This window comes from Nicotiana tomentosiformis, chromosome 11 (assembly GCF_000390325.3).
Source record: "Nicotiana tomentosiformis chromosome 11, ASM39032v3, whole genome shotgun sequence".
In the NCBI taxonomy this organism is placed as follows: domain Eukaryota; kingdom Viridiplantae; phylum Streptophyta; class Magnoliopsida; order Solanales; family Solanaceae; genus Nicotiana; species Nicotiana tomentosiformis.
The window spans coordinates 43,274,309-43,346,397 of record NC_090822.1 but is presented as its reverse complement, the minus strand read 5'-3'; the positions used below and the strand labels follow the sequence as shown (position 1 = coordinate 43,346,397).

The 72,089-nt window shown below is 38.4% G+C and overlaps 4 protein-coding genes across 4 annotated transcripts; 3 read left to right on the top strand and 1 right to left on the bottom strand.

The window, feature by feature from the left end:
* Positions 1-13,603: 13,603 nt before the first annotated feature.
* LOC138901338 (uncharacterized) lies at positions 13,604-14,023 on the top strand. The gene has a single exon (XM_070189094.1). It carries the CDS (start codon positions 13,604-13,606, stop codon positions 14,021-14,023), a length of 420 nt encoding a protein of 139 aa, XP_070045195.1.
* Positions 14,024-28,255: 14,232 nt separating this feature from the next.
* Positions 28,256-30,022, top strand: LOC104104775 (uncharacterized). Its single transcript, XM_070189093.1, has 3 exons — positions 28,256-28,370; positions 28,755-28,828; positions 29,333-30,022. The coding sequence occupies exons 1-3, from the start codon at positions 28,256-28,258 to the stop codon at positions 30,020-30,022; spliced, it is 879 nt and encodes a 292-aa protein (XP_070045194.1).
* A 1,995-nt stretch (positions 30,023-32,017) lies between these two features.
* LOC138901337 (uncharacterized) lies at positions 32,018-33,224 on the top strand. Its single transcript, XM_070189092.1, has 3 exons — positions 32,018-32,367; positions 32,465-32,582; positions 32,697-33,224. The coding sequence occupies exons 1-3, from the start codon at positions 32,018-32,020 to the stop codon at positions 33,222-33,224; spliced, it is 996 nt and encodes a 331-aa protein (XP_070045193.1).
* Positions 33,225-41,926: 8,702 nt separating this feature from the next.
* Positions 41,927-44,174, bottom strand: LOC104104774 (protein SPEAR3-like). The gene is made up of 5 exons (XM_070188582.1): positions 43,723-44,174; positions 43,486-43,578; positions 42,808-42,875; positions 42,376-42,448; positions 41,927-42,273 (listed from the first exon to the last, which is right to left on the bottom strand). The coding sequence occupies exons 1-5, from the start codon at positions 43,924-43,926 to the stop codon at positions 42,157-42,159; spliced, it is 555 nt and encodes a 184-aa protein (XP_070044683.1). The 5' UTR covers positions 43,927-44,174; the 3' UTR covers positions 41,927-42,156.
* Between the last annotated feature and the right edge of the window lie 27,915 nt (positions 44,175-72,089).

The window sequence follows — 72,089 nt, the reverse complement described above, 5'->3', positions numbered from 1 at the left end:
TTGAGAACTCAGTAGGACCAACTCGATCACATATTGAGTTAGTGGAAGGCCTCGGTTGGTGTGATATGTATTCTACTTATGACTCAGAGCTGAGGATGGGATCCTCGCATTTTCATGTGGTTTGATATGTTTGAACCAGGCTACGTGTCATGGTGGAGTTATATTAGAATGAGATCCTTGTGATTAGCTCATATGTTTTGATTCTCCCTCGTGGAATAGATTTGTAGTATGGCACTGATAGGGAGTAGTGCCTGTCAGACTTGTTTAATGGTTCTCTCATGTGTTTGTCTTTTCATATTTAGTCATATTCGCATAGTTCTTATTGGGTTTAGCTTGGGAGGTATGTGCCCAGATGGAGTTGGGTGTGACTTGTTGATTTGGGTGAGTGGTTATGAGGTCTTCATATTTTTTGCATCGTGGCCAACAATGTGAAGGTTTGGGGCAAGGTTTTAGCTTCTATGAGATTAGTTGCTGGTGCTGGAATTGATTATGGGCAGCTATTGTGGTCAGAGATGTTGTTATGGACATATGGGCAATGTATTACATCGGATGGTCATACCTTGTGGGTGTATGCATGAGTTGTGGTAGCTGGTTGAGGTCGATACAGTGTGTTTATGTGGGAATCGGGTCTTTGGAAATGATCGAATGGTGAAAAATTTTATTCTAAGGCTTATCGGTATGGGTGGTAGGAAAAATCTCCTAAGTACCATTCATAGCACTCACGATGTACCAGTTATTTCTCTGTTTTCCATTATTTATCCTTATTACATTTTCATACTGTTTATTTATATTCTAGTAAGTGTCTTGACCTGTCCTCGTCACTACTCTATTAAGGCTAGGCTTGATACTTATTGGCTACTATTGTGGTATACTCATACTACGCTTCTGCACATTTTATGCAGATCCAGATACTTTTGCTCATGTCGGTCGTTAGATATAATTTGTAGCTACCTTATGGAGACTTCAAGGTATGCCTGCCCGGCGTTCGCAGGCCTCAGAGTCACCTTCCCTATTTTACTTCCTGTTGTATTTCATTCAAATAGTGATGTATTAGATATCTTAGTTTTATTCTATAGAGCTTATGACTCCGTTCCACAATTCTTGGGGATTGTATGGTTGAGATTCTATTTTTCAGAAGTTATATGAGTTTATCAGACTAGTTTTGATTATTTTGTTAATTACATATGTTTAATTGTTATCACATATTAATATTATCTAGTCGTAGAGACTAGGTTCCATTACGACATCCTACGGAGGGAAATTGAGGTCGTGACAAATGACTTTTCTCCCGAATGATTACCACAATGTCCCTCATGTAATTCTATCATAACATACTCGATTTGCCCAGGTCCTAAGCATTTAGATAAGGGACCACTATATTTTATTTGGTATATGTTCCATTATATTAAGCAATACCGGGCAGCTTGTGTTCGTAATCATTGTGATTGCTTCTTATCCTAGGGTAGTATACCATTATGCAAATAATTTACGAATTTATTTCCCAATCTCAAGTAAGGCTAGTAAAATTTACCTTATTTTTAACTCGATAGAGTGCTAAGTAAAAAAAAAGTACAATTATTACATTTTCAGAATTGATAATATCCACTACTAATCCAAGATTGGCTAACTCATCCATTTCTGCATTGTTTCTCTTTGAATTTTGATAGCTCTCTATTCTCAGAACTGATTCAATATCTCTTGTACCTTTTCCAAGTACTTTTGCATCTGTGTCGCTTGTGCTGTAAAATTCCCTTACAACTTACCACTAGATAAGAGTCACTTTTGAACTCGATATGCTCTATACCCAGTTCTGCGGCGAGCTCTAAACCTAATTATAGCCTCATACTCGGCCTTATTATTAGTAACAAGATAACATTTAATTGCTTATCTAACAATCTCCACTAAAATGAAGGTGCAATTAGCACTATACCCAATTCGGCCCCTTTTACATTAGAGGATCCATCTGTTATAGGGTCCATATTTCCAGATTAGACCTAAAAGCCATATGCACTTCCTTTTTAGCTCCGGGGAGTAAGCCCAAGCTAAAATCATCCATAAATTACATTATAAATTATAACTTTATAGTAGTACATGACTGATAAATAATATCGTATTCACTAAGCTCAACTTTCCATTTAACTAATCTTCCTGATAGTTCATGTTTATGCAAAGTATTAGCAATGGAAAAGTTGTAACAACAGAAATGGGATGACATTAAAAATAAAGTTGTAATTTTCTAGATGCCATTATTAATGCTAAAGCCAATTACTCTAAATTAGTGTACCTAGTTTCTCTCTCTAATAATGCTTTACTAACATAATAGACTGGAGTGCATACCTTTATCCCCTCGAATCAAAACTGCACTTATTGACACTTCTGACACAGCGATGTAAAAGCAATCTTTCCCCCTCTTTTGTCTCTATGAGTAGAGGCAGATTTGACAAATAACTTTTCAAATCCTTCAATGCTTGCTTCTTCTGCCCACTCAAAATTATTATTTTTTCAGCAACGAGAAAAACTTAAAATATCTCTCAGAGGATCTGGATATAGATCTTCTGAATGACACTATCATTTCCATTTGTCTTTGGACTTCTTTATTATTTGTGAGGACATCTAGAATTCCTTTGATCACTTTAATTTGAGCTGGATTGATTTAAATGCCCCTGTTAGAAATAAGAAAACCTAAAAATTTACCTGAAGCAAAGTCGAATGCACATTTCTCCGGCTCTAGCTTCATGTTGTATGTTTATAGTATTGAAAAGGTTCCCCTTAAATGATAGAGATGGTCTTGTGTTTGTGTTGACTTGACCAATATGTCGTCAATATATAAATCTCTAGTCTTTCGCAAATGATCTTTGAACATCTTGGTCAAAAATCACTGATATGTGACATTAGTATTTTTTATCCCAAAGGGCATGACCTTGTAATAGTAAGTCCCCCCATTTGTAATAAAAGAACTTTTCTTTCTGTCTTCTAGATCCATTTTAATTTGATTATACCTGGAATAAGCATCTAGGAAACTCTAAAGCTCATGTGCAGTAGTAGAATAGATTAATTGATCAATATGTCATGCTTTATTTAAATCAGTGTAATATATACATACTCTCCACTTACTATTATTTTTAGGTACGATAACAATGTTGTCTAACTAATCAGGGTATTTAACTTCTCGAGTAGCGACGATTTTTGAGAGCTTGCTTACCTCTTCTTCTATTAAATAATTTCTAGAATACCATTGTTTCCTTTTCTTTTACTTTATGGGAGTATGCAAAAAATTCACATTGAGTTTTTGTGTCATCACCTCCAGTGGAATATCATATGCGAACATGACCAAGAAAAGCAATCAGAGTTAGCTCGTAAATATTCAATTAACTCACTTTTTTGCTTTGGGCTAAGATCTGATTTGATATAGACTTTTAACTCAGGCCAGATGATGAACAAGATATCGACTTCAAGTTCCTCTGATGTTGTTTTGATTGTGTCAATTTTCCTCTATTTTCATGATTATATCTGATGTCCCGTTCGTACATACATTAGCCTCCGTGATTGATTCCATGGCTACTGAGGGATCACTTACCTGCACAGCTTGATGCTTTAATTACTATCTATCATCTTATATTTTAGCTAAACCATTAAAAATAGCTACCAAGTTTATTTTTCGAGCTGCACGTTGATCGCCCCTGATTTGCCTTATTCCCCACTTTGAAAGAAATTTGATAACTTGATACAATATCAACGGTATTGCACCCATTTTATGAATCCATGGCCTTTCTAGAATTATATTATAAGCCATGTCAGCTACCACCACTTAAAAGTTAGTGTCTTTTGCCACTCCTTCTGCGAAAGTTAGTAATATGATCACTTCTTTCATAATCACACTTGAATTGTCAAATCCGGATAAGGATCGAGCTTTTTGAGTGATTCAATCGGCCACTTGCATCTCTTCGACTACTCCTAGTAATGTGATGTTTACTGAGCCACCTGGATCAACCAAAACTCTTTTTACATTAGTATCATAAACATGTTAAGTAATTACCAATGCATCATTATATGGTATAAGTAGGCCGTCTGTATCTTCGTTGTCAAATATTATGCTCTCTCCTGTTAGGATTTGTCAAATACGTTTCCCTTATATGGAAGACAATTATAGTACTTCATCAACTTCTTCACCTCCAGTTATTACATTTACCGTCCTCTTCGGAGATGGGGGTTTAGGTGGTTCCTCATTTTTCCTGTTTTTCATGTAAGCATGTCTTCCATTTCTGCTGAACAATTCAGTAAGATAATTCTTCTTCAAGAGATAATCAACTTCTCCTTGTAAAAGTTTGCAATCTATCGTTATGTGCCCGTTATCATTCTGAAATTCGCACCAAAACTCTTGATTCCATTTTCTAGGATCCAAACTCATTTCCTTAGGCCATCGCACCTTATCTCCCATATCACTTAATATTGCTATCAACTCGGTAGTACTTATAATAAAGTTATAATCTGCTAATTTTGATTTGGAATTGTGATCATTGTATCTCATTGCTTCAAGTTCATTTCCAGCCCATGAAGAAGAATTTGCATCTCTCTGCCTGGCACTTTGATTAGACCATACAGCTCTAGTTTTCACGAATGATCCCGTCGTGAAGTCTCCATGTACGGCCCATACCAATTTTTTGAATTATTTTGCTCAGACTCGGATCTTCTAGGAATCGTTTCTTTTTTATCTCTGAACTTGTTCCCCACCTTCGGTTGAAGCATCGTATCTTCTTTTATTTAGAGCTTTGTGATGTATGGTTTGTTGATATCATTCCACATAGTTAGTGGGATTTTTCGAAGACTCTCTTTCATCCTTCTCATCGCCTGTGAACTTCTTTCATTCAAGTTTCTTACAAAAGTGTCACTACCCAAAATTCCACTGGAGTCATGATGGCACCTAACACTGCTTGGTAGGGAAGCCAACAACACATATACAAAATTAAACTTCAACAAGAATAAGAAGTAGTCTAGAATAGCAGAATAACATAAATAACTGAAGTCATAATGATAATAAAACTGAAACCACCCAAAATTTTGTGTCACCAAGTGCATGAGCTCTATGGAGTACCAAATGCAAAGTCAGAACAAAATATAATATTGTCTGAAAGTCCAGACAGTAATAACATAAGATAGAGGGGGGGAAGGGAATTCAAGGCTTGCAATTGGAACAACAGTGCTACCTCGAAATCACCAAGAAAATATGGATAAAATAGCTCACTAGCAATCATGCCTATCAGCAATAATTAGATCTACATGTGAAGTGCAAAGTGTAGTATGAGTACAATCGACCCTATGTACTCAGTAATTAGCGAGCCTAACCCCGGAGAAAGCAATGACAAGGTTGGCAAGGTTCGATGCTTACTTTCGATAGCCAACAATAATAATAACAGAAGAATAATGGCATATAAGGAAAAGCAGCTCTAATAATAACAAACTCAACTCTAACACAATAAGAGGAGAAATAGGCATATGCTTTTTAGATATATCAGTCAAGAAATCAGCTTCTGCATAGAATTCACGTAGACATGGATTTATCAAGGTAAACTGTGATTTCAAGATCTAAACATCAAGTAGAGACATCAAATACCAATTAGCATGAGGTAAATACAACTTTATGCCTGCATATCAAATATACATGTCAAAATCAACAACACCACATTTTAATCATCAAGTATGTACAATCTCAGCACGATCATAGTGCCTGGCATAAGTATCCCTCAATCATAGTCTTAGAACTATCACAGTGCATGGTATAATACCCCTGAATCATCACAAACACACATACTACTAATTGTATGGGTGAATGACATAAGTCCCTCACTAAGCACATCCAATGTGTCTGTACTCACAGGGCCCAAATTAACATGGGTTATTACCTAACTCCGAAGGGGTGGATCCTAGCTCAAGCATTGATCGGATCAAAGTCAACGATCAATATCACGCAGCCCAACATGGGTCCTGATGCAAGCGTCGCCTAAATATCAATATCAATACGGCTCTATTACCCAAGATCAGTCATCAATTTGCTTAATATGTCTTTATGGCCCAAATTCAGTCATCAATCTACTCAATATGGGTCTATGGCCCAAAATCAATCATCAGTCTCCTCAGGTGTCAATATGCCCACATCTCACAGTATTTTAATCAAAACACCGCAATAAATATACCAACATTCAATAACTCAGCTCAAACATGTGTCACACACAAGGACACTAACGACATGTAAGATAACATATAAAAGGGGGCACAGAGATAGAAATATAACACACTGATATAATATCATACTGAAAAATATGACTACGGCTAAGGTAAATAGCTCAACATAGCAAAAATATCCCTATCATGTCTCAATCAGATAAGTAAATATCCTAGACATGATTTCTAACATGAGTAATAACTTACGTATTCATACAATTTGAGGCAACACGGTATCAAAGAGGCATGATAACAACACAAATCATATAATAATTTAAGATTTACCTGGATCAAGAGTAACCACGGTACACGCATATACGCTCGTCACCTCGCATATGCTTCACCCCTAGCATATAACAAGGATCATATAATACAGGAAAAATATCCTTAATACAAGTCTAGGCAAGATACTTACCTCATCCGGGCTAGTCTTCAACCTCAAATCATGTCAACACCTCGCTCTAGCCCTTCAATCATGCAAACCAAATCCAAACATAATCCAAGGAAGTCAAACAATACAATAGGAAGCGATCCCAAACCATAATGCGTCAATCTTTGAAGAATTGTCAAAAACTCAACAAAAGTCAACTCGGGCCCGCGTACCCGAAATCCAAAATCAATACCAAAATTAGATGATCCTTAACCTACCGATTCCAAATATATAATTAATTTCTAAAACCGAGTCCAAATTGGTACTTAAATCTCTAAAATACACTCTCTTAATGTAGACAAACACCCCCCCCCCCCCCAAATTTCTCTTTGAATTTCATGTTTTAGGTGTAAATATCCATGGGGAATTAATATATAAAAACCAAATTCAAGTGTAAATCCCTCTCCTCCAATGTAGTAGCAAAATTTCTCTTCAAAATCTCCTCCTCTCGAAGTTATGGCTCAAAATATGAAAGAATAGACAAAAATCACGAAATTCTACACTTATAAATTCTGTCCAGGGATACTCTTCGCGATCGCGACAAGGGCCCTTGTGATCGCGATTCAAAAAAGTGACATGTCGCACTGGAATTCTTCGCGAACATGAAGCATCATATGCAAACGCGAAGACCAACCTAATTAAACTCTATGCGAACACGAACAAGCACCTGCAAACGTGGAGCTTCTGACCCTCATCACTATGCAAACGTGATATTATGACCGCAAACGCAATGAACAACTTTCTGCCTTCCAAATCCTTCTCTACAATCGCGAGCCTTGCGCCATGATCGCAATTCACTGCAACACACCAGCACATTAGATATTCCAAACTCAACCAAACAGATTCAAAACCACTCTGAATCACGCTCAAGTCCCCCGGGACCCCGTCCAATCATACAAATAAGTAAAATACCTGTAAGACCCGGCTGATTATTTTGTATATTTGAGCCTTGTTTCCCTATATGATGCTTCCCATGTGCTTGATTGTTGTTTTGTGACTAGCAAAGATGGTTGGTTTGGTTTCTGGAAGGTTCTGGATCGAAATGAAACACTTAGTTTTAAGATTGGAATCTTAAGTTATAAGAGTTGGCAGGCTTTGACTTTTGTGGTGACGACCTCGGAATAGTATTTTTATGGTTCCAATATGTTTGTATGGTGATTTTGGACTTACTTGTATGCCCAAAATTGGACTTGGAGGTTCCTAGGATGATTTGGCTCTTTTTACCGAAAGTTTACAATTTGAAGGTTTAGAAATTTCATAAGTTTGACCTTGGGTTGACTTTGTAACTTTGAGGTTCAGATTGTTTTTCCAAGATTTGGAATAGGTCCATTTTGTCATTTCAAACTTGCATGCAAAGTTTGGTCTCATTCCGAGTTGGTTTGGTAGGAATCAAACACTTGATTGTGAATATTGAAGTTCTTGAGTTTCATAGCATGCATGATGCGTTTTAGTATTTGATTCATGGTTTAATATGTTATTTAGATGTTCCGAGCATGCGAGCGAGTTCGTATGGGGTTTATGTACTTGTATGGACGATTGGTGTGGGACCCGAGGGTGCTCTGGTGAGTTTTATAATGATTTCGGAGTATTTTGGTTTGCTTCAGATTTTCTAGTGCTACAGACCACGCATTTGCGAAGGTCTGCTCGATTTTGCAATGGCCGCATTTATGGTGGCCTTATCACATTTGTGAAGGGGTAACTACCTTAGGGACCTCGCAATTGCGACATTGGAGGGGTAGCAGGTAATTTCGCAATTGCGGATTCTAGAGTCGCATTTGCAACATCTCTGGGGGGCAGCCATGTTTTGCATTTGAGATCCTTTTGTCGTATTTGCGGAGGTCGCATTTTTGAACCTATGGTCACAAATGTGACATCTGCAACTTGTTAATAGATGGGTATTCGGGACTTAGGCTTATTTTATCTCATTTTGAGCCTTAGACTTGGTGAGGAGCGATTTTTGAAGGAGAGTTTCACACATAGCTATAAGGTAAGTGATTTTCACTTAATTTTGATAATATATCTTGATTTCTTATGGATGTTTATCCCAAAATCATGGAATTTGAAAGATATTTTTGGGGATTTTTGACTATGTTTTGAAAATAAAAATTTAAGATTTGGGAGTCGATTTGGACTCGATTTTGGAAACTAATCATATATTTGGACTCATGGGATTATGGGCAGTTGAGATCTATCCCTCGACTCAGGTTTTGACCTTGCGGGCCAGGGGTTAACTTTTGTTGACTTTTTAGGTATTGGGTAAAGATTGGGACTTTATAGTTTGAAATTAATTACTTTAGAATTGTTTGATGTTATTGAGTCATTTTTTACTAGATTTGAGCCAGACGGAGGTTATTTTTAAAGGAAAGGCATTTTTGGAGTATTGATTTGGCTCGTTTTAGGTGAGTATCTTGCCTAACCCTGTGTCGGGGAAATTCCCCTTAGGATTTGGTCTTATTTGCTTATTCTTTTTATGTGAGAAACGACGTGTACGTAAGGTGACGAGTGTGTACACGGGTGCTATGTGTGGTTTATGATCGGATTAGACCTTAGGCTATTAAATTGCCTTAATTAGAGGATGCATTGTATATGAAACATGCTTAATCACTTGGGATCACTACACTTGTTTTAGCCATAGTAATACTTTATTTGTTAAATACCCATCCGCATTTATATTTTCATGTCCTTGTGAACTTTGTTGATAAATTATGAGCTCATATCCTTGATAAATATTTGGCATTATTTTTTATGATTATTGTGGCACATATTGACGTATTGAGCGGATTGTTTGGGTGTTGTCACGAGGTTATTCTCATGCGATTGTGTTTGTGATTTTATCAGGGTGGAGCGATACAGATGGCCATTATGATTTAGTCAGGGCTAAGCAATACGGTTGGCTATTGTGGTTTTGCTATGGCAGAGCAATACGGGTGGATATTGTGATTTTGTCAAGGCGAGGTGATATGGGTGGATATTGTTATTTTTGACGAAAATGTGGGCACAAGGTGCCATATGTGTGCGTTTCTATTTGATAACTTGTTGTTGAAGCTAAGCCTTTACTTGAATTGAATTGTTATCACTTGTTCTGATGAGATTATTGTTACTATTTTTCTACTATACTTTCTATTGCGAGTCTTTGATATATTGCATAAGTTATTTGACTAGTGAGTATCACATGACTTGAACCTCATTACTATTTTACCGAGGTTATTATTGATACTTATTGGGAACGGATTGTCATGTACTCATACCACACTTCTGCACATTTTTGTGCAGATCCAGGTGTTGGAGGCAACGAAACTAGGCATTGATAGATTACATTGACCACAAGGATTCAAGGTATGTTCTGGGCAGTTATGTTGAGTATTGCCACTTTGGCCTGTATTAACTCTATTTCTATTATTATATTAACTCACTATCCTATTATATCATGCTTTGTTTGTTTAAATGTTGTTAAGTGATCGGCTTACCTAGTTTTAGAGACTAGGTGTCATCACGGCTCCTGTGGTGGGATTTGGGTCATGACAAGTTGGTATCAGAGCTCTAGGCTCATAGGTTCTACGAGTCACGAGCAAGTTTGGTAGAGTCTTTCGGATCAGTATAGAGACATTTATACTTATCTTCGAGAGGCTACTGAACTGTTAGGAAATATCATATTCTTTCATTCTTTATGCCGGTTTGTTATTCTAAAGTTTGAACCTTTACTCTTCTATTCTCCCATAGATGGTGAGGACACGCAATACCAAATTAGCTGAGCAGACACCAGCGCCCTCTGCTAGAGCCACGAGATGTCAGAGCCGAGGTAGAGGCCGAGGACGGGCACATGCTATAGCTAGAGCACCTGGTAGAGTAGCAGTTGTGGAGCCTCTAGTAGCTCTAGTTGAGGATCAGGAGCCCAAGCATGTTGAGTGTTCATCTGAGCAGCCTATTGCTACATCGGGGCTCCAAGAGACCTTGGCACTCTTCATGAGTATGTTCGGGAGTTTGGCCCAGGAAGGGTTGATTCCGATTGCACCGGCTACTTCGCAGACTGGGGAGGAGCTCAAACTCTCACCGCCCGTACACCAGAGCAGTCGGCTCATGCTTATCAAATGCTGGGTGTCATGTCGGTGCAACCACCAGTTGTATTTAAGCCCGAGGTAGGGCCAGTTGTGTTAGAAGAGGGGCAGAGGAGTTTGGAGAGGTTTCAGAAGTTTTGTCCTCCCTAGTTCAGTGGAGGGGCTTCAGAGGATGCACAAGGTTTCTTGGATCCGTGTCATCGCATTATGTGTCCTATAGGTTTGGTGGAGTCGAGCGCGGTCGACCTTACTACTTTTTAGTTAACAGGGTTGACTTATAGATGGTGGCAAACCTATGAGGCAAGTAGGCCAGCTGGCATGACACCACATATATGGTCCCAGTTCTCTGACCTTTTCTTGAGAGAGTTTATTCCACAGACCCACAGGGATGAGTTGCACAATGAGTTTGAGCAGTTGCGTAAGGGGAGTATGATTTTGCTCGAGTATGCTATGAGGTTTACATATTTATCTCATCGTGCACCTTCCTTGGTTTCCACCGATAGATAGAGAGTCCATAGGTTTATTGAGGGACTCGTATATAACCTCATATTTGGAATGGCACGGGAGTTAGAGACTAAGTTTGCATTCCATCAGGTTGTGGAGATTCCTAGGAGGTTGGAGCGCATCTATGGGCAGGAGAGGCGGGATAGGAAGGATAAGAGTCCTCAAGGTTCCGGAGGAGTTAGTGGTTTCTACTCTTCGGCACCGACCCATCATGGCAAATGCTTTGTCAGTCAGCCAGTTCAGTCCGCACTTTACGTTACCCGTAGTGCTCTAGCTAGCCAGGGATACTACGGAACTCATACAAGACAACCAACTTTCAATAAACCTTCTACACGGTGTTCCTACAACATTTATTCCAGTGGATCGACGTAGACTCAGTACCAGCAGCCATTCCCGCATAGGGGTTGTTTTGAGTGTGATGATACTAGGAATATTATGAGAAATTGTCCCAGACTTAGGAGAGGTGGACCTCAGTAGGGTACTCAAGCTATAGTACCTGCTCTAGTTGCTACTCCACCTGCATAGCCAGCTAGAGATGGGGGACAGGCGGGTAATGGACGTCTTAGAGGGGGAGGCGAGGCCAGTTATTATGCTTTCCCTGGTAGGACTGAGACTGTTGCATCAAATGTAGTTATTACAAGTATTGTTCCAGTCTATCATAGAGATGCATCAGCTTTATTTGATCTGGGTTCTATTTATTTGTATGTGTCATCCTATCTTTCTTCACATTTGGATATGTCTCATGATTCTCTAGATACTCCTGTTAATGTGTCCACACCTATTAGGGATTTTATTGTGGTAGACCATGTCTATCATTCTTATTTGGTCACTATTGGAGGCTACGAGACTAGGGTCAACTTTCTGTTACTTTATATGGTAGTTTTTATATGATTTTGGTCATGGATTACGCTATTCTCGATTATTATGTAACACCATAACGTTGGTAATGTCGGGGTTGCCGAGGTTGGAATGGAGAGGTTCCTTGGGTCATATTCCTAGTAGTGTGGTTTCTTTTCTGAAGGCCCAACTGATGGTTGAGAAGGGGTGCTTGGCGTACTTAGCCTTTGTTAGAGATGTTAGTGCTGATACACCCATGGTTGATTCAGTCCACGTGGTGAGGGAGTTTTCAGATATATTTGCTAAAGACCTATCGGGCATGCCACCCGATAGGGATATTAATTTTGGCATTGATTTGGCACCAGGCACTTAACCTATTTCTATTCTACCGTACTGCATGGCTCCAGCGAAGTTGAAGGAACAATTACAAGAATTTCTAGATAAAGGTTTCATCAGGCCGAGTGTTTCACCTTGGGCTGCTCTAGTTCTATTTGTGAAAAAAGAAAGACGGTTCCATGAGAATGTGCATTGACTACAGGCATCTAAAAAAGGTTACTATCAAGAACAAGTATCCACTATCGTGTATTGATAATTGATTCGACCAACTTCAAGGTTCTAGGGTGTTCTCAAAGATTGACTTGAGATTGGGGTACCGTCAGTTGAAGATCAAGACTTCGTACATTCCTAAGACGTTCTTCAGGACCCGTTATGGGCATTATGAGTTCTTGGTGAGGTCTTTTCGGCTGACCAATACCCCAGCAACTTTCATGCACTTGATGAACAATGTGTTTCAGCCTTATCTAGATTCTTTCGTCATTGTGTTCATTGATGATATTAGTGTATTCATACAACCGGGAGGAGCATGAGCAGCATTTGAGGATCGTGCTCCAGACTTTGAGGGAGAAGAAGGTATATGCTAAGTTCTCCAAGTGCGAGTTTTGGTTAGACTCGGTGGCATTCTTGGGTCACGTGGTGTCTAGTGAGGGGATTAAGGTGGATGCGAAGAAGATTGAGGTAGTTCAGAGTTGCCTCAAACCTTCTACCGCTATAGAGATCAAGAGTTTCCTAGGTTTTGTTGGGTATTGTTGTTGCTTTGTGGAGGGGTTTTCTTCTATCGCAGCCCCATTGACTAAATTGACCCAGAAGGCGCCCCATGCAGGTGGTGTGACGAGTGTGAGGAGAGCTTTCAGAAGCTCAAGACTACCTTGACTACAGCTCCAGTTCTGGTTTTGCCTTCGGGATCGGGTTTATATACAGTCTACTGTGGTGCTTCACAGGTTGGCATTGGGTGTTTGTTGATGCAGAATGGTAGGGTAATTTCTTATGCTTTACGTTAACTGAAGCCCCCTAATAAGAACTACCAAGTTCATGATTTGTAGTTAGACGCTATTGTACACGCGCTCAAGATTTGGAGGTACTACTTATATGGTGTATCTTGTGAGGTGTATATGGATCACCGGAGTCTTCACTACCTATTCAGGCAGAAGTATTTGAACTTGAGACATCAGAGGTGGTTGGACCTATTGAAAGACTATGATATCATCCGGAAAAGGCCAATATGGTGGTTGATGCCTTGAGTAGGAAGGCAGAGAGCATGGAGAGTCTTGTTTTTATTCTAGTTGGGGAGAGTCCGTTAATGATGGATGTTCTCGCTTTGGCCAACATTTTCATAAGGTTGGATGTTTCGGAGCATAGCAGGGTTCTTGCTTGTGTTGTATCTCAGTCGTCTTTGTTTGAGTGCATCAAGGCACGTCAGTATGATGATCCCCACTTGCTTGTCCTTAGAGACACGGTGCAACACAATGATGCTAAGGAGGTGACTATTGGTGATGATGGTATGTTGCGGCTTCGGGGCCTAATTTGTATGCCTAATGTGGATGGGTTGTGGGAGCTGATTCTTGAGGAGGCTCATAGCTTGCAGTATTCCATTCATCCGGGTGCCGCTAAGATTTACCATGATCTGAAGCAGGATTATTAGTGACGAAGGATAAAAAAGACATTGTCGAGTATTTAGTACGGTGTTTGAACTATCATCAAATTAAGTATGAGTATCAGAGACCTGGTGGTTTGGTTCAGATCTAGATATACCGGATTGGAAGTGGGAGCGTATCACTTGAGGAGATTTGATGATGTGTGGGCCATTGTGGACAGATTGACCAAGTCTGCACACTTCATTCCAGTCATGACTTCCTACACTTCAGAGCAGCTGACTCAGATTTATAATACGGAGATTGTTCACCTGCATGGTGTGCCTGTGTCTATTATCTCAGATTGAGACACTCTGTTTACATCACATTTTTGGAGATCTGTGCAGTGTGAGTTGGGCATACAGGTTGAGTTGAGTACGACATTTCATCCCTTGATGGATGGGCAATCCGAGCATACTATTCAGATCTTGGAAGAAATGTTGCGAGCCTGTGCCATTGATTTTGGGGGCCAGTGGGATCAGTTTATATCATTAATAGAGTTCGCCTACATCTAGATGTTCGCCAGTCGAGCATCAATATGGATCCATATGAGTCCTTTTATGGGAGGGGATATCTTTCTTCGGTTGGTTGGTTTGAGCCTTGGGAGGATAGGTTGTCGGGTACTGAATAGGTTCATGATGCTTTAGAGAAGGTGAAATTAATTCAGGAGCGGCTTTGTACAGTGCAGTCCAGACAAAAGAGTTATGCTGATAGGAAGGCTCGTGATTGGCATTCATGGTGGATGAGAACGCTCTGCTCAAAGTTTCACCCATGAAGGGTGTGATGAGGTCTTAGAAGAAGGGCAAGTTGAGCCCTCGGTATATTGGCCATTTTGAGGTGTTGGAGAGAGCTTATGAGGTAGCCTATAGACTTGCTTTGCCACCCAGCTTATCGGGATTTCATCCGGTGTTTCATCTTTCCATGCTTCGAAAGTACTTTGAGGATCTGTTACATGTGTTGGATTTCAGTTTGGTGCAGTTGGACAAGGATTTCACTTATGATGAGGAGCCGGTAGCTATTTTGGATAGAAAGGTTCAGAAGCTGAGGTCGAAGAATATTACATCGATGAAGGTTCAGTGGAGAAGTCAACCGGTCGAGGAGGTGACTTGGGAGACCGAGCATGAGATGTGGAGCATATATCCTCATCTTTTTGATATCCCATGTATGATTTTAAACCCATTCGAGGATGAATGTTTTTTTAAGAGGGGGAGGAGGTAATGACCCAACCGGCCATTTTGTATATTCATGCCTCGTTTCCCCATTTGATGCTTCCTATAGTGCTTGATTGTTGATTTGTCACTTGAAAGGATAGTTGGTTTGGTTTCGGAAGGTTTTCGATTGAAATGGAACACTTAGTTCTAAGGTTGAAAGCTTAAGTTATAAGAGTTAACCAAGGTTTGACTTTCATGATAACTACCCGAAATTCTGTTTTGATGGTTCCAATAGGTTTATAGGGTGATTTTGGACTTGGGCGTATGCCCGGAATTAGATTTGGAGGTTCCTAGGATGATTTGGCTATTTTTGCCAAAAGTTAGCAATTTGAAGGTTTAAAAATTTTATAAGTTTGACCATGGATTGACTTTGTAGCTATCGGGTTCGTATTGTTATTTTGGGACTTGGAATAGGTCCGTTTATTCATTTATAACTTGTGTGCAAAGTTTGGTCTCATTCCGAATTGGTTTGGTAGGAATCGCATGCTTAGTTGTGAATATTGAAGTTCTTGAGTTTCATAGCTTGCATGATGTGTTTTGGTGTTTGATTTGTGGTTTTATATGATATTTTAATATTTTGAGCGTGTGAGTGAATTCGATGAGGTTTATGCACTTGTGTAGACGTTCGGTGTGGGGGCCGAGGGAGCTCAGGTGAGTTTCAGAAGGATTTCAGAGTGTTTTGGTTTGCTTCAGATTTTCTGGTGTTGCAAACCTCGCCTTTGCTAAGGTCTGCTCGCATTTGCGGTGGGCTTATCGCATTTGCAAAGGGGGGTGACTGCCTTGGGGACCTTGCAATTGCGACATTGGAGGAGCAACATGTGACTTCACAATTGCGAAGTCCGGAGTCGTATTTGCAACATCTCTGGGGAAGCCATGTTTAGCATTCGAGATCCTTTTGTCGTATTTGCGAAGGTCGCATTTTTGAACCTCTGGCCGCAAATGCGATATCTGCAGCTTGGTTTCTTATTGAGTTTAACGCCACAATCATGGAATTTGAAATAATATTTTGAGGATTTTTGACTTTATTTTGAAAAACTAAAATCAAAGATTCGGGAGTCGATTTGGACTCAGTTTTGGAAACTTATTATATATTTGGACTCGTGGGGTTATGAGTAGTAAAGATCTACCCCTCGACTCGGGTTTTGACCGTGCAGGACGAGGGTTGACTTTTTGAGAATTGGGTAAAGATTGGGACTTTATTGTTTGGAATTGATTCCTTTAACATTGTTTGATGTTATTGAGTCATTTTTTTGCTAGAGTTTGAGCCGGACAGAGGTGATCTTGAAGAAAAGGCATTTTTGGAGTATTGAATTGGCTTGTTTGAGGTAAGTATCTTGCCTAACCTTATGCGGGGTAATACCCCTTAGGATTTGACAGAAGCGATAAGTACATGAGGTGACGAGCATATATACAAGTGATATGTATGATTTATGACCGGATTAGACCTTAGGCTATTAATATGCCTTAATTTGAGGATGCATTGTATATTAAACATGCTTAATCACTTGGTGGCTATGTGAACATGATCACTACACTTCTTTTAGCCGTAGTAATGCTTTATTTGTTAAATACCCATCCGCATTTACTATTTTTATGTTCTTGTGCACCTTGTTGATAAATTATGAACTCATATCCTTGATAAAACTTTGGCATTATTATTTGTTATAGTGGCACATGTGGATATGTTGAGCGGATTGCTTGGGTGTTGGCACGAGGGTTTTGCCGTGTAATTGTGTTTGTGATTTTGTCAGGGCGGAGCGATACGGGTGGTTGTTGTGATTGTCAGGTGTAGCGATACAGGTAGCTATTGTGATTTTTTCAGGGCAGAGCGATACCTGTGGCTATTGTGATTTTGTTAAGGCAGAGAGATATGGGTGGCTATTGTGATTTTGCCAGGGAGGAGAGATACGGGTAGATATTGTGATCTTGTCAAGGTAGAGCAATACGGGTGGATATTGAAATTTTGTCAGGGTGGAGCGATACGGGTGGATATTGTTATTGTGATAAAAATGTGGGCACGAGGTGCCATATGTATGCATTTTTATTTGATGACTTCTTGTTGAAGCTGAGGCTTTACTTGTATTGAATTGTTATCACTTGTTCTGATGAGATTATTGTTACTGTTTTTCTGTTATACTTTTTGTTGCCAATCTTTGATATATTGCACAAGTTATTTGACTAGTGAGTATCACATGACTTGAACCTCTCCTTACTTCACTAAGGTTAGTCTTGATACTTACTGGGTACCGATCGTGGTGTACTCATACCACACTTTTCCATTGTTTTGTGTAGATCCAGGTGTTGGAGGCAGCGGACCTAGGCAGTGAGAGCTTACATTGACCGCGAGAATTCAAGGTAGAGTTGCATTGATAGTCGTAGTCCCTTGGAGTCCTATCCTTACATTGATACTGTCATTTTTATATCCTAACAGTACTATATTTTGAGATATTCTTATGTATTTCCTTAGAGCTCGTGACTCTGTACTACCTGGTTCTACGGAGTTATGTTATGTATTAACACTTTGTCCTGTATTGACTCTATTTTTGTTTTTATATTAACTCTTTGTCATATTATATCATGTTCTATTTGTTTAAATGTTGTTAAGTGATCGGGTTACCTACTTTAGAGACTAGGTGCCATCACGTCCCCTGTGGTGGGATTTGGGTCATGATAATACCTTATCCAAACTTATCCAAAGGCTCGAAACACCACAAGTAACATCAAAACCAAGAATCAAAGATGAAAATCATTCTCTTAACATTCAAACATTTCAACTTCACTAAACTCGTATGTATCACACTTAGACACTCCGAATCACAACAAAACATTGCACACAAGTTCCAATCAACTAAATGAACCATACCAAGGTCTCAAAACCATAATAGGAGCCCGGTAACATTGAAGTCAATTTACGGTCAAACCTATGAACTCTTTAATTCTCCAACTTGCCAACTTTGGACAAATAGAGCCAAAACCTTCTAGGAACATCCAAATTCAAATTCGAACATACACCCAAGTTCAAAATTATTGTACGAACCTATTGATACCATCAAATCCCTATATCAAGATCGTTTACTCAAAAGTCAAACCTTGGTAAGCTCTTTCAAACTTTAATCATCTAAATTGAGAATCACCCTTCCAAATCAATGCCGAACCACTCGAACATTGAAAATAATCATACACGCAAGCCATAATGCATCATATGAATCTTCTCGAAGTCTCAAATAGCCAAACGGAATGCTAAAGCTCAAAATGACCGGTCAGGTCATTACATTCTCCCCCACTTAAACATATGTTCGTCCTCGAACGTGCCAAGAGTCATTCCAAAAGCTGCCAAATCGCTATATAACTCATCATACACATGATCATGGGTGATCTCACATCACCTGATCCATATAATCCCATTAATACAATCCTAACTAAAGATTCTTCCTTCAACCTTAGCTTACAGTCATTAGAACCAAATTTCAACTTCTGAAACTCCCTTTATGATCCGATTCTTATATGTATACACTGTATTAATCTCAACAAGCGTTATCATACCATAAGTATACTCCCGAGATATAACCACACGATGTACCCCACAACTCATATACTCATATCAACATCTTTTGTCGTAATAATTGTACATTACCAAACCCGATACCGATAATATGCCTCATATCCAGTATAACCTTGGGCCAAATCTTCACAACATTGCTAATGATGAAAGAAATGTGTAAAAACTTATAAACACCCATCAAGACAACAAGTCAGGGAGTTCTTCGCTCGACAAGAACCATTGTCAAATTCTAAGCTGACTAATGACATTCCTTTTCCAAACATACCTTATCTGTCTGATTATATTAATTCTAGGTCCAACAACCTCGCCTTACCAGTACAAACTACTCGATCGATAAGTTGCATCAAATACCATCAAGGACCTCATACGATGTGATTCGTACGCCAAACGAGAAACAACTCGAACACGACCAATAATATGTAGAGAACCAAAAGAAAGCCATCTAGAAAATGTAACAAACACAACAACAAAAGTTTAATGTTATGAACCCATCTCCCAAAGGAAAAACAAAATAGCACAAGGAAACGTATCCAACATAACTCTGTTACGGCCTAGAATCTGATCCACATTTAATACCGTTACAACGTGCAACCCGATCCACACATATAAATCCCTATGAGAATAACCATTGAGCCATAATTCTCATACTCGCCCAACACATGTGTATCAGCAACAAGTACGTAAAGTGCATAAACAAAACTATGGGGAGGCGAATAGCAAAGTACGCTACAGGGACGGTAAGCAGGACTAGGGTAAAATAATCAATGCAACATCCCAAGATCCATCTCGCTCATATAATCCACAAGGCCTAGACTGGACCACAATATGAGTGTGAAAATCAAATAGTCTCACTACCCATCATAGCATAAAAAAGTAACACATGAAATAGATCAGAGAATGAATAACATCCATCCTGCCCGATGACACACCTATACAAAATGATGCGCTGAGTAAAAAAATCCAATCCAGTGTAGAATACACATTCTTATTAGGCCTACCAATAGGGCCTCAACTGATTCAGATCATCATGAAATAAGTAAATAACCTTTCAAAGATTCACACGGACCCTACCCATGATACACACAATCAGTTGTCTAACCCTTGACACACTACCACAGTCCACAATTATGGGGATAGTCTGCCTCTCAGATATATACTCTCCAAACTGCGAGAGTACTAGAATCTTCATACTTGATTTCTAACTCTCTCACTTAAATGACTAACACGTCATGCATAAACAATCACCCCATAGGAGATACTCCCATAACCTTCTACATCAAGTAAAAAACTTGAACATCAATGATTACCGACCTCGTGATTTCTGTGGTACTAGTCAAGCATCCACAAATTAATACATAATGCATCTTCTACAACACAAACTCTCCTCAAGTGATATAAGATAGTACTAGCATTCTCTTAAACATCTGAAATTTCTCATGCTGTCTAGAACTCATGGCATTCCTTTCAAAACCGAATTGCAACCTTGTCTATTCTATCCCAATTCCACACACCTCACCACTTCTATCATACTATTATGCAAAAATATGAGAATACCATTATGAACTTTGAATCACGAATAGGATACATGCTTCATTGATCAGAAACCTTATACTTAGCTCAATTCAAGAGAAAATCACAACTCGCAACAAACTTCCCATGCATGTAGAGGACACCAACTGCAAGTTGTGAAAATCGTCACAAACTCTTTGGAATCCATTTGCACATACCAAGCCATCAGAACTGGATCCCTCTAAATCAACCAAGTCATGCAAACTGCCACGCCCAAAAGTGTTATCACAAAAACGCCTCTAAAGCCCTATTATACCAAATGGACCAATCAATCTATTACCATGCTGATCCAAGTCACTGCTAAATAGACACTACTTCTTCAGATTACTCATTATTTGCCTTCACGGCAACACTACCCTTTCTCGGTACACTATGGACCTTAATCAAAACTCATCCCAAGTGATCCCAACATGAAATCACGTCATCCGAAGACCTTGTAAGCCACTTTATTCCCTTTTATACACCTAATAGTACCTCAAACTGAAATACCTACTTTGAAGACTAGGTGACCCAATCACTGATGGTAGACTCCCCTACTTGACTTTAAGCCACAATCACATAACCCAAAAACCCATAATAACTTCTCCTCTTTAACTGCCATGATCCTACACTGTAACTCAACTGAATTTCTCATAAGCTCATGTTGTACTTCCCATAACACATTCCAAATAATCAGCCCAAATGCACACTCAACCTCGTGACAATCGTTCCATCTCCCTCAAGCGACCCAGCTCATATTGTAGCATAACATCCCACTAGATTGAACGTAAAACTATTCATATGAACCTTATAAAAAATCATACAACATCCAACCTTCTCACATGAGATAGCTCACATGTTTAACCTCATATCAACATCTTTCTATGACATTTCATGGGTACAACTACTATGTAATCAATTAATCCTCCTGAGTCCACACTCGCCCATAGGCTGCAAAAATCTATTTTATTCCACTAATGAAGAACTAGAAGACCCATCAACATACCACAACTCAAGACAGTATTGCACACCAAGATGATAATCATGCATTCACAATCCCTTAGTATCTCAAGCAACCCCTTCTCGTCAAATTCAAACTCTCAAAATCTAACAAGTCATCACCAATATGAAATGCCCTCAATTGTCCATAATGACCCAAAAAGGATTAAACTTCCTCGAAATACGTGGAATCCATACCACAAAACCCATAATGATATGCTATCACTTCCGCACCGGTATAGTCATTTTTCGAAGTAAACCACTCAGTCTCTGATACTCATTCTTGACCTGCTGACAATCAAACACCGTGAGACATTCCCAATGATGCCCTTCTTCATCCTTCGCCACCAATAATGTTGCTCAAATCACGACATCTCCTCCTAGAACTCGAAGAATACTGCATACTATGAGCCTCCTCAAGGATCATCTCCCTCGAACCATTAACACTAGAAATGCAAATTTAACCCTGAAGTCACAACACACCATCCACACTAAGGACCACCTCCTAAGCACTAACTCGCAGCACCATGTCCATGAGGGCAAGCTAATGGAAACCATCATACTAATGATCCTTAATGTGTCAAACAAGGATTATTGCGCAATAACATAAGCAAGAACTCTACTAAGCTCAGGAATACCCAATCTCGCAAATCTATCGACCAAAACTTGAACATCTATAACCCAAATGCCTCTCCTCCACTGGAACAAATGACCAACTCCAAATCGTAAACCAGATAGCCCTTCTCATGGAGCTGCTACTGCTGCAAGCTTTAAGCAATCCCCCTACCATTTTGCACCAATAACGTGCCAGATCAATGCGTGAATAATCACAATACACTTTATATGGCCCTGAACCCGTGGGAAACACCAATACTTGGCTTGCAATAGATGGCAACCCCTCTGCAAAGCGACAATAGTAGTATATTCTCATAATACAGGGATAGAACATCCCCTACTGCATCTGTATCATCATCATAAATTGCCAGTGCCTAACATGTATCGGGTACTCAACATCACATACAAATGAATGGGATAAAATTAAAGGTATAGGCTTCAAGTTGAGATAAAGTCACACGATAAGGAATCAAGAAAGGGAAAGTTCCTAAAGCCCTATTACTTTTCGAAGATAAGTATAGATGTCTCCGTACCAATTCGCAAAAATCTATTAGGCCTACTCATGAATCGTTAGACCTATTAGAAACTAATGATATGATACCAACTTGTCATGACTCAAAATCCCTCTAAAGCTGTGATAGCGCCTAATACCATTTTCTAGGCAAGCCAACAATAGATATACGGAATTAAACTTCAACAAAAATAAGAGATATTCTTGAATAGCAGAATTGCATAAATAACTGGAGTCATAAAGACGTTACAACTGAAACCGCCCAAATTCTCGTATCACAGAGTGCATGAGCTCTATAGAGTACTAAAAAGTTTGAACAAAATACAATACTGTCTAAAAGTCTAGACAGTAATAACATAAGATAAAGGAGGGAACTTTATGGCCTGCGAATGGAACAGCAGTGCTACCTTGGAATATCCAAGCAAATCCGGATAAAATAGCTCAAATAAGTGCAGAGATGTAGTGTAGTATGAGTACAATCGACCCCATGTACTCAATAAGTGGCGAGCCTAATCGCGGAGAAAGCGGTGATGAGGTTGACAAGGTCTGATGCTCACCTTCAACAACCAATAACAATAATAACAGCAAAATAATAGCATATAAGGAAAAGTAGCTCAAATAACAACATACTCAACTCTAACACAATAAGAGAAGAAATAGGCATGGTTTTCAGATATATTAGTCGAGACATCAACTACTCCACACAATTCGCTTGGACAAGGACTTAAAATGCGATTTCAAGCTCTAAACATCAAGTAGAGACATCAAATATCAATAACATTAGGGAAATACAACTCTATACCTGCATGTAAATATACATGCCAAAATTAACAATATCAAAGCTTAATTATCAAGTATGCACATTTCAGCACACTCATAGTGCCTGGCACAAGTACCCCTCAATCATGCTCTCAACACTCTCACAGCGCCTAGTATAATACCCCTGAATCATCACAAACACACACACTCAGCACTATATAGGTTCCTGACATAAGTCTCTTACTAAGCACATCTCGTTTGCCTGCACTCACATGGCTCAAAGTAACATGGGTTATCACCTGATTTCGGAGTGGGAAATCCTAGCCCAAGCGCTGATCGAATCAAAGTCAATGATCAATATCACTCAGCCAAATATAGGGACTTTAACCAAGCGTCACCTTAATATCAATATCAATATGTCTCTATGGCCTAAGATCAGTCATCAATCTACTGAATATGGCTCTATGGCCCAAGATCAATCATAAATCCGCTCAATATGGCTCTATGTCCAAAAATCAATCTTTAGTCTCCTCATGTTTCATTTTACCCATATCTCACAATATTATAATCAAAACACCGAATGGAATATACCAATATACCACAACTCAGTTCAAACCCGTGTCACACATAAGGACAAAATAACATGTGAGATAACATATAAAGGGTGCACAGAGATAGAGATATAACATACGAACATAATAGCACACCTGAAAAATATGACCACGGCTAAGGCAAATAGCTCAACATAGCAAAAATATCTCTATCATATCTCAATCAGATAAGCAAATAGCCTATACATGATTTCTAGCATGAGTAATAGCTCACGTAATCATACAAGTGGAGGAACCACGGTATCAAAGAGGCATAATAGCAACACAAGTCATATAATAATCTAAGGTCTACACAGATCATGAATAATCACAGTGTATGCATATATTCTCGTCACCTCGCATACGCGTCACCCCCAACATATAACAAGCATCATAGCATACAGGTAAAATACCCTCAATCCAAGCATAGGCAATATACTTACCTTATTTGGGCTAGTCTTCAACCTCAAATCACGTCAAAACCTTGCTTTAGCCCTCTAATCATGCAAACCCAAGCCAAACATCATCCAACGAAGTTAAACAATGCTATAGAAAGTGATCCCAAACCATAAATCTTCGATCTTTGAAGAATTCATAAAAAGTCAATAAAAGTCAACCCGGGACCGCGTGCCCAAATTTCAAAACGAATACCCAAATCCGATGACTCTTAATCTGCCGAGTCCAAGTATTTAATTAGTTTACAAAATTGATTCTAAATCAGTACTCAAATTCCTAAAATACACTCTCTTAAAGTGTAGAAAAAAAACATAAATTTCCCATTAAATTCCATATTTTTAGGTGTAGAAATCCTTGAGCAATCAATATATAAAACCAAATCCAAGTGAAAATCACTTACCTCCAATGTAGTAGTGAAATTGCTCTTCAAAATCTCCTCCTCTCGAAGTCTAAGGCTCAAAATATGAAAGGATGGGTAAAATTTCAACTTATAAAGTTTGCCCAAGATTACCCTTTGCGGTCGTGACTGGTCCCCCGTGATTCACAAAAGCGACCTGCCACACTGCCCTTCTTCGCGAACGTGAAGCATTATATGCGAACGCAAGGACCATCCTAACTAACTCTATGTGAACGCGAACAAGCACCTGCAAACGTGAAGCTTCTGCCCCTCAACACTACGCGCGCGTGAGACTGACAGTGAACATGATGAACAACTTCCTTTCTTCCAAATCTTTCTCTGCAATCACGATTCACTGCAACACACCAGCACATCAGTTACTCCAAACTCAACCAAAATGATCTGAAATCACCCTGAATCACACCCTAGGCCCCCAGAACCCTGTCCAATCATACCAACAAGTCCAATACCTTATCCAAACTTATCTAAAGGCTCCAAATACAACAAATAATATCAAAACCAAGAATCACACATGAAAATCATTCTCTTAACTTTCAAATTTTTTAGCTTCGCCAAACTCATTTGAACCACACTCAGACCCTCCAGATCACAACCAAACATTGTACACAAGTTCCAATCAACTATTGAACCTAACCAAGATCTCAAAATCACGATAGAAGTCTGATAACATCGAAGTCAACTTTCGATCAAACCTATGAACTCTCTAATTTTCTAAAATTTCCAACTTTTAACAAATAGAACCAAAATCTTTTAGGAACATCCAAATTCAAATCCAATTATACGCTTAAGTCCAAAATCGCTATACAAACCTATTGAAATCATCAAATCACAATTTCTAGTTCGTTTACTCAAAAGTCAAACTTTGGTCAACTCTTTCAAACTTTAAGCTTTCAAATTGAAAATCACCCTTCCAAATCAATGTTGAGCCTCTCCAACTGTGAAATTAACCATACACACAACTCATAATATATCATATGAAGCTACTCAAAATTTTAAACCGCCGAATGGAATGATAAAGCTCAAAACGATCGGTCGGGTCGTTACAAAAAGCTATTTCTGCCAAATTTCCAAGCACAGGTGGTAACAGCATCGTCTCTCGTTAGAAGTGATACACGAATTATCTGAGCAATTTGGTGCTTCCCTGTTGTATCTTAAAGATATCTTCCATATATTTTTTTACTTTTTGTGCCCCTATATATGCTTTGATAAATGCATCTACAAGTTCAACAAATGAATCAATCGAATTTTTCGGGTAAAAGAGAGTACCATGTTAATGCCCCTTTGCTGAGGGTTTCTCCGAACTTCTTCACCAGCACTGATTCAATCTCCGGTTTTGTAAAATTTTTGCCCTTCACCCCTGTAGTGAACACAATTATATGATCTTTTGGATCAAAAGTTCCATCATATTTGGATATGTCCAGCATCTTGAATTTTTTTGGTATCGGTAATTGTGATGCACTAGGTTTCCATGGCTGTTGTGAATATTTATCCACACCTTTCATCACTAGTGAAACACCCGGGATCGGCTCTATTCTTTCGTTTCGTTCCTTGAGCTGTTTTTACAAGGTTAGACCTAAATTTTACAAATCCAAATTACCAAGCGTACCTGGACCTCCAGCTCCATAACTATTTGGAACTTCCCTACTCCCTCAATTTTCAAGCCCTGAGTTGGGAATTATGCAGTTATATTAACTTGCGAGTGTTTTGTTGAAGTTTCATCCTTTATATTGCATATTAAAGCTCTCAATGCTACTCCAATTTGCTGAGCAATAAATTCTTCAAATCATCCTGCAAGCCTGATTGCTCCTCACTACGATTAGCAGATCTTACTGGCGAATTTTTTCGAGATTGACGTGGAGAATTCGTAGGTGAATTTCTTGGTGTTCCTTCTCGACTATTTTTATAATGAGTGATTTGGTTAATTCCAGACATAATTTTGTAAAGAAATGAACAAAATATGAATAGGAAAAGTAAATGATTGTTAGAGACCCTGGCAGCGGAACCAAATTTGTTAACCCAAAAGATAGTTTTCAAGGTCAAAGCTATTAATTTTGTATTTCAGGGCACTAACAATCGATTTAACTCACTTTTCCACATAAGAACAATATAATAGATGCATAACAATTGAGTGAAATAATAAAGAGATAAAAGGAACGAGAATTCTTGTTGATGGAAAAAGCTTTTCTTCTGAATAAGAGAAATATCAAATTGCCAGAAATAGAACATTGAGATTGTTAGAATAATTCAATAATTTTCAGGTGGGGATACAATGTAAGGAATAGGGGTTTAAATAGTAATCATATTCATAACAAATTGCCTTGTTCTACTCCTGCATGTTACTGTCATTTATTTCATTTCTTGTGTGTTACATAATTGATTCGTAATTGATGGCGTAATAATGACAAATCTCGTATGATCAGGGATTAGTTGAGTTTTTCCTTATTTGTATCTATTACCGATCCTTTCTATCAAACTCGGGACTATTCTCTCATGTTCTTTTTCTGGACTAATAGGTACAATACTAATATGCTTGGCTCCGAATGTATTTTACATGTCATTCTTCACTTCTTTCGTATTGACCCATGTGGCGAGTCTATTTTTCACTAATACAATAACACTAAAAAAGATCACCAACATAAATACAAAACGTTAGAAAATGCGCATAGTATGTTCCCTCTTTTTACCTCATGGAAAATATTTAGCTTTCAAGTACGCAGGTAGCATCAATTCAACTATCAAGCTCTTTTTTTATGTTCCCTCGTTTTCTTCTTTTGTAAAGTTGAATGTTATTGATGATGAATAGCATTTAAGAGAATGGAAGCATTTCAAAATCATGAAAAGTACAGAGATATTATTCATTGTATAGGGTAAAATTGATTTATATTAAATGATCGATTAGTAGTGTGACACGTGGAACCGAAGACATGTAAAAAATAAATCAAGTAACACTCTGTACCGAGAACAACAACTACAAATGGCATCGGATAGACCCTAAAGGGAGCATGATCAACTTGAGCAGATCGAATGCTTGCCATCGGTTAGCATTCAATGAGGAATATTCCATGGCATTAAATAGGCAGCCGTTGCAGATAATATTTACATTCATGGCTTGTCATTACATATTCATCAATGCCCCCTTTAATGTCATTTAAGAGGGGCTTGATCCTATGATCTTGTTTCCCTAGGTATGGCTATAAGTAATAGTCTGAACGGCCATTGTAACACACAAAATTCTTGGCAAAACATATGCTATATTCCATTCTCAAGCTCAATAAAATAACTTTTTTACTCTTTACATTGTTCTTATTTCTGTCCCTGGAGGCATTGCTCTCGGGGACAGGCTTGTCATTTTCTTTGATTTTAACCGCTAAGTCTTTTTTTAATCTTGTTTATTTATCATTTTTGGATCAAATTAGTTCGTTTTTCTATAAACCACATAACAAATTCAACAGTACCGTTTTATGGTTAAACTATTTGGCGCCCACCGTGGGGCTTAGACAGTTCCATAATTGAGTTGATCCTTGAGTTTATTACTAACTTGTTTGATTCTTTGTTCCTTAGCAAAAAATCAAAAATGGCAGCTAACGATGTCAACGTCGCACACAACATTGAAGGACATGAAAATCTACCTCAACATGAGGATTCAATCAGCGACACCCGCAATGATGGGGATGAGGCAACCCCGATCTGTGGATGACAGTACCCCCGAAATGTACAAAATGTGATGTACGATGGGGATGATGAACGAACGGATGGAACACAATGTGAAGGAGTTTCATGCCCGAATGGCCCGGATTCGGAAAAATATACTCAATTGTCGTATAAACCAAGCGCAGCACCGGAGTTAATCCTAAAGTTGTTCAAAATGCAGGACATACCAAAATACGTTGGGACTTCGCACCATCAGGAGCACATCACAACTTATACAACAGTTGTGAAAAGAAACGATTTGGCTCAACATGAGATCGAATCGGTTCTGCTGAAAAAGTTTGGATAAATCCTCACGAAGGAGGCCTTGACATGGTATTCGCTCTTACCCGAGTATTCAATTGAGTCTTTTGAAATGCTTACAGATTCATTCATTAAGTCCCATGCCGTAGTCAGAAAGGTTCAAGTCAGAAGGCGGATATATTCAGAATCGCACAAGGTGAGTCTGAATTGCTACGGGAATTCGTGATCAGATTCCAGAAAGAGAGGATGTTGCTACCAGTTGTACCAGACAAATGGGCAGAAGAGGCGTTCACAAAGGGTTTGAATCTGAGGAGCTCCAATGCCTCCCGAAAGTTGAAGGAAAACATACTCGAATTCCAAACGACCATATGGGCAGATGTTCATAACCGCTATGAGTCAAAAATAAGGATAGAACATAATCAGCTCGGGTTCCCGACATCAACCAAGGGGCGGGACCGAGACAAGAACCGGGATAAGTTCAAAGGTGATTTCGATGCAGACCGACGATCTTCTAAAGGCCGCTTCTTTCCATACGAGAGAACCGAAGGACGCGGCATCAAAGGCTTTTGGTCCTCAGATGGGTTCGTTCCTGATAGAAGAACTGACCGTGGCTCGAATAACAGTTTGTTGCAAGAAAAGAGATACTGGGGACCCGGGATTCCACACATCCCATGTTGTCATATTACAATTTTAACATCAGCATAGTGAAGTTGGTATCGGCGATGAGGAATATCAAACAAGATTCCAGAAGCCAATCAGACCCTATCCTAGCCAGAGGGATCCTAACTTATGGTGTGAATATCATGGGATTCACCGCCACATAACTAGGGACTATCGGCATCTTCGCGAGCAGGTGGCGACGTCGTTGAAAAATGGCCATCTCAGGGAATTCTTGAGAAACCGAGCCAAGAACAATTATGGCCGCACCCGGGACAACGCAGAACCCTCGAAGATTTTCAGAGGGAATGAAATCAATGGTGTAACCTTCTCGGCAGCTAAGAAGATAAAGGTATCGGTGATCCACAGCAAGAGACTCCGAGAAGTCACCGAAGATGACTTCACCTTCAGGGAGGAAGACACCGATGGACTTCTTCTGCCGTATAACGACGCCCTGGTAATCTCTCTTAATGTCCTAGATTTCAAGATTAAGCGTGTTTTGGTTGACCCAAGAAGTTCAGCCAACATCATTCAATGGAGAATGTTGGAACAAGCAAAATTAACTGGCAGTATCATTCTGGCAACAAAGCTCCTCATCGGGTTCAACTTGGCAAGTGTGACAACCCAACAAGAGACCATGCTGCCCACGAACGCCGAAGAGATAACAAATACCACCTTATTTAAAGAGGTGGACGACGGCATGGGCTACAACATAATAATCGGAAGGCCATGATTACATGAGATAAAGGACGTACCATCAACATATCACCAACTTCTAAAAGTCCTGATCCCAGAGGGAATCAAGAAGATAAAAGGAGATCAACCGACAACAAGAGAAATGAACGCAGCTTCAATTTCCAGCAGTAAAGGGAAGGAGCCCAGCAGATAGCAATTACAGGAACCGACGCCTGCATTTTTGCCAAGTGAAGATTATAAAGGAGAGAAGTCATCGGAATCCCACCAGGTACTGAGATACTTTCAGGTACCGCAAGAGACAGAAGCAACCAAATCCACGGCAGAAGAACTCGAGCAAGTGGCTTTGTTCGAAGAATTCTTGAAAAGGAAGTTTCACTTGGGAATAGGACTCAATCCCGAACTCGGGTCAAGATTTATTAATTTCCTTAAAGCTAGCATTGATTGTTCTGCATGGTCATGATATGACAAGTATCCCACCAGAGGTGGCCGTGCACAAGCTAATCCTAGACCCGAGCTTCCCTTCCGTAAGGTAAAAGAAACGCCTAATATTCGAGGTCAGAAATAGTTTTGTTAAGGAAGAGGTAACTTGAATACTTGACATTGGTTCAAAATGGTTAGCTAATGTAGTTATGGTTCTGAAAAAGAATAACAAGTTTTGAATGTGCGTAGATTATAAGGAATTGAATAAAGTGTGCCCTAATGACTTGTTCCCATTGTCAAACATTGATCAAATGATTGATGCAATGACCGGGCACAAGTTAATGAGTTTCCTTGATGCCTATTCCGGGTACAACCAAATCAAGATGAACTTGGAGGATCAGGAAATAACTTCGTTCATAATGAACTTTGGCATATAATGTTATAATATAATGCCCTTCGGGCTTAAAAACACTAGAGCCACTTATCAGAGGCTCGTGAACAAGATGTTCGAAAATAAATAGGTAAAACAATGGAAGTGTATATAGATGACATGTTGCTCAAGTCTTTGAATGTAGGTGATCATTTAAAGCTCCTCCAAGAGACCTTCGATATCTTGAGAAAGTATAACATGAAGCTCAACCCGAAAAAATATGCGTTCGGGGTTGGTTCCGGTAAGTTCTTGGGTTTCTTGGTCTCACAGAGAGGGATCGAGGTAAATCTTGATAAAATCAAAGCCATCGAAGACATCCCGGACCAACTAACGAGCGTAAAATAAGTACAGAGGCTAACCGGAAGATTGGCCGCTTTAAGCAGGTTCATCTCTCGATCCTCGGAAAAGTGTCATCACTTCTTCTCACTTCTGAAGAAGAAGAACAATTTCGAATGGACTCAGAAATGTTAGCAGACCTTGAAAGACCTGAAACATTATCTATCAAGCCCCTCGCTACTATCAAAACTGGGGGAAGGTGAACAATTACTAATATATATAGCGGTCTCGGAAGTAGCGATAAGTGTCGTTCTAGTCCGGGAGGATGAAGCTACGTAATTTCCTATTGTGACATCGAAAAGTTAGCCTTAGCTCTCCTAATCGCCTCCCGAAAGCTAAGGCTTTATTTTCGGTGCCACCCAATAGTCGTTGTGACAACCTTCCCCTTGTGGAATGTTATTCACAAGCCGGAGTTGTCAGGCCGGTTGGCCAAATGGGCAGTCGAAATTAGTGAGTTCGATATTGAATAAAAGCCTAGGACTGTGATCAAATCACAAGTTTTGGCTGACTTTGCGGCCAATTTCAGTCCCGGGTTATTGCCCCTGGCTACTAAAGAAGTAGTGCTGGTGTCAAAAATGACATCAATGGTTTGGACCTTGTTCATGGAGGGAGCTTCCAATGTGAAATGGTCTGGGCTCGGGGTGGTTCTAATCATGCCCTCGGGGGAAACCCAGAGGCAGGCCATTAAAACTGTTCCGTTAACTAACAATGAAGCTGAGTATAAGGCTTTGGTTACAGGACTCGAACTGACCCGGGGACTTGGCTCTGAGGTCATAGAGATCAAATGTGATTCCCAGCTGGTAGTAAAACAAAGTGTACGGGATTTTCGACACAAAGGAGGAACGTATGCAGCAGTATGTGAATAAAGTTCAGGCATTGCTTGCACGATTCAGGGAATGGTCGATCACACATATTCCGAGAGTAGAGAACGTGAAAGCAGATGCATTGGGTAATTTGGGGTCGTCTAATGAGATGATAGGATCCGACTCTGGTACTGTTGTTCAACTTCTGCATTCTGTACTAGATGCGGACGGCTATTGTGAAGTAAATACAACCAACTTAGTCTGGGACTGGAGGAATGAGTTCATCGAGTATCTTCGGCATGGCAAGTTGCCCGAAGACCCGAAGGCATCCCGGGTACTACGCACCAAAGTGGCTCGTTACTGCCTCATTGGTGGACAATTATATAGGAGATCGTACCAAGGCCTGTTGGCCCGATATTTAGGAGCCTCAAAGGCGGACTACGTCATGAGAGAGTCCATGAAGGAATTTGCGGGAACCATTCCAATGCAGATTCGTTGGTACTAAAGCTGGTTACGATAGGATACTACTGGCCTCGGATGGAACACGACGCAAAGACGTTCATTCAGAAATGCGACAAATGCACCAACCGGCGGAACTCTTGCATTTGGTACTGTCCCCATGGCCATTCATGAAATTGGGGATGGATATAGTTGGTCTGCTGCCACCAGGTCCCGGAAAGGAAAGATTCCTTTTAATTTTAACTGATTACTTCACTAAATAGGTTGAAGCAGATCCTAACCAAAAGATCGGTGAGCACGAAGTGACCGACTTTCTGTGGGAACACATAATTTGTCGATTAAGAATACCAAAGGAAATTGCCTGTTATAACGGACCACAGTTCATAGGCTCCAAAGTCACAAAATTTCTTAAAGACCTGAAAATTAAAAGGATTACGTCCTCACCATACCATCCGAGCGCTAATGGACAGGCAAAATTGACCAATAAGGTGATTATTCAAAACCTCAAAAAGAGGTTAGAAGCGGCTAGAGGCAAGTGTCTCGAAGAGTTACCGGGCGTGTTATGGGTGTATTGGACAACGACAAAATCAAGCACGGGAGAGACACCTTTCTCTCTTGTATACAGCGCGGAATCTCTGTTCCTGATGGAAGTAAGGGAACTAACCTTACGGTTCTCCCGAACAAATGAAGAAGCAAATAATAAGGCATTACTGGTGAAGCTGAATCTACTCGATGAATGTAGGGACATGGCACACGTGAGAATAGTGGCTCAAAAGCAAAGGATGGGATGATACTATAATCGGAGGGCTAATCTCCGTTACTTCAAATTAGGAGACTTAGTTTTGAGAAAATAGATTTCAGAGCACTCGGGAAATCAACACTAGGAAGCTGGATCTGGCGTGGAAAGGTCCCTACCGAGTTTTAGCTGTCACCGATAAAGGATCGTACAAGCTAGAAAATCGGGAAGGAGACAAATTGCCTATAAATTGGAACATGACTCACCTCAAAAGGTATTACTGCTGATGGATCCTACCTATACTGAAAGTATGTGCTGCACTCTCTTTCCCTTCGACTAGTTTTTGCCCCAATTAGGTTTTTATGGAAAGGTTTTTAACGAGGCAGCAACAAAAATCATACTACAAAGGAAGCGTCATCGGCAAAGTTAAGACCTTCAAATAAAAAGGCATTGAATTGATAAACCACTATGGGATGGTTAAATAATCTTAGGCTCGATGGCAAGTTCCTAATGGGAAGTAAAGCTTGCCATCGAACCAAATACTATTCAACCGTTCACAAATGTTTCAACCAACGAAGCAAGACCTCCAGTATTCTAATTTGCATACTTCGCATTCAAACACTGGGGGAATTAGTATTGGATACGGAAGTAAGGATTCCATGAAAATTGGGACTACGAGACCCGAGAACAACAATGTCTCATCAAATGCTTATGGCCAGCCCCGTACAAACAAGTTGTGCAAGTTAGTCACATGTATTGGCAATTTTGTTTTTTAGCAATCGAATGCTTATGTACCTTTAAAGATAAAAGGAATAAAATAAAGTCCTTTTATTTTTATCTTGTTTCTTGTCTAAACGATTAGTTAATTTTATCATTTGAAAGTTAATAGAAAACTTCAAATGCTTGTGCCGAAATGAACAGGAGGCGTCCTTTTCAAAAGCACCGTAAAAATAAGAGGTCCCTCTCTTATGAAACCCTCAAAGTGAAGGGTTGATTTCGGAAAATAATATGCCCGGAACAAGAAGCTATCGGACAAAAATACACCTGAATCCTTATCTAATTCAACGCAAAAAGAATAAACTGTGCGCAATATTTAAGCAAAAGTCTTCTTCATTAATCAAAATACAGAACAGTATAAATACAAAAGTACAAAGGAAAACAACAAAATAAAAGAAGGAAAAACCTAAACATTATCGCCGCTGAAACTCGGGGGGAGAGAGGCATCTACGCCCCTCCCCCCTCCCCGGAGGGGGGAGGGAAGTAGGCGGACCAGTCGCCGGTTCGACATCTGGGCCTTCATTATCATTCTCTTCAAGTTCCTCATCGGTTCCCGAATACTCAGAACCGGTGCTCGAAGACTCAGTTACATCAGGCTGAGCCGGGAGATATTCTCGAGCAGTTAACTCCAGTGCTCAAGCCTTGGCGATTCAATTATCGATATTAACGATGCACATTTTGGCCTCCTCCAAGGTTTTTCTCCTCATATGATACATAGCATACGTCTTTCCAAATATGAGGAAATCCCCTAAGTGTTGGAGTTTTGCTTTAAGTCTATCAACCTCAACCTGAATTCATCCTTCTCGGATCTTGTGGCGACGAGGCTAGAATCAAGATCACGGATTATAGAAAGGTGAAGCTGGTTTTGCTCCATGATCTTCTTGAATCTCTTCTCCATCCTGGCCCTCTTCTCCTCGGTGGCATTAGCCTCCTCGATTTTTGAGCTCAAGGCTACCTCTAAGTTATTCACATGTTCAATAGAGGCAGACTCATGCTTGGCGGCAGCAAGTACAGCCTCTTGAAGCTCAGTTCACTTAGCCTTAGCATCTTGGAGTTGTGCATGCAGTTGAGTGGCTTCTTGGTTATGGGCTATCACTTCTTGCTCACTTTGTTGCAACTGGGCCTCGAGCTCGCCCACTTCAACAGCCTTTGCTTCCAGCATCGGGGGCGCGTAACAAGTTGATTCCTTTCGGCCAACAGCTGATCTCGCTCAGAGATAAGTCCTTCTTTTTCAAGAATCAATCTCTGAAGGCCCTTGGAAGCAAGGAAGTTGGCCTGCAAAGGTATATTGAAGTTAGAAACCCCGTTACATCATATAAGTAAAAAAAAAAAGCAATAATAAATCAAGTACCATACTGCTACCACATTATGCATTGCATTATTCAACAGGAACTCCCTCGAAAGAGAGAGTATCTTCTTCTTATCCTTCTCTAAAGCCAATGGATTCAGGTTGTTGGCAAGCTCCACCGTCCTGGACAGCAAATGGCACCCCTTCAAAACCGAATGAGTGGCACTCCTCCTCTCTTGGGGATCTCGACAGTTTATGAATAATTGTGCCCCAAATTCTCGTGGTGGGGAGATTGGGGAGGAGAAGCATCCTCCTCTCGGGCGCCTGTGGCTGGTGGAGGAGATGCGGTGGATGTTGGTGTGAAGGTACAGCTGGTATAGAGGGGCATGAAGTTGTTTGTGTTGTAGGTTGAGAAGAAGCTGCAACATGAGCAGTGCTGATTATTGGTTGCTCATCCACCGAAGGCAGAAGAGGCTCGAGTTTGGACCTCCTGGGACTAGAAATAGCAATAGGGGTCAGAAAGCGAGAATTGGCATTCTCTACTATCTCTATTTCGCCCAAAAGTTCTCAGACCTCTCCTTCGGTTGTAGTTTTAAGCTCTCTCGGGTGAGCACTCGGTTGATCTTATGAGGATCTTTGTCTCCTTTGAAGGGAAGCCCCTTCATCATTGGCTTCCCCGTCATCTTCAATGACCACTGTGGCCACGGCTAGCTCGGTTGTGGCCTTCTTTATTTTCTTGTTTTTATCCCTAACCGAGGAAGAACATCGCCTTTTTTGGTTGCTTATTCTCTGGCTGGGGACTTCGAGAAGAAGCACCCCCACTGGAAATAGATACGAGGGCACCGCTTTGAGTGAGAGCACTTTGTAACAATCTCGCGGCCTCCGCGGGGTCAGCCAAAACATCAACCTCGGGGCAGGTTACAGAGCCATATGGGAGTCGTGAATCAAGAAAATGATATAGTTAGCAAATTTACTTGTGTACGTACAGAGGCAGAAGGAAGAATGACTCAGTTTACCGTGGTTCTTGGCCTTCCACACATATTTGGGGGCCATCTCCTTCCACCGACAGGTTTCTGGCATTGTAATTCTAGAATCTTCTGAACCCACTGGTCCAGGACTTGAACCCTTGGTGGTATCCACCGAGTAGCTAAAACAACGAAGGCAAAAAGGTCAACAATGATGGGGAATGGTCTTTTTGCGAAGGATAGAGATGAATAAATTACAAACTTACATGAATTATTCCATGATTCAGGAAAAGATGGAGATGTGGCCGGGATGATATCCCTGGTAGCATTTATGACAAATTGCTCCATCTATCCACGGTCACTATCATCATCCACGCTGGTGAGAAGGGCGTGGTGGTAATGTTTACTGAAATTTATTACTCCCCAACGAAAGATTTTGGGGAGTAGAGGTTCATCATGTGTGCCAGGGTTAGGGATTTCCCCGTCTCTGTGCACAACTGGCATAGACAAGCCACCGTTCGCCATATAGAAGGGCCTACTTATGCCAAGAAGACCTGGTACTGGTGGCAGAACTCCAAGATCAGGGGGTCGAGTCCTCCGCTCAAAGAAAATGGACCAAAGGTGAAGAGATATGTATAGACATACATAAAACATTCCTTGGCGAATGTAACCCGCTCTATGAAATCCGAAGCAAAGATGTTAAGGTCTGAGCAGTTTCAGTCCTCCTTTCCAGCAGGAATATTGGAAGGGTGAATGGAGGAATGGTACCTGCTAACGGCCCAAGTCTGTGAAGACGCGGAGGGGAACTTCTTGTCGCGTCCCGACCTTGGGGAGCACGACCGGCGCTCAACCAAGTAAAACCCAGTTGAGCAAGCCTAATTTACATCAACCTCTCATCATTACTCATGCATGACTTACCATAACATAATTAGATCATGACTTTCAAATTGAATACATTTGGCTCAATGGACTAAAATTCTCTTCATGATGGATACATAGCTTTATAAATAACTATAAATACTTTGAATATAAATACATGACAAAATTCAAAACTTTAAGTACATGACCCACAGTGTACATGGAGCTTCTATGACAATAGATACCTAAGTACTTAAAACGAACTAGACTCAAACACCCACTAGAACTATAGCCGGCTCACCATAAGCTGAGTAGTGAAACAGATCCCTATCAAAGATCCATATCATCCAATAGAAGTATACCTGCATCCATTAAAAGATGCAACGCCCCCGGCAAAAGGGGCATGAGTACATGTGGAATAGTACTCGTATGTAAAGCAGATAGAACAATATATGAAAATATGGTAACTCAAATAAGAGGCAAATAAAGTACATCAAGAAACTACGAAACGTCTCATAGAATCACATTTCAAGTCTTATTATACTTACACCATTCTGAACTTCTTTTGGGATCAATTGAGCCATATGAATTATGTGTGGGATACAAAATATAATGCAAATGTAACAACATGTACAAACAATAGCAATGAAAGTGGCACCTATGGTTCGTGTTTGCTATGCGTCTTACTAGACCATCCATAGCCCTCTCTTACTATGCACCTATGCGTTTCATATACCATCCATAGTGTTCACCCATACTATACACATATGTGTTTCATAGAACGTCCATAGTGTCCACATATTATATTATACACCTATGCGTTTCATAGCCCGTCCATAGGATAACATATACAATACACCTATGCGTTTTATAGACCGTTCATAGGATTCATTCATATTATATTATACACCTATGAATTTCATAGCCCGTCCATAGGATCACATATATAATACACCTATGCATTTCATAGATCGTCCATAGGATCACATATACAATACACCTATACATTTCATAGACCGTCCATAGGATCACATATACAATACACCTATGTGTTTCATAGACCGTACATAAGATCACATATACAATACACCTATGTGTTTCATAGACCGTACATAAGATCACATATAACATCATTATGCACATAACCATATATAAACTCAAAGCGACATGATTAACATTACATTTAAGGTCATAATTTCCCGTATCATTGGAATACTTTATGTTCATTCTCATCATGGAGAAACACAACTCATTACATTAGCACATGCATGGTGAATCAATAAGTCGATTTCAATTGCACATGAGCCCAATTTCTTTTCTTAAGGTTCATCATTATTTAGCATAGGACATCTCCCTTTCATCTCGTTATTCACTGACTTGTCATCTTGAGGTCATTAGCTAAGTTCATGATTCTTGGGACTTAACATCGAAGTCATTTGCATTTATTATTTTAGAAGCATACATACAATGATTGAAACCATTGAAACATACAATGCCTCATAATTCTCATCTTGGCAAGCGGCCATATTTCATGTTCATACTATCACTTACTTGTACTTGCAATGGGTGATCATAGAACATTAAGAGCATTTAAAACTTTTAGGAACACCATAGCCTTTACTCATGACAACGTAGGAGCTTATAACACATTGGGAAACAAAAGTACAAATACGTTCATCTCATAACCTTTCACACTATATATCACTTCATTCGTACTTTCAACCACTTACAACATCATTATTTCATTGGCTCTCTTGGCCATACATATGATTTTTCTTTCATGGCACAATGGTCGTATTTCATATTCCACACTTTCATATCTTTCCTTGCATGGATCATCATCATAAATATCAACATATAGAATATTTTGAAAATCACAACTTTAGGTTCATTAGTAATGAAGGCTTTAAACACAATAGATTTCTTTCCAATAAGTGGAGTAAAATGATTGGCAATCGAAGTGCAAGTTAAAATCATAAACGAGCAACACACCATTTATTCTTGAAATACTTTTCCCCAAAAGGGAAACATACAATTTCAACTCATGATTATGTAAGAGCTCAAACCACATTGGAAATACTTACAAAGCATAGCATTAGTTAAAACAATCACATTTGGGCATGACTTGAGCACATAAGCTTTTAGGCAAATCTTTTTTCGGAGTCAATTTGGAGCATTTTAATCAAGTCTTATTTCATAACCGTTCTCGCATCATCTCATTTCATTGGTACCATTGCCCACAAATATAACTTTTATTATTGGCATGGTAGCCACACTTTACATCTCCAACCCACTTCTTTCACTTTCCATCATCTTTATGGGTTATCAACAACAAGGCATTTCTAATCAAGACCTTAGGTACACATATGAATAAATAAGAGTCTTAAGCACATCGAGTTTCTCTCACACAAGTTGGCATCATAACTTTCATTTGAAACATTACTAAAAACCATAACATTTTAATACACAACCCATACTTGAACACATTTCCGAAGGATAACATAACATGATAAGAGAATTTGGAACACATATTGAACATATCTCTTTCGGCATAAAGCTTATTCGAAATAGTCAATTTATAATGAACAACTCGGGACTTACAAGAACATCATGGGATTCAATTCTAAGAGAGAAGTTTAGCCAACATACCTTTCTTGATCTTTCCTTCCATTACTACAATATTCTGGAAATCCTAACAACTTCAATCTATTTAGAAACATAACAAAAGTGAACCATAATTAGGAAGATATTCGTGGGTTCATCTCATTTAAGCATTTCATCAAATATTTGGTGTGCAAATTTGACTATAAGATTCTTCTACAAGATTTTCTTCACCCCACAACCAATTCAATACCAAGAGTTTACTCCTTTTAGTTAAATAACCTCCCTACCACCCTTATGGTTACATTTATGCACAAAGAGCAACTCCCACACCTAAGAATCATACTTTTTATGACCTACGTTCAGTCCAAATCCCGAAATTTAGGGTTAGGGAGTAGAACCTTACCTATTAGATGAAGATCTTGTGATTGGCTTCCTTGATTCTTGAAGATTGGGGCAAGAATAGATGATTAGCATGATAGGTCTTCTCCTTCTCTCTCTAAAATAGCTCTCTCCTCTCTAAAACAAAAAAAAATTTACCTTATAAAATGACCTCCTAAGACCTTGTATCAAAATAGGGTCGGATAAAAAATTTTCCAAAAATGACCACCTAAGTTAATTATGTGGTGCAATTATGTGGTAACAGAATTAGTATGTGGGCAACAAAATCATTTTGTGGCCAGCAGAATCGATTATGTGGCCAGCAGAATGATTATGTGGGCAGCAAAATTTTTCTACGGTCAGCAGAACTATTTTTTTCAAAATTTGACCATTCTCAGCTCCACTTTCCGATGCTTATGCGGTCTGCGGAACCGTTCTACGGTCGCGAAATTGACCGCAGAATCGCTATCTTCTGCCAAAAATTTCCATCAATACTTTAGTGCATTCTTCAACCCAAAAAGTCTGTACCGTGGCTCGTTTTCTACAATCCTTAAACCCATTAGCCTACCTCGGCACCATGACACCTTAAATTTTTTGGCAAAAATTTACGGGGCCTTACACTTATCTTGGAAGTCATTGGTGATACTTAGGTGTTTGGGTATAATGGTACTCATAGTGGGAGGATCAGCATCAACATCAACCTCTTTGTCTTTGTTTCTTTTCGGGCCTCCATCGAAGAGAAGACCAGAGTTTTCGAAAGACTCAGTAAAAGAAGCCATGGTAGTAAAAAGATAGCGAAGTTTTTTGAAGAAAGTCAGAAAAGGATGAGAGAAGAAAGAGGTTAAGTGCAAAGAAGATGATGAACTTATGAAAGCTTTGGAAGTGAAAGAGGTAATGATGAGTATAAGTAAAGATATAGACGACAAAAATCATGGTCGTGATTACCTCGAGAACTGGCGAAAATATTGCTAAATCGTGGGGCAACATGTGTTCGGGCTATTAAATGCGAGAAGACGTGCGTCCTTTCAAGCGTCAACGACTGTTCAGAATGTTTTCAGAAGATTTCCCGCCAAGAAAGGGATCTTCACCAACTTCCTGTTGACACAAAAATATGCCACCGAAAAGTAGGGGGACTATTTGTATAGGGTAAAATTAGTTTATATTAAATGATCGAATAGTAGCGTGACATGTGGAACCGAAGACAAGTAGAAAGTAAATCAAGTAACAACCCGTATCGGAAACAACACCTGCAATCGGCATCGGATAGACCCCGAAGGGATCATGATCAACGTGAGCAGATCGAATGCTTGCTATCGGTTAGCATTCAATGACAAATATTATCTAGCATTAAATAGGCAGCCGTTGTCGAGAATATTTGCATTCATGGCTTGTCGTTGCATATTCAAAAATGGCTTATTTATTGTCGTTTAAGAGGGGTTTCATCCTAGGATCTTGTTTCTCTAGGTATGGCTATAAATAGTAGGTTGAACAGCCATTATAACACATAAAATTCTTGGCAAAACTTATGCTATATTCCATTCTCAAGCTCAATAAAATATCTTTATTTGCTCTTTACATTGTTTTTATTTCTGTCCCCGGAGGCATTTCTCTCGGAGTCAAGCTTGTCATTTTCTTTGATTTTAACCGCTAAGTCTTATTTTTAATCTTGTTTATTTATCATTTTTGGATCAAATCAGTTCGCTTGTCTATAAACCAAGTAACAAATTGAATTGTACTGTTTTACGGCTAAACATTCATATAAAAGGATATAAGAAAAATCGTTAGATGTTTGCTATATATATATATATATATATATATATATATATATATATATATATATATATATATACCCTAATGAAATTTCATCCATGTCATAAAATTCTCCCCTTAAGTGGAACAGTAGCACACAGGCAACGGCATGTTTTGTCATTCTTTGACGAAAAGTCAACTCCCTTCAATTTTTCCACAAGAGACTAACAAATTTCCATTAATTGCTTAAACTTGTGCATCTATGCAAAGGCCAAGGCAAAATGGCGCTCTAATCTTGAAAGTTACTCCATAAGCTAATAATAATAAATGCGAATAGATACACTGGGTTGCCGAAGAACTTTATACGATCAAAGTGAAAGCCTCAGCTCCAAATCTAATTCTTGGCTGCCATTTAATTCAGAATTTTGACTACTTGAGCCAATTGAGTCACTTCTGTCCTTCTTTCTCCTCTTCTCTAGTGAGTCCTGTAGTTTATTGCCCCAAAATTTTGAATCAATCAATTATGACATAAGAACTTGCAAATTCCAATAGACGTTATTAGTTTGTTGAGGAATGTAACAAATTACCTCTACTTGTAGGTTAAGCAGACATCTAGTCATGTTTGGCTGAGGCTCATAAACTGTACCAGGATGCCAAGTACTGAGTTGATGCCAAATGTCAAAAGAAAAAACATTAGCCAAAGTGCACTAACATTTATGGAAATGTTTGAGGTAGAATCATTTATGTTGTTCACTGAAATTTTTCGTAATGAAATATTAATTATTTGTTTTCTTGAAAAATGAGTTTCTGAAAATATTTTTGTCTATGTTGTCTCAAAAAAAAAAAAAAACTAATGAAGAATGTTTGAGCATGTTTTCAATGATAAGCCTTCAATATATAAAACATTCACAAAGCTGGAAAAAATTACAAGTATCGGAAAACTCTTTGTTCTTTTGTACAAATCTTTTGGCAAAAGTTATCCGAACAGCAAATTCACTTTTATAGTGGAAATAAAATACCTAGCAGTAGAAGGTGGCTGGGAATCTCCATATCTAATATTTGCTCTTTCAATGTCACCCAATCCCATCTGAAATCACAGCAAGATTTGATACACCTCGCTATTTACAATGAGTATGAAAAGGAATCTCGTAAAAACAAACAACCCCAGAAAAACAAATGAGGGAGAAAATCTTGTAAGGGCACACATATTCCCAAAATAACACAAATATATCAGCACATGCATCAACTTTATATTTAAAATTAGAATCCAATTCATCAAACTATTAGACCTCAATGTTAGTTAAGTTATCCACTTTCGTAGAACATATCATCACCTGATCTTTCATCTTTGGAAGGGAAGGGATGATATTCAAATATGAAGAATATTCAAAAGACATTGTGTGTATCTAGTAATTAATAGACAACATCATTTGATGAATTAAAAAGTAACACATGGAAAATATATATAACTTTCTCCGAAAAAAGAGAGGAAGAAAACCAAGTCGAAATGATCTAGATCTCCACACAAAAAGGATACCTCAAGTGTGATTCAAGATAGCGTATAGTTGGGATATATGACCATGTGAACCCAAAACCTATGTGTATTTTCTATGTATATATATGTATCATGATTTCCCATAATATTGGAATTCTAAAGAAAGTTTAAGATGACAATAGAATAAGGGAAGAAACTCTACCATAATGCTTTGGTGGGCTGGAAAACCATAAGATGAGGATGAGGATGATGAATAAGAAATTGATGAATATGGTGTTTGTCGTCTCATATCCACCTGTTGAGAAAGAAACAACAGGATTATTAAGTAGAGCCATGAATAGTGAAGATTCATATATAGCTGACCCTGACTTTTTTAGAATCGAGATTTAGTATTTGTTATTGTTTTAATTAGTGAAGTGTAAGAGGAGATCAGGTAAACCTGGTTGAGATTGGTGGCAAAAGGATTATAAGTGCAACCCATTTGACTATGCAATCTAATCTTCTCCAATTGAGCAACACCAAGACCTCTTTGTGGCTGTTTAGGTTTGTCTGAATTGCTCTTTTTACTCTTTCTTGATGATGATGATGATGAATATGATTTTTCATTCCCTAGGTTTGGCTCCCCAAAATAACCACTTCCCATCTCTCTCTTTAATTTCTTCCTTAGTTGACAAGTAGAAAAAGAAGAAATTGCTGTCAAAGGTTTGATTTAATTAGTTGGTGGTTTGAGATGAAGAAGCTCCTTTAATTTGGTGTAGAATGGAATGGTATCTGCAGAGAGAAGAGATCTCCAAAAGGGGTTTTTAAGCTGTCAAAACTTGGCAAGCCTAGTAATATAATTATATTGCATCGCTGGATGCCTAGATCAGATTGTATTTATATTTAAGAGATTCATTTGATTTATAATATATATATATATATATATATATATATATATATATATATATGTGGATTTTATGTCCTGTACTCTCTTTGCTTTTTCCTAGCTAGCTCTCATTTTTGTGAACTACCGTAAATGGCCTCTATTGTCATGGACTTGATGGTGATTATCCCTCTGATCATAAACTCATTAAATTTATAGCAATTATTTATACCAAATCATTTCTTCCCCTACGCGCTTCGTCCCACGTTTCTTCCCAACCACGAACCTCCTTCACCCCTTCACTTTTACCGTTATTAAGTTGTATTTTACATTTACCTTCTTAGTTTAGAAGAACTCATTATAGGTAGCAGATTTGAGTCGTGAAATTAATTACTAAGGTTTGTCTTACAGTATGATGCCTACAATATTGTCACGATTCGGATTTTTCACCCTCGAAATTGTGATGGCGCCTAACATTTCACTTGCTAGGCAAGCCAACAATAGAAATAGTTTTTAGCCATTTTTAACAATTCAAATTAAATAATAACCAAGAAACTGAATAAACTAATATAGAGTGAGTAAACCAAAATAACAGCGATATCTAGATACAATCTCAAAACTGGTGCCACAAGTACACGAGCGACTAGAGTACTACAAATAAAAGTCTGAATGAAAGCATAACTGTCTGAAATGAAATAAACAGCTAGAATAATGTAGAAGGGGACTTCAGGGCTGCGAACGCTGGGTAGCTGTACCTCAAGTCTCCGCAACGCACCGAATCCGAGTAATCTACTGACCGCAGCTAGGACCGACTCCAAAATCTGCGCAAGAAGTGCAGAGTATAGTATGAATAAAACTGACCCCATATACGATCTGCAAGTGTCGAGCCTAACCTCGACGAAGTAGTGACGAGGCTAAAGCGGGTCACTTAAAATAACTTGTACGCAGTATAAAAATAAAAATAATAATAATAATAATAATAATAATAATAATAATAATAATAATAATAATAATAATAATAATAATAATAATAGGAAAGGAAAACAGAAAATGATGGCAAAACAGTTAACTAATGAAAACAAACTCAATCCTCGAAATCAGTGAATCTAGAAATATCAGTCCTCAGAATCTCATATGAAAATACTAAAAGCTAACACAATACAACAATGAGTACAACACACACAATCTATTGCGGCGCGCAACCCGATCCCACCGTACAAACACAATCCTCACTTATTTCACCATATCAATATCAAGAATCACATATAAAATCTGTTACGGCGCACAACCCGATCCCACCATATAATCAGAATCGATATCATAATCCTCCCTTATTTCACCATATAACTATCAAAATCACATGTAAAATCTGTTGCGGTGCACAACCCGATCCCACCGTATCAATATCAAAATCCTCTCTTATTCGACCATATCACAACTGTTGCGGCGTGCAACCCGATCCATAAATAAATTCAATAATTGTAATCAATCAACAACTCAATTTACAAGAATCTCTATGATTAAAGAATATGAAGGCAAAGCAATAAAGGAACCCCGTACCAAATTAAGGAATGCTGTAATTAATACAAAGTAACAGACAAGCCAAATATATGACAGCTAAAGTGTACAAGTAAGACAATTAAGGCAAGTAGCAATTAATCATGCAATCATGGAAGAAACAAATATTTCAATACAAGAGTAAATAAATTACAAGTAACAAGCTAAGACATAGAAAGAAATTAAAGCATGTAACAATTAAGACATGGAATAGGATAATTAATAAAATACGAAAAAGCATGAAAATAATTAATTTGACGGAGTATATATACTCGACATCTCGCATATACGCTGTTACACACGTAATTCACATAACATATAGTTCAAGGGTGCCTTATTCCCTCAAATCAAGGATAGACCCAATACTTACCTCGCTCCGCAAATAAATCAAAGCTCAACATGGGTCTTTCCTCTAAAATACGCCTCAAAACCAATCAAATCTAATCAAAATCGGCTTAATATCAACAAACAATGCTAGGAAAATCAATTACAATACATAAAGTTAAGATCTTTACACTTCTCCCAAAACGTCAACAAAGGTCAACCTCGGGCCCGCTTGGTCAAAACCCGAGTGTCACGACCCAAATTCTCCCTCCGTGAAACGTCGTGACGGCACCTAGTCTCTACGACAAGGTAAGCCTAACACTTGCGGAAATGAAATAAAAAACATGAAAATTTAACAACTAACTGTAACAGATATTTTAATAAGCAATTGAGACGCCGCTCGGCATATACAATAATCAACTCTCGAAATATACATGACACTCCCAAGACTTGGAATACCGTAAGTCATAAGCTTCTACGAAGTTCTAACTGTTCTATACATTAGTGTCTATAGAAATAAGAGAAGAATCAACATAGGGGGATAAAAGGGGACTCAGAGGATTATGATGACCCAAAAGGTCATCTTATATTTTAGAACTCGAATCTGCGCTCTTAAGCCTTAAAAATCTCATTTTTACCCTCCTCGATTTGCGTGAACAGTCTGGGCAGGTTTTCGGAAAGCTTTTATGTTGAAAACTAATAAAAATAAAAAATTTTGCCTTAAAAGTTGATTTTAGTTGACTTCGGTCAACTTTTTTTTGTAAATGGGCATGGATCCATATTTTGACAGTCCCGGTGGGTCCGTATCGAATTATGGGACCTGGGCGTATGCCCGGAATCGAATTCGGAGGTCCCTAGCTCAAGTTATGAATTTTTGATGAAAATTAAAAGTCTGAAAATAAATTATTTTTAAGAATTGATTGATGTTTGGCATTGTAAGTACCGGATCCGTATTTTAGTTTCGGAGCCTGGTACAGGTTCATTATGATATTTAAGGCCTGTCTAAGAAATTTGGTGAGAAACAGAGTTGATTTGACGTGATTCGGACCTTCGGTTGAGAAAATAGTAATTTTAAAGTGTTCTTGAGAATTTCATTCGATTTGGTGCTAAATTCGGAACTCTAGGTGTTATTTTGGCGATTTGATCGCGCGAGCAGGTCCGTATGATATTTTTAGACTTGTGTGCATGTTTGATTGGAGCCCGGAGGGCTCGGGTGAGTTTCAGATAGGCTACGGGGTGATTTGCACTTAGAAAATTTGAGATTTTTGCTGCAGCAACTGTTCTGGTGTGCCCTTCTTCGCGTTCGCGTAGGTAGTGTCGCGAACGCGAAAGGTAAATTGGGGGCAGGGGAAATTTCTTCTTCGCGAACGCGAAGCGTTGGGGGTGGTACCCTTCGTGAACGCGATCTGTCTCATGCGAACGCAATCTGTCTCACGCGACCTAGGGGAGGGGGTCATGTTCTTCTACGCGAACGCGTCCACTGGGTCGCGAACGCGAAGGCTTGGGGGGAGCTGCCTTACGCAAACGCGTAGAAAGACTCGCGAATGCGAAGGCCTTAGGCCGTTGTGCATCGCGATTTCGACAGGCCTCTCGCGAACGCGATGAAGGCCTGTCCAGTGACTTAAAACAAACTCCAAACACGGGTTTAAGCCATTTCTTCAACATTTTTCAAGAACCAAACGGGTAGAGATGATTTTCAAGAGTCATTTTCTTCCCCAAAGTGTTGGTAAGTGATTCTAAACCATTTTCTTTCAATTATCCATTACATTTCTTGAATTATCAACCTAAAATCTAGAGTTTCATGGTATAATTAGGGGTTAGGGTAGAAACTAGGGATTTCAAAAATTTCAGGATTTAGACCCCAACTTGAGACTGGATTCCAAAACTAATTACATATTTGGGCTCGGGGGTGAATGGGTAAAAGAATTTTGGTCTGAACCTCGGGTTTTGACCAAGCGGGCCTGGGGTCGATTTTTTGACTTTTTGGAGGAAAATTTGAGAAATTTAATTTATGCAATATAATTAATTCCTTTAGCAATATTTGATATTATTGAGTCATTTTTGAATAGATACGAGTGGTTTGAAGGTGAATTACAAAGGAAAAGCTGTGATTGAGAATTAAGTGGCATTCGGAGCGAGGTAAGTATTGTGTCTAACCCTGACTTGAGGGAATTAGGAACCTTAGATTACTTGCTAAGTAAAATTCATGTGAGAGGCGTATATGTGAGATGACGAGTACTTATGCGCCGCCAATTTACCTGTTTTCCATGTTTCTCTATTTTTCTTATATTGTCTCATTCCTATGCCAAATTGCTATATGTTATACTAGTATTGTTCAATTTATTGTTCTTATCATGTTTACGAATTTTTTGGTGATAATTGAGTTTTTATTTCAAAGTTGAGATTGATATTATGGAACCAAATGTTGAAGTAAGGTTTGTACTTGTTATTCTATCTCCCTGTTGTTATTTATGCATTGCATTATGGTAAGGGAGAGTGTTAATGTACGAAGGGTGATGTCGTTCCATATTGTGAGTGTTAATGCACGAAGGGTGATGCCGTGCCATATTGTGAGTGTTAAAGCACGAAGTGTGATGCCGTGCCATGATATGAGAGTTAATGCACGAAGGGTGATGCTGTGTCGTTTCTATTAATTTTATGGTGAGATTGAGAGTAAAAGCACGAAGGGTGATGCCGTACATTTTTCCTTACTGTATTCACTATTCCTGTTGATTCATGGTATATTGACTGCTCTGGTGATCATTCTGTTGTAGTTCTTTATCTTGTATTCCCCTCAGTATGTTCCCCTCCTGACATTTCCTGTTTAGTTCTTCATTTCTGTTATTTGCATATACACTGTTAAATTGTACAGGTTGATTTGTAGGTGCCTTACCTTAGCCTCGTCACTACTTCGTCGAGGTTAGGCTTGACACTTACCAGTACATGGGGTCGGTTGTACTGATACTGCACTCTGCACTTTCTGTGCAGATTTTGATACCGGCTCGGGTTGATTGAGATTTTGCTATTGGTCCGCTGTCCGGAGACTCAAGGTAGATTTGTCGGCATTCACAGATCTTGAAGTTCCCGTCTATCTTTTTTGTTCTACTATTTCTTTCATTCAGACAGTTGTATTTCTTTCTGACTATTACTTGTTGCAAATTCTAGAATGCTCGTGAATTGTGACTCCAGATCCAGGTGGTAGTAATTAATACAGTTTTATGATATTCGACACTTATTATATTTTATCTTAGTTAATTATTGTTATTTACTGAATGGAAATAAGAAAGTGGTTTAATGATTCTATAACGTTGGCTTTCCTAGCAAGTAAAATGTTAGGTGCCATCACGGTCCCGTCGGTGGGAAATTTCGGGTCGTGACAAGGATATACACCACATCGGTACCTAATAAGTGCCGAGCCTAACCTTGGTCGAGTAGTGACGAGGTCAGGTCAGGCCCACTGGTATATAATAACTAAAACAGGAGAATAAATAGTATAATAAGAGACTAAGGTTCAATGAAGGAAAGCACAGTGAAATAACATAACACTGCAAGTAATTAAGTGACAGGGGATCTCCCGAGATACCATCTCGTAGTCCCAAAAGTAAATATGTAGGAAGAACTCCCGAGGTACCGCCTCGTAGTCTCAAAGTAAATGTGCAGGGGGATCTCCCGGGATACCGTCCCGTAGTCCAAAAAGTAAATATGCAGGGGGATCTCCATACCGTCCCGTAGTTCCAAAAGTAAATATGCAGGGGGATCTCCCGGGATACCGTCCCATAGTCCCAAAAGTAAATATGCAGGGGGATCTCCTGGGATACCGTCCCGTAGTCCCAAAGTAAATACACAGCCCAATCAATTACAAACGACAAGTACGGTAAGAGAAATCTACAGTCTAGACTAAGTACAAGTCGGGAAAGAAGCAGGAATTCAATAGGCATCCTGCAAAGAGTTCAATTAAGCAAATAAGGCACGTAGACATGTTATTCTAAGCTAACAAGGTAACTTCTCATGTTAGTATATTCAATTAAGGTGGAAACAAGGAATTTCTAAGTAAAAATATCAGGTTTTTCAACAAATAGCCAGTGTACGCACTCGTCACCTCGCGTACACGGCGCTCACATAGTAAAATCAGTACCAAATCCTAAGGGGATTTCCCCCACACAAGGTTAGGCAAGCCATTTACCTCAAACCAAGCTCAATCAATCAGTAAAAATGCTCTTTCCACGAATATATAACTCTGAATGGCCCAAATCTAGCCAAAATTAATTACAAACCATAAATACAACTATAAGAATTAATCTAATTAATGAAATCAAAGCTAAAGCAAGAAATTAAAAAATCGCCCTAAATATCTGCCCCGGGCCCACATCTCCGAATCGAGTAAAAGTCACCAAATATGAACACTCATTCACTCGCAAGTTCACTCGTACCAAAATTATCCAAATCCGATGTCAAAATCCCAATCAAAACCCAAAAAACTTAGTTGAAGAACTTCTTCCCATTTTTCCCAATTTTCAACCCAAATCCGAAATTTAATGATGAAATTAATGATAGTTCAATGGGACATAACCAAAATCAAGTGTAGAATCATTACCCAATCGATGTATCTGAAAATCCCCCAAAATCTCGTCCAAATCCGAGCTCCCAAACTCATGTTTTGATAAAAATGGCCAGACCCTCATTTTTGAAATGTTTAATACTGCCCAGTGATTCCTTAATCGCGATCACGGAAATAGCCTCGCTATCGCGAAGAACAACTTTGCTGCCCCAGAAATTAACTCTACGCGAACGCGTAAAACACCACGCGAATGCGATGCTCTGACTCTTATACTTATGCGATCGCGAACAACTCTACGCGTTCGCGGCGAGCAAAGTGTGTGGCCCAGCTTTGGTCCACTTAACCCCACGCGAACGCGACCTTGTCTCTGCGTTCGCGAAGCACCACCTCACTTCACTACGCGTTCGTATGCCCCTGCCCGCGAACGCGAAGAATAATTTAATCCTCTCGCCCAGCTAGCTTACGCGATCGCGTATAAGGAAACCAGAACTCAGACACCAGAAAAATTCAGCAACCTTCTAAGTCCAAAAATCGATCAGTTGGGCATCCGAAACTCACCCGAGGCCCCCGGGACCTCAACCAAACATACCAACCAATCCTAAAATACCATACGAACTTAGTTGAGTCCTCAACTCACATCAAACAATGCTAAAATATAAATCACCCTCCAATTCAAACTTAATGAACTTGAAACTTCAATTTCCACAACTGATGTTGAAACCTATCAAACCACGTCCGATTGACCTCAAATTTTGCACACAAGTCGTATTCAATATTACGGACCTACTCCAACTTCCGGAATCGGAATCCGACCTCTGTATCAAAACTTCACTACCGGTCTAAATCTCCAAAACTTTGACTTTCGCCATTTCAAGCCTAAATGAGCTATAGACCTCTAAAACACGATCTGCACATGCCCCTAAGTCCAAAATAACCTAACGGAGCTAACGAAACCGACAGAACTCCATTCCGGAGTCGTTTTCACACAGTTCTGACTACGGTCCAAATCCTAAGGTTTAAACCTACATTTAGGGACTACGTGTCCCAAAACACTCCAAAAACAAAAATGAAACCTCCCGGCAAGTAACAATAGCAAAAATATATATGGGAGAAGCAATTAATAGGGGATCGAGGCTATAACTCTCAAAATGACCGACCGGATCGTTACACCAAGTTTTGGACTAAAACCCAATTACCCATTCACCCCCCTGAGCCCGATTATGTGATTAGTTTCGAAATCTGACCTCAATTTGAGGTCTAAATCTAAATTTTATAAAAATCTCCAATTCTACCTAAATCCCTAATTTTCTACCATGAAAGAGCATAAATTAAGGTTAGAAATCAATGGATATGGATGGAAATGAAAGAAAACGAGTTAAAGTATACTAACCTACGAAGTGGGGATAAAATTGCTCTTCAAAATCGCCTTTAGGCCTAGCTCTAATGTGAAGATGGTGAAAAAATGGGTTAAATCCTGATTTTTAGAAGTTTTAAAGTCTGGGCATCAGGTGTCCTTTGCGTTCGCGAAGAGCACTAGCCAAAAGGCCATTGCGATCAACTCTTCGTGTTCGCGAAGGCTTAGCCCCCCGCCTTCGCGTTCGCAAGCCAACGCCCACGTTCGCGTATAGTCACATGCCCAGCTCTTTTAGAACCCTACAAAGCTTCCCATTCGCGGAGGAACAATCGTGTTCGCGATGGGCAAGCCCTTCTCCACTTCGCATTCGCGCTCAGTACCTCGCGTTCGCGAAGAGTAACTCCGCCCCCATCCCGGTTTTCCCTTCGCGATCGCGAGAGTAGCTTCATGACCGCGAAGCACAAAACACCAGACACCAGATATCAGCAAAAATAGCAAATGCCTAAGTCCAAAAATCACTCCATAGCCTATCCGAAATTCACTCGATCCCAAAATTAAACATGCACACAAGTGTAATAACATCATAAGAACTTGCTCGTGCGATCACAATACCAAAATAACCCCTAGAACTATAATCGGACATCAAAATGTATAAAAGTTTTAAAAAAAACTCAAGAACATGCAATTTTACAACCGGGCGTCCGAATCATGTCAAATCAATGCTGTTTTGCAGCAAATTTTGCAGACAAGTCATAAATAGTGAAATGAACCTATTCCATATTTCGAAATCGAAATCCAAGCTCGGTAGCAACAAAGTCAACCTACGGTCAAACTTAGAAATTCTTTTAGCCTTCAATTTATTAGTTTTCAACAAATTACGTTAAATCAAGTTAGGGGCTTCCGAATTCGATTTCGGGAATACGCCCAAGTCCCAAATTACGATACGGACCCACTGGACCGTCCAAATACTGATCCGGGTCCGTTTACACAAAACGTTAACCGTAGTCAACTCAAATAGTTTTAAGGTAAAATTTTATATTTTCTTCAATTTTGACATAAATAATTTTCGAAAAAAGACACGAACTGCGCACGTAAATCGAAAAATACTAAACGGAGCTATTCGAGGTCTCGAAATACAGAAATGAAGGCAAAAACTCAAAGTGAACTATCGGGTTATCACAAATATAGTCTTGAGGTACGATGAGAGGTGGAACCAGAATTCCAACCTTATGGGTTCTAGATTTTGGGACCATGACTTCAAGTGTTAATGACTGAGTTCTAGATTTATAGCTTGTTTGGCCAAGCTGCAAAAATTAGTTTATTTTGAGAAGTGCTTTTTTTTAAAAGTACTTTTGGTGGGAAGCAGTTTGTATTTGGTTAATTTACTTAAAAAGCACTTCTGAGCAGCAATTAGTGTTTGACCAAACTTTTAAAAACTGCTTCTAAGTGTATTTTTCTCAAAACACCAAATACACCGTTTGAGCAAAAGCTACTGGGTTCGGCCGAACCCGTAGGATGGCTTATGCCTCCGCCACTGGGTACGATCTTTTTCCGAACCCTGTTGAATGCAGAATATTTCGTGCATTGGACTGACCTTTTTTTTTTCTTTGTTTCACGAAGAAAAAAATTAATAACTCTATTTCTTGAATACCAATTATGTGTTAGAATTTTTTTAAAATTCAATTTTAAGTTTTCTTTCTTTTCTTCATCATGTGTATATTGATTTTCTCATCTAGAGTTAGTTCAAATATGCTTCAAATTTGGAGAAAATATCTCAATGGCGTGCTCCATACTCTAATAATTTTCCATTATAATGGTAACTAATAATTCTGCTTTTTGATAAAAATTGGAATAAAATTAATGAACTGGTCATGTTGAACGTGAGATGCAAATGCTATTTAGTTTGTCAATGATCATGTTTGATTTTCATTACTGAAGATTTTCTTCCATCTACGTAGATTGCCTGTTATGTCATCAATGCAGTTATCGACATGATTTCTAGTATAAATTTCCACCCTTTAAAGTAATGGAGTAATAACCAAACTAAAGAAAAAAGATATAGGAATACAGAACTGTCAGACTATATAAAAATTAATTATCGATCCTTGAAATCTTTATTAGCTACTTCATAGGGATTGTCTTCTTGGATAAATGAACTTCTTCACCTTATAAGCAATACATCAAGCAGAGATGGAAGAGTTTTGAATTCCACTGCTGGGATCTTATTTTTTTAATTAATATCAAAAATAGTTTTTTTTTTAACTGAGGAGGCATGCAAGGAAAGGAGCAAAAGAAGGATTTATTGAGAATCAAATCTTTAAATGTATAAATGGTATAAGATAACTCTCACAGCTGAGGATTGTAATTGTAATTAATGTGAAGTTGTGAACAATACTTTGTTTTTCCACAATTCATCATGGAATTTATCACAGAATCTGAACCCAAATATGTGGTAAATTTTACTGGTAAAGAATTACTCCCTCCGGTACATAATAAGTGATTTTTTTGTCCTTTTTATGTAGTCCAAAATATCTGATTTTTTCAAATTTCAAGAATGAATTAATTACTTTTTTCCTACATTTTCCTTGGAGTAATAGTGTTGGAGTATGTGTTAGGAGTGTTTATGTAAAGAGATAGTAAAGGTTAATATGGTTATGTTCATTACTAATTAATGTTAAAAGGTGAATTTCTTAATTTGTGTGAAAATAACAAAAAAAGATTACTTATTGTGGACCGGATGGAGTAATTATTAACGGATAAGAATTTTAAAGATGTGGGGTTGCCATGTAAACCATAATCTAATCAAGCTGTTACACGCATGACCTGTGGGTCTTATTTTATGAGTTGTTTCGTGGTGCAAAGAGAGAATCCCTCTGATTAGTTAAACAGACATGTGAACTCTAGCAATTCCAAGAAAACAATTCATCAATTACTTAAAAGCATGCCTTTCTCTTTTATAATTCTTCATGTTTTCAGTTGGTCAGGTAAATTTGTGCGCACGTTTACTAATTCTATTATTAGAAACTTGTTTCGTTTCTATCAATACAAGTATCAAATAAGTCCGCCCATCAAAATTTAAATAAACAAAAAAAAAAAAAGAAGTATTCTAATGTTATTGTTTATGCTGAGATTTGAATTTTGATCTCATATGGTTTTTACCCATTTCGTATATCACTAAGTTAAACCTTTGGATATAAATTTCTTTGGTTCTTGGGATTATTAAAAAGTACAAATGTATAAGATCGATAATTTAATTTAAAAGATATATTGAGAAGATTAACATGATTCTGTACAAGGAAGACACACACCAAATTGAAAAATTAAAATAACCAAGAGATAAGGGAAGACTATAATTAACTTTCGAATGTCAAATATAATAAAATAGTCACCCCATTTAATGTTTAGAATGTCTATTTTGAACTTTTTTATTTCCGTGAGTTTCGATTAATCTACGTTCGTGCTATGTACATCCTGAATTCCTGATACACCAGCGAAGTCAATTAGGACATCGTCCATTTTCTTTAAATTCCTTTTACCTTCTTTTTATTGGTCAATCCGCATTGATTTCTAGGTAGTGTTGGTCTTCTGATATCATTTTCTTCTATGTTGTTTTAGATTTATCTCATCCCCTAATAGCAAATGCTGGTTCATTTGGAGACTTATGTATGACACGATCAAATTATCTCAGTATGATATCTTGTATTGATGGAAAAATAGACTCGCCACGTAAACTAATAATATGTTGACAAGTAGCATAAGAGTCAAAACAATAAAGAAGGATGAAGATTAGAGAAGGCTTGAGTAAAACAACCACGAGATCGTCCACAAAGATACCGTACCTGATAGCTAAAAAAGAAGAAATAGGTACGGAATGAATAATTAAAGGCTACGGAGATAGAAGGTTCATTAATAGTCATGAATATGAAAAGAAATCAGCATAATCTCTGATTATGTGTGATTGATTGTTATACCATAATCGTTACGAATAATCCGTGTAACGGGTAATCTATAACGACCCGACTGATCGTTTTCAGTGTTGTAGCCCTGCTTCCCTATTTACTGCTTATTTCATGCTCATTTGTCATTATTTGACTTGCCGGGGTAGTTGGTTCGATTCCGGGGATGTTTCGAAATGAGTTGAGATACTTAGTCTCAAGGTTGGAAGCTTAAGTTGAAAAGGTTGATCGGATGTTGACTTATTTGTAAATGACTCAGGAATAGAGTTTTGATGATTTCGATAGCTCCATAGAGTGATTTTGGACTTAGGAGTGTGTCCATATAGTGATTTGGAGGTCCGTAGTTGATTTAGGCTTGAAATGGCGAAAATTAGAAAATTAGAAGTTTTGAAAATTGAGAAGTTTGACCGAGAGTTGACTTTGTAGTTATCGGGCTCGGATTTTTGTTCCGGGAGTTGGGGTAGGTCAGTTGTGTCATTTATAACTTGTGCGCAAAATTTGAGATCAGTCAGACTTGATTTGATAGGTTTCGAACCACTGAATTCCTCATCGCCAAAAAGGACAGTGAATGTAATAACCGGGAGTGAGGAGGTTAATGGAGTTACATATACGGTAGAAAAAATAATAGCCAAAATCTCAGTGACCAATAGGAAGTGGATTCGACTAGTCTTGGAAGGAGATATCATAATATTTGATGATGAGGATGCAGATAGCTTGTTCATCTCTCATAATGATGTGCTGGTAATATCTTTAATTGTTCATGATACTAATGTCAAGCGAGTTTTGATTGATCCAGGTAACTCTGTGAATATCATATTACCGAGAGTAGTCGATGAAATACAAGCAATTGATCGTGTGATACCCAAAGCTCGATCTTTGTCTGGGTTCGACAATTCAAGTGTCATAACTAAAGGGAGAAATTATGCTATCTACATTCGCCGAGGGTGTCGTGAAAGACACCAAATTCCAAGTGGTCGATGCAGACATGACTTACAACATAATTTTACGAAGACTATAGATTCATAACACGGATGCAGTACCGTCAACTTTGCAGCAGGTTATCAAATTTCCATCACAGTGGGGAATTCGTAGGTCAGGGAAGATCAACAAGCAGCATAATAAACCAACACAATTTTTGTTGCACGTAGAATATCCAAAGACGTAAATGAAAAATAGAAATTATAGTGTTCAGCTGAGGAGAATTTGTTTTCTACCTTAATTGAAAGTACTAGGAACGAAGCATATATATATATATATATATATATATATATATGCGAGACCTGACGTGATCCAAAACCTAGAGGAGAACGAAACTATCGAAACAACTACGAAAGAACTCGAGGCTGTTGTATTGTTCGTCCACTGGTCCGACAGAAAAGTCTATGTTCGGACAAACCTAAGTCCGGAATTGAAAAGTAAGTCAATTAAATTTTTTCGAAGTAATGCTGATTGTTTTGCCTTGTTGTACTCAGATATGACAGGTATCCTACCAGAGGTAATGACTCATAAGTTAAATGAAGATCCATTACACCTTCTGGTGATGCAAAAGAAGAGAAAGCAGGGAGCATTCTAAAATCAGGTAATTCAAGATGAGGTAAATAAACTTCTGAAAATTTGTTCAGTTCATGAGATAAAGTACCCTGGCTGGTTATCCAATACTGTTGTAGTGCCTAAGAAAAATGGAAAATATCGAGTATGTGTAGATTATACTGATCTAAATAAGGCTTGTCCTAAAGATTCATTTTCTTTACATCATATAGATTAATTAATCGATTCTATTGCTGATCATAAACTTTTAAGTTTTTGAAATGCTTATTATGAATATAATAAAATAAAAATAGATCCCCCGGACGAGGAAAAAAACTTCTTTTATTATAGATATAGAGACTTATTTCTACAAAGTCATGTTTTTTGGCTTGAAGAATGCTGGAGCTACGTACCAGAGGTTGGTGACCAAAATATTTCAGGAACATTTGGGGAAAACCACGGAAGTCTACATCGATTACATACTAGTAAAATCAGCGCAAATAGAAGATCATCTCAAGCATTTGAATAAAACATCTGACATACTTCGCAAATACAACATGAAGTTGAACCTGGAGAAGTGCGCCTTTGGTATAGCCTCAAGTAAATTTTTAGGTTTTCTTGTCTTTAACAGGGGGATCGAAGTAAATCGGGCTCAGATTAAAGCAATTGAAGAGAAACCAGATGTACTTATGTGTAAAAAGAAAGTACAAAGGTTAACTGGGAGAGTAGAAGCTCTGGGGAAATTCTTACGTAGATCCTCAAAGAAATGTTTTAAATTCTTCTCATTGTTGAAAAATCTAAATCAGTTTGAATGGACAGATGACTGTAAACAAGCTTTGAAATATTTGAAAGCATATCTATCAAAACCGCCTCTATTGTCAAAACCAAGGGTTGGAGAGAGATTACTCATCTACTTAGCCGTATCAAAAGTGACAGTAAGCGCGGTATTGGTACGAGAAGAAAAAGGTACACAATCTCCAATTTACTGTGTTAGTAAGTCTTTGTTGGATGTTGAGACACGATATCCTCATTTATAAAAACTAGCACTGGCATGAATAATGGCATCAAGAAAGTTACGACCTTATTTTCAATGCCATCCTACTTCAGCCATAACCACCTTTCCATTAAGAAATATTTTATAGAAACATGAATTATCAAGGAGTTTAGCTAAATGGGCAATAGAAGTTAGTAAATATGATATTTTTTATCAGCCACGAACTTCCATAAAGTCGCAATTACTAGCTGATTTCAGTTTGAGCTTACATCCTGAAGCTGAAAATAAGGTACGGGTATTTACCGGATCTAACCTGGAGACTTGGACATTATACACTAATGGATCCTCAAATGTAAAGGGAGCGGATTTGGGTATTGTCTTAATTTCACTTGTAGGGAAACTTATTAAGCAAGCAATAAAATGTTACCCTATATGTTACACCCCATATTTTCGTACATGGAAGTACGCCATAAGTAAATTGATGGAAGCTCGAAAAATGAGATGTTACATCCTGTATTTTCGTATGTTAAAGTTTCGTCGTAAGTTAATCGACGTAAGTTCGGGAATGAGATTATTTTGGAGATTATAAGCATTATGATATTTCAAAAACATGATGAGTAAATTCGTGAAGGAGAGAAGGTAAGCAAATAGAAGAAAATGAGTTTCATTAAAGGTTGTCGATTTGGGATATAATACGGTCCGAGCAAAAATACCCGGTATTTATAGACTAGTGTCACACAAGGTACTCCATGACCATAATACTATGATGTATAAAGTGTATTAAAAATAAGTAGAATTTTAAGTAATTTGAGATAATTTTTAATTATGCGGGTAATTGGTTAATTACCAGGTAGCAAGATATTACCTAATTAATTAATTGATTATAGGATAAGATTAAAATCCCCACCCCACCCCCACGTGGCAGTTTTTGCCTTTAACAAATTGTGACTCATTCCTTTAGTCCATTCAATTAGTAGGCACATGGACATTAATTCATTTAGTCAATTTAGCAAGTGGAGTAAGTGACTCTTGCCTTCTTAAGCTATTTACATGTAGAAGGTGGAGTCATATTAGTCATTAGATTTGTCTTCCATAAATATCAATCCATTTTGACAAAATCATGATATACTCAGAAAGGCTACATAAAGAACAAAAGTGAGGAAAATTTTTAAAACTTCATACTACAACAACAGCAATTAACAATCAGATGCTAACTTCACTTTCTAGGATTTTAAATACAAGGACCATTTCATTCTCAAAGACTACAAATCGGACGTGAGGTTTTGGAGATTAGCAAGGTGATTTGTTACAAATTGCTACAAATTCGTAGAAATTCTTACAAAATACTACAACGTAATTTCTTCAATCAATAGAGGTTTCTTAGCACATTAATAACGGGATTTCATAATTATAAGCGAGTACGGTGCAATTCTTCTCAAGAATATTGTACGGATGTTTCCCTACTCCAGGTATCTTAAGGCTATCCCTTCTTTCTTTTGGCATTATCTATACGACACGAACGAAACGAGCAAATGCACAATTTTCATAAATGACTCTATTCATAGAAATATTAGGGGTGTTTATATTCTTGATTTCTCATGTGAATTATTATTATATCTTCTGTTCATGGGTCTCAGAAAAATGCGTATTTGATAAAATTTATCCGACAGACATATTATTTTTATGACATTCCGAGAAAATCTTATTTACGTATTTCTTAAGGCATATTATTTTTATGACATTCCAAAAAAATATTATTAACGTATTTCTTATGCATTTCATGCATTTATATATATACATTGACCCATGACCAGATGGCGTTATATATGCGTATATATGTATATTATATATATATGGGATATGGGAAAAGGTTATGGCGTTATATACGTGCCACCACCCGATCAGCTGGTATACTGATGATTTACCCACAGTGGCCAAAATGATATGATGGGATGCCCTCAGAGGCTTGATGATGTTATGAACACATATACCTATGCATGGTATGACATTAATACGTATATGCATGACATTATAAAAATGAAATGGTTCACAGAGCTATGCAGACGTACATGTCGAGTCTTTTACTCCATGTTTCTCTAATGTCTATTATTTACTGATTTTTATTCTTTACATACTCGGTACATTATTTGTACTGACATCCCTTTTGCCTGGGGACGCTGCGTTTCATGCCCGCAAGTCTCGATAGATAGGTCGAGAGTCCTCCAAGTAGGCGATCAGCTCAGCAGAAGATATTGGTGCACTCCATTTGCTCCGGAGTTGCTTGTTTGGTCGGTATGATTTAGATGTGTATGGTTTGGGATGGCGGGGCTCTATCCCGACCTTTATGATAATTATGTACTCTTAGAGGCTTGTAGACATATGTCGGTACGTGAAAGATTGTACGGCATTGTTGGCCTATGTTTTGAGTTTATAAATGATTATGTTGGCCTATTAGGCCCGTATGTCACGTGTATATGATGAAGTAATAAGAAAGATACATTACGTTGGTACTCGGTTGAGTAAGGTACCGGGTGCCCATCGCGGCCCATCGGTTCGGGTCGTGACAAAAGTGGTATCAGAGAAGTTCTGTCCTAGGAAGTCTACAAGCCGTGTCTAGTAGAGTCTTGTTTATGGGTGTGTCGTGCACCACACTTATAAGCAGGAGGCTACAGGGCATTTAAGACTGTCACTCTTTCTTCTTACTCTAGATCGTGTGGTAGAGCTCAGTTGTAAGAACTCAATTTCCTAAACTTTATCTTATTCATAATACGACGATGCCTACATCCACAAAGACGATTGGTAAGAGATATAGTTGTAGAAGAATTGAGTTAGAGGAAACTCGATTTTATGCATCGTGCTTATGATGAGTAAATGTAAGGTCTTCAGTAGATCATGTGTGTGTAAGCTTCTTGATAAGGAGCCTTAAGGCAAGTATATATATCCACGAATTTGGTGAAATGCAATGAGAGACTCAGAAGATAGATATAGTTTCAACCAGTAAAAAAAGGGAATGAGGTACCCAGTTAGTGAAGATGATCATTATCTACAACTCAGAAAAGAGATATAAGCATTTTGAGTTTCCTTCGACAGTAACAGAGGTATGCACAATTGGCCACACCGATCTCGGTTATGCCCTATGGGAGTTAGCAGATATGGTTTAAGACAGGACGGTATATTAGGATCCGGCTGGGGTTAGAATAACCTAAAATGTCGAATGGATTGTTTGTCGTTTATTGACATCTCCGAAGGATATTGTAAATGTGCTAGTATATCTCATTGAGAGACATCTAGATGGTGCACTCTAAAATAGTACTGCTAGATTTGATTATTACAAGGACGTGCACTGGAATCCTGGAAGGGGTAAATATTATCTTAGTATGGCTCCCGTCCCTAGTAGAGAAAGAATGTTTGGAAATTCGAAGAGCCAATGGATGGAGCAAGGGGGCTAAAAGCAAAAGAATGTTTTGTTCGAATTTTCAGAATAAAGTGATTGATAGAAATATTAGCAGGGAAGTACGAAGAGGGATAATGAAGCATTATGAGTGAGATGTGACATATGGATGGCAACGGTAGAGTGTTATAGAATCTATAGTCAAATGAAGAAAGAGACGAGAGGTGATGGGGGGCCTTAAGACAACAAAAGAGTATAGGCCATAAAGTCATATCCTCATTTCGAGAAATAAGTTTGTGACTCCAACGCGACTACCAAAAGAAAAAGTTAGACCCCAGAGTAATAAAAAATCAGCATGGACTGATGAACAAGATAACTAAGCATGAACTAGGGACCGAGTAGTAGTCGGCATCATGAGAATTTCAGAGATTGCGTCCCGGCGATAATAGAATGGACAACAGAAGAAGATTCATGAGAAATTCAGAGAATGGTCATTCGGGAAGACGCTTCCCCAAAGTAAGCAAGGTGAGTAAAGTTAAGCTTAAGGGACTGTATGTGCCAGTTACACTAAGTGTCACCCTCGCGAGCGAGGAATTTCATCATCCTCGGTGCAGAAGGATTACCGCAAGGCAAGTAAGGATCATCAGTGATGTGAAAAAACGATAAAGATGAAGAGGCAAAATATCTATAGGTAGATCGTCGTAGCGCTAAATCTCAGTACTCCCCTAAAGGGGGGAATATGGAGTGATGTGGTATTAAGTCAGAATTAAGTAGTTCTAGTAATTATGGAATAGTAAAGGAGGAATGCGATAAAAATGAGAAAGGAATGATATTGCACTTATTCAAACCTTACATATATGCTACGAGTTATGCAAGAACGACGTCAAGGAGAGGAAGTAAGAGTTCCTTCTCTTGATGTTATTGATAGATAAGGAGCCAGTGTGAGATGTAAGTTAGGAAAAATAAAATAACCCAAGAAATATTACGCGACAATATTAATATGAGGACGGGCCAACGAATAGTTAGCAGTTGATTTAGGAAGAGCCTAGTTATGGCTAGACAAGAGGATACAGACAAATCAACAGATCGTGCAAGATAAATATAGTGAACCCCAACATGGAGAATTCAGCCTTGCATTAATGTCATTATAATACTTGAGATATATTCAAATAGGAGTCGGGGCTGTTAAAGGTACCGTATGAATGTTACGGGAATAAAAGAGAGTTCCACTGGGAAGACAGTCAAAATATTAGTTTAGAAGCAACCCTACAAGTATAAGAGCATGGAGATAAGCAACTACAGATAATTATAGGCAAAGAAGGACATCAAAAGGTCCGTAATAAGCTCACAGATTTACAAGAGTCAAGGGTTCTCCCTAGGTACTACAACGAAAGACTAGCTGAGGAAATAAGGAAGAAGGCTTCAACCTAAGCACAACGACCTAAAGAGGAAATGGTCGAGTAACAACAGTCTCACAACAACATTGTAAGCACTCCAAAGGAAAATGGCACCTACCGTGGCTAATGAACGGAAAGTAAAATTAAAAGTAATATTCAAGATCATATGAGTTGCACAAAAACTCTAGCATGCGTGGGAACTAAGATAAGCTAAGTATCCACGCAACAAGAGGGAAGAAAGACCAGGAAAAGTAATAGCTTACGTTAAAGAAAGCTAAGAAGGAACGAAAGGAATTATTCGATCAATGATCCCGAGTTGGTGACGTTATGAATGCACTTAAGAGTTTGGAGTTTTATACCTGCAGCATATACAGCCGTAAAAGATTCTGGTATACGTTAAAAGAAAGAATTGAGCCTAGGTCATAGACGAAGGATTGAATTGTTAGAGGATTGTATCATGGATATCCCTCATCGCCCATGAAAGGCTAAAGTAATAACTAATACCAGGAGCCGCAGATCGGAAGATAGCTTAAGACTACATAAGGCTGATCAGAAAGAAGGGAAACTAAAGAGTTACATCGACTAAGTAAAACAAGAGTGGACCAAGAGAATTATAGACCTCAGGATCACTCTTAAATAGCAGAGGTATAAGAGAGATGGTACAGTAGCCATACTTTATAACAGCTCTACGATGGAGCCAACTGAAGAGTACCAGCCTCATAAGAAGTCAGTATGAAGCTCCCACCAGATTGTGTATGCACCAAAGGTGCAAGTATTATAATAGAGCTTCAGGTTGTGGAGGTAAATTATACTTATGTGGAAGGGAGGTTATGAAAGAGATAGAAGAATGTGAGGCAATATTTTAAGGTAAGTAAGGAAAGGGTGAATAACGTACAAGGTACTCAAATGCAGAAGGTTATGAATAGTCCATATTGTAGATAAGAGGCTAGAAGCGCGAGGATGCAGTATCCAGGAATGATAGCAGCGTCGTCAGTGGCATACCTTCCAGCCTATGGTTTCTAAGTACCTAAAGGTCTAATTAAAGAGTAAAAGAAGAGTTAGAGACGATGTGATATCTCGATGTTCCAAAATGACATAAGGAAATCTATGATGCAAACAAGTTGAAAGGTTGCAAGTAATATAAATAGATATGTGTAGGTCGCAAGCTATTGTATGATAAAGCGACAAGGTTCTAGAAGACAGGAGTAAGGATAAGAACGGGCGAGTGAGAGGGTAACAAAAATGGATATGTCCTCAGGATTAAGCCCATGAAAACAAGAAGAGCAGATGGTTTCTCTAAGTTATACAAAGCTCACTATAGCTTGAATGAACTCAAAGGAGTTTAAGACTAATAGCATTTAGAAGAGATGGAATGCTGCCCTGATAATAGAATGAGGGTGTAATTGTGATAGATAAAGGATGACGTTTGGGCCTTCGATTAAGTAATGATCTGACGAAGAAAAGAAATGGATCTCATGAATTGGACAGGATTAAAATACCCATGTAAGGTGAATCACATTGGGATGACGTGAGATACGGTTATGAAAGCATGGTATCGCCCTAGGTGGATCAGTCTAGTCATTTCAGATGTTCCCCGATAAAACATGAACCCTAGCGACAGTGTTACATAAAAGGTTAAGTTATCAGGGGTAGATAGTACATCAATATTGGGGTGAATTAACAATGGATGGATAAAAGTTATAAAGTTTGAGATGATATTAGGCCGTCATTCTTAAGATGAACAGTAATGTGGAAGCATTAAAGGACATAGATTTATACATATTGGATAAGCAATGAAAGTAACCTGGAATTTGGTAGCAGACTTCAGTAACTAGAAATCGAGGTAAGAGTTATGGTATAGTATGACCTACTTTGATGCATTAAAGTCATACGGATGGATAACCGGGTCTATGAAATAAGATATAGCAATATTCGTAAGTTTGACAAAATATCGAGCGAAGAACTTCAGTAATGGCTAAAAATCGGAGGTAAAAAAAGGAAAGAAGAGACGCATAAGTGCACTTACAAGGTCAGAGTCGTACATGCTGCATGATGGAAGGTAGCAACAGTTGCGAGATTGGAAGGATTCCGACCACAAGTCGTGATATGAGAAAGAGGCCTATAGGGGAAAAATGCCTTCGCCTTTGGAATTATTCACAGAACAGTTTCCTAGATGGCAATGAGAGTACTAAAGTATTCGGAATGCACAAGTCATGAAAATTGATAAGTGTATCAGTCAACATTCGAGGACGAATGTTCCAAAGGGGGGAATGATGCTATACCCCATATTTTTATACATGGAAGTATGCCATAAGTTAATTGATGGAAGCTCGAAAAATGAGATGTTATATCCCGCATTTTCGTATGTTAAAGTTTCGTCGTAAGTTAATCGACGTAAGTTCGGGAATGAGATTATTTTGGAGATTATAAGCATTATGATATTTCAAACACATGATGAGTAAATTCGTGAAGGAGAGAAGGTAAGCAAATAGAAGAAAATGAGTTTCGTTAAAGGTTGTTGATTTGGGATATAATACGGTCCGAGCCAAAATACCCGGTATTTATAGACTAGTGTCACACAAGGTACTCCATGACCATAATAGTATGATATATAAAGTGTATTAAAAATAAGTAGAATTTTAAGTGATTTGAGATAATTTTTAATTATGCGGGTAATTAGTTAATTACCGGGTAGCGGGATATTACCTAATTAATTAATTAATTAATTAATTATAGGATAAGATTAAAATCCCTACCCCACCCCTACATGGCAGCTTTTGCCTTAAACAAATTGTGACTCATGCCTTTAGTCCATTCAATTAGTAGGCACATGGACATTAATTTACTTAGTCAATTTAGCAAGTGGAGTAAGTGACTCTTGCCTTCTTAAGCTATTTACACGTAGAAGGTGGATTCATATTAGTCATTAGACTTGTCTTCCATGGATATCAATCCATTTTGACAAAATCATGATATACTCAGAAAGGCTACTTAAAGAACAAAAGTGAGGAAAAATTTAAAAACTTCATACTACAACAGCAGCAATTAACAATCAGATGCTAACTTCACTTTCTAGGATTTTTAAATACAAAGACTATTTCATTCTCAAAGACTACAAATCAGACGTGAGGTTTTGGAGATTAGCAAGGTGATTTGTTATAAATTGCTACAAATTCGTAGAAATTATTACAAAACACTACAACGTAATTTCTTCAATCAATGAGGTTTCTTAGCACATTAATAACGGGATTTTATAATTCTAAGCGAGTACGGTGCAATCCTTCTCAAGAATATCGTACGGATGTTTCCCTACTCCAGGTATCTTAAGGCTATCCCTTCTTTCTTTTGGCATTATCTATACGACACGAACGAAATGAGCAAATGCACAATTTTCATAAATGACTCTATTCATAGAAATATTAGGGGTGTCTATATTCTTGATTCCCCATGTGAATTATTATTACATCTTCTATTCATGGATCTCAGAAAAATATGTATTTGATAAAATTTATCCGACAGGCATATTATTTTTATGACATTCCGAGAAAATCTTATTAACGTATTTCTTAAGGCATATTATTTTTATGACATTCCGAGAAAATATTATTAACGTATTTCTTATGCATTTCATGCATTTATACATATACATTGACCCATGACCAGATGGCGTTATATATGCATATATATGTATATTATATGTATGTGGGATATGGGAAAAGGTTATGGCGTTATATACGCACCACCACCTGATCAACTGGTATACGTTGATGATTTGCCTACAGTGGCCGAAATAATATGATGGGATACCCTCATAGGCTTGTTGATGTTATGAACACATATACCTATGCATGGTATGACATTAATACGCATATGCATGACATTATAAAAATGAAATGGTTCACAGAGCTATGCAGACGTATATGTCGAGTCTTTTACTCCATGTTTCTCTCATGTCTATTATTTACTAATTTTTATTCCTTACATACTCGGTACATTATTTGTACTGACATCCTTTTTGCCTGGTGACACTGCGTTTCATGCCCGCAGGTCTCGATAGACAGGCCGAGAGTCCTCCAAGTAGGCGATCAGCTCAGCAGAAGATATTGGCACACTCCATTTGCTCCGGAGTTACTTGTTTGGTCTGTATGATTTAGATGTGTATGGTTTGGTATGGCGGGGATCTGTCCCGACCTTTATGACAATTATGTACCCTTAGAGGCTTATAGACATATGTCATGTACGTGAAAGATTGTACAGCCTTATCAGTCTATATTTTGAGTTTATAAATGATCATGTTGGCCTATTAGGCCCGTATGTCACGTGTATATGATGAAGTAATAAGAAAGATATGTTACGTTGGTACTCGGTTGAGTAAGGTACCGGGTGCCCATAGCGGCCCATCGGTTCGAGTCGTGACACTATAACTAATAATGAAGATGAGTATGAGGGAGTGATTGTAGGTTTGGAACTTGCAAAAGAGATTCTCAACTCGTGGTAAATCAAATGCAAGAGAATTACATGCCTAGAGAAACACGAATGCAGAAATACCTTGTAAAGTACAGGAACTAAGCATTAGTTCCGGGTGTGAAAAGAAATTCAAATTTCAATTCCAATAGAGGAGAATGCGGAGGCTGACGCATTAGCAAATCTGGGACTAGTGGCCGATGTGTCGAATACGAAAAATGAAATCATAGTGCATCTATTCCATTTAGATCTCGATCAAGCCAAGAATGAGGTAAATTTTAATAATTTAACGCGGGATTAGAGAAATACATTCGTGAATTATTTGTAGTATGGAATATTACCTGAGGATAAAAAATAATCCCAACGGTTATGAATGCAAGCAGCTAGATATTGTTTTATAGAAGACAATTTGTATCGAAGGATGTTTCGCGGGCCCTTAGCTCGATGCCTTGGGCCCTCACAAACTGAATACGTGATGCGAGAACATTGTGAAAATCGCACTGGTGGAAGGTCACTATTGAAAACTCTAATAAGAGCAGGGCATTACTAGCCAAAAATGCAAGACGGAGTGAAAAACTTCGTAAAAAGGTATGATAAATGCCAACAATATGCATCAACCGCCAGAATTGCTTCATTCGGTTATTGCACAATGGCCATTTATGAAGTGAGAAATGGATATCGTAGGTCCTTTACCACAATCACCAGGAAACAAATAATTTTTATTAATTTTAACTGATTATTTTCTAAGTGAGTGGAAGCAGTATGTAGATATCTGGAGAAGTATAGTATGTAGATTCAGGGTTTCAAGGGAAATTGTATGTGATAATGGACCATAATTCGTGGGAGAAAAGGTCAGTGACTTTCTCAAAGGATGTAAAATCAAAAGGATTATTTCAGCACCATATCATCCCATAGCTAATGGACAAGCGGAGTCGACAAAAAACATTATTGTCAATAATATAAAGAAAAATTTAGAGGCATCAAAAGGCAGGTGACCTGAGGTGCTACCTGGGGTATTATGGGCCTACAGAACAATGATAAAAAGTAGCACAAGGGAAACTCTATTTTTACTTGTTTATGGTACTGAGGCACTAACTTCAGTGGAAATAGGGGAATCGAGCGTGAGGTTTGAACATACAAATGAAATATCCAATAAGGAAGAACTTTGAACAAATTTGGATTTGGCAGAAGAACGAAGGGAAGCGACTTTAATACGAATGGCAGCGCAAAAAGCAAAGGATTGAGTGTTATTACAACAGGAGAGCGAATCTTCGATATTTTAAGATTGGGAACTTCGTCCTTAAGAAGGTGTTTCAGTCAACACAAGCTATAAATGCATGGAAATTAGGTCCGAATTGGGAAGGACCATATCGAGTTCGAGGCATTGCTTGGAAAGGAGCATATGAAGTGGAGACCATGGATGGGAAAGTGTTACCTTCCAATAGGAATGCAGTACACTTGAAGAAATACTAATTTTGAGCTAGTACTTATGGTCAGGTATCTCAAAGTTCATTATTTATTTGTTCATATAATTTTTACTAACCTTTTTAGATGATAGGCAAAAAGCTAACCCAAACCAGATGATAACATTAGACCCAAAAGACACGTGAAATATTTAGTTATTCGTGGTCAAGTTTCCAACAATTCTAATGGAAAGGGTTCAGCAGTCATCATATAAAAAATTATCTCTAAGTACCGTGTGTATTTCCTTTTTAGGAAAAGGACCGTAAAGGAAAGTTGATCCAGTGTTTAAGTTTTCATACTTCATGTCGCGCCCTTCTTTCTCACAAAATCGGGTTTCGACACGTGACAACTCTTTTAAAGGAAGGTGTTAAAAGAGAGAGTCGCCACCTAACGGGTTTGAGGTGCGTTAGGGCACCTATTTGCAAATAACTCTGGTTTAACCAGCTTGCGTCACCAAAGATTGGGTAAGGGCTCAAATTACCTCGAAGAGAAGTATTAGGAACTCTTCAAGGTCCACAACTATGGGTCCCGACCGAACTTGAATTATATGAATTAGTCAAATAGTCAGATAGAAAAACAAGAAGTTTAAAAAAAATCATTATTAGAAAGTCCTTGAGTAAACATAGATAATTGGTTTAAAGACAAGATGGGGGGTCCTAAGTATTTTAGCCTAAAGGATCACCCCGTGCAACATAAATAGTACTTCGTAACTACCTAAAGGTGGGGTGTTACTCGTATTATTCAGCGGGCACAAACTATCATCTCCTGCTACCCGATCACTATCTTTAAGTTTTTACCTAAAGCGCACTAGTTGATTCTAAACCGTGCCCTATACGTGCACTACTCCTCCCATGCCTATGGCCCAGGAGGCGTTTGGACCTCTATTTTGGATGGTTTCTAGACTTAGGTTAGGTTGCTCAGAAATGATAAAATTAGGCGACATACAAAATAAGTTGGACTTCATGTAAAAGCAATTAAGGGCTCAAGTTAGCCTCCACACTTAGACAATAAATGCACGCGAACAAATTTTCACATTAAACGTTAGACAATTTCAGGATTGAGGCAAATTAAAGCCACTAGGCCCTATAGACATGGTTTCTATGTGACCTTGGGATTCGAACATACAGGAAGTTTCAGATGCAAGATGTTACCTTTATAGACGTGATTTCTGAACAACTATACATTTTAGGGAATCTGGTATTGCGAGCTGATTGTTGAAATTATAGATTACAAGTGGTTAAACCTATAGACATGATTTCTAGGTGATTTGCGCAGTAGTTGGCAGTGATATCTATTGCAAAAAACTCAGAATTACCCAGTTTGATCCTATAGGAATGCTTTCTAATAGCGGCAAAGTTAAGCAATGAAACAGTGTTGAAAGTTCAATTTTAGCACTTAAAGCAAGATTTCTACAAAAACACATTAACCAATTAAACCCTATAGGCATGATTTCTAAAATGCAGATTTGGAAGAACATAAATTAACAGAACCCTATGGTCGTAGCACCTAATGAATATGTTGTAATGCACATTGAGACATTGGTCATTTTATTTTCTATAGGCATGACATCTAGCATGTAGAAACAGAATATGTTAAACGAATTAAATACCTATAGGAAGGTTATCTAACACACATAATAACCGAACATGTTCGAGCAAAGTAAACACCTATAGGCAAGATTTCTACCCGTTTCATGCAAATATTAAAATAAACCCCTTTTTTCAATTTTACTAACACCCCAATTGTTATTAAAATATTATTACAAGCCCAATGAGTGAAATAAATTACAGAATTACAGAATAGCTATAATGGGCCTAAGGGAGGCCCAATGTATACCTAGCCTAGCTAGGCCTTCAATACGGTTTCACAACAGCCCAGAAACAATTTTCATTCACACAAAATAGCCCACATCCAGTAGCCATCAAAAGTCCTAGAGGTATAGCCATTTACACAAACCAACTGGTTTATCCAGTAGGTGAGAAGAGGGGGCAAAGTTGAACAATTAGGACAAAGTGGCCCAAATAACCTTTAGACCCTAGTGTGTCAGAGTTTACAAGGGTCTCAAAATGGACCCCGAGCAGTGCTCACACTAGGGAGGTTGATAGAGAAGATTTAGGGGGGGGGGCTTGGCTTTCAGTCGGCCCAGAATTAGACCCATAACAAGAAACAATCAATGAAAATAGTAATAGTTTTGGAAAAGCATTTGCAAACACTATAAGATAATCACATAATGAACTTAAGAAGCAAACTAACACATTGGGCAGGGTGTCATATGATAAGAAACAAAGAGCCTGAGATTGCAAAGTCAACATGCAAGGGCATTAGACTAGTAAAACCAAATAATGCAACCAGTGTAGAACTTAAAGGTCAGATTATACCAAACTCAGGATTACACAGTATAATACAAACAGGATTAGATATCATAGAGGGTATCAGACAAGGAGGATTAGTTTAAAGGATAACAGGTTATTAGGGGTGCGGAATTGGACATGGCAAGAACATATAGAGTGGAAACCATATTTATAAGAGCATACTACACTTAGAGTAAGGTCTTAAACAAGTTAAGGCATGCTAATCACTAGAAGTTCAGAATTAGGTAGAGAACATGGATTAAACCATATAATCAAGGCAGAACATTCGAATTATCAACAACACTAAACTAAACATGCTTCATTCTGTCTAAATTAAATAAGTTAGGTGCAAAGATATTATTAGGCTAGCAATTATAGGCAGAATCACAGATAAAGAGAGTCAAGGGAATACATTAAGTCGTGCAGTTTCAAAGAACATGCTAACATAAGAGAATAAATATTGCGAGAGTTTAGAAACTAACCAGTGATTGTTCAACAAACAAGAAAAGAACAGTAGTAAGGACCCAGAGTCTCAAATGTGTGAAGTTCCCAAGGGTTTCAAGAACCCAGGGCAGTGCTCACACCCAAGAGATGGTCAGAAAAGTAA

What these genes read in the sequence shown, in the direction of transcription:
- LOC104104774 (XM_070188582.1), bottom strand. Translation starts at nt 43,926, where the DNA reads ATGGGAAGTGGTTATTTTGGGGAGCCAAACCTAGGGAATGAAAAATCA. An exon ending in TTGCCACCAATCTCAACCAG is followed by an intron (nt 43,579 to 43,722) that starts GTTTACCTGATC and finishes CTTTCTCAACAG; the next exon opens with GTGGATATGAGACGACAAAC. An exon ending in CAGCCCACCAAAGCATTATG is followed by an intron (nt 42,876 to 43,485) that starts GTAGAGTTTCTT and finishes CTGTGATTTCAG; the next exon opens with ATGGGATTGGGTGACATTGA.
- LOC138901338 (XM_070189094.1), top strand. Translation starts at nt 13,604, where the DNA reads ATGGTGGTTGATGCCTTGAGTAGGAAGGCAGAGAGCATGGAGAGTCTT.
- LOC104104775 (XM_070189093.1), top strand. Translation starts at nt 28,256, where the DNA reads ATGGCAGCTAACGATGTCAACGTCGCACACAACATTGAAGGACATGAA. An exon ending in GGATGAGGCAACCCCGATCT is followed by an intron (nt 28,371 to 28,754) that starts GTGGATGACAGT and finishes AAATGCTTACAG; the next exon opens with ATTCATTCATTAAGTCCCAT. An exon ending in TATATTCAGAATCGCACAAG is followed by an intron (nt 28,829 to 29,332) that starts GTGAGTCTGAAT and finishes TTTTAACATCAG; the next exon opens with CATAGTGAAGTTGGTATCGG.
- LOC138901337 (XM_070189092.1), top strand. Translation starts at nt 32,018, where the DNA reads ATGCAGCAGTATGTGAATAAAGTTCAGGCATTGCTTGCACGATTCAGG. An exon ending in GGACAATTATATAGGAGATC is followed by an intron (nt 32,368 to 32,464) that starts GTACCAAGGCCT and finishes ATTCCAATGCAG; the next exon opens with ATTCGTTGGTACTAAAGCTG. An exon ending in CGGCGGAACTCTTGCATTTG is followed by an intron (nt 32,583 to 32,696) that starts GTACTGTCCCCA and finishes TTCACTAAATAG; the next exon opens with GTTGAAGCAGATCCTAACCA.